This window comes from Pteropus medius, unplaced genomic scaffold, assembly GCF_902729225.1.
Source record: "Pteropus medius unplaced genomic scaffold, Ma_sr-lr_union100, whole genome shotgun sequence".
In the NCBI taxonomy this organism is placed as follows: domain Eukaryota; kingdom Metazoa; phylum Chordata; class Mammalia; order Chiroptera; family Pteropodidae; genus Pteropus; species Pteropus medius.
Genome location: NW_024340697.1, coordinates 710,107 through 771,304, shown reverse-complemented (window position 1 = coordinate 771,304; position 61,198 = coordinate 710,107). Strand labels below are relative to the sequence as shown.

General features: G+C 38.1%; 1 protein-coding gene across 2 annotated transcripts; it reads right to left on the bottom strand.

Moving 5' to 3' along the window:
• Positions 1 to 12,991: 12,991 nt before the first annotated feature.
• FANCB (FA complementation group B) lies at positions 12,992 to 57,745 on the bottom strand. Of its 2 annotated transcripts, XM_039873625.1 has the most exons (10): positions 57,624 to 57,745; positions 51,324 to 52,341; positions 46,807 to 46,959; positions 45,096 to 45,179; positions 40,114 to 40,242; positions 37,929 to 38,095; positions 36,849 to 37,282; positions 36,496 to 36,733; positions 35,638 to 35,956; positions 12,992 to 13,225 (listed from the first exon to the last, which is right to left on the bottom strand). In XM_039873625.1, the coding sequence occupies exons 2-10, from the start codon at positions 52,269 to 52,271 to the stop codon at positions 13,166 to 13,168; spliced, it is 2,532 nt and encodes an 843-aa protein (XP_039729559.1). In that variant the 5' UTR covers positions 52,272 to 52,341; positions 57,624 to 57,745; the 3' UTR covers positions 12,992 to 13,165. The 2 variants fall into 2 exon arrangements, with proteins under 2 accessions (XP_039729559.1, XP_039729549.1); XM_039873615.1 differs by lacking the exon at positions 12,992 to 13,225 and having other exon boundaries at positions 30,191 to 35,956; positions 57,624 to 57,744.
• Positions 57,746 to 61,198: the final 3,453 nt, after the last annotated feature.

The window sequence follows — 61,198 nt, the reverse complement described above, 5'->3', positions numbered from 1 at the left end:
AATGGCATGTCTTCTGCTGTGGACCTTCCTAGAATCTCTCAAGGGCTCACAAAACCCAAAGAAGCAGCATCTGGCCTCAGCGTGCCCACTTGCTGAGCAGCCCCAAGCCCCGCACTAGTGGCAGCTGGCCTCGGTTTCTGATTTGGCTCCTCGAGGCACCTATAAGCCCACCACAGGTGGCAGCAATCTGTAGATTGCTTGGTGACTCTTACAGGTGGCCTCGGAGGTGCACAGGCTGTGGATTAACTTGGCCTGCAGCTGGAACCCTCCCAGGTCAGTGCCAACATAAAGTCACTCTACTAAGACCAAGAGACTTTGGAGCCCTACCTAATACATAGAAACAGACACAGGGAGGCAGCCAAAATGGGGAGACAAAGAAACATGACCCACATGAAAGAACAGAACAAAGCTCCAAAAAGGAATTCATTAAAATGGACACAAGCAATCTACCAGATGCAGAGTTCAAAACACTGGTTATAAGGATGTTCAAGGAACTTAGGGTAAGTATTGATGAACTCAGTAAGAATTTTAACAAAGAGATAAAAAACATAAAAATGGAGATGGAAAACATAATAGGGAGCCAGTCAGAAATAAAGAATACAATATCTGAGATGAAGAGTATACTAGAGGGAATCAGCAGAATGGATGAAATAGAGGATTGAATCACAGATATATAGAAGATGGGGTAGCAGAAGACACCCAATCTGAACAGCAACAGGAAGAACGAATCTAAAAAAATGAGAATAGTTTAAGAAGCCTCTGGGACGTCAAGCCTACAACATTCACATCATAGGGGTACCAGAAGGAGAAGAGAGAGAGCAAGGAATTGAAAACCTATTTGAAGAAATAATGACAGAAAACTTCCCTAATCGAGTGAGGGAAATAGACATACAAGGCCAGAAAGTTCAGAGACTTCTAAACAGGATGAATCTAAAGAGGCCCACAACCAAGACACATAATAATTAAAATGCCGAAGGTTAAATTCAAGGAGAGAATCTTAAAAGCAGCAAGAGGAAAGCAATTAATGACCTACAAGGGAGCTCCCATAAGACTGGCAGCTGATTTCTCAACAGAAACTTTACAGGCCAGAAGGGCTTGGCACAAAATATTCAAAGCGATGAAATCCTAGGACCTAGGACCAAGATCACCCAGCAAAGTTATCATTTAGAATCAAAGGACAGATAAAGAGCTTCCCAGATAAGAAAAAGCTAAAGTTCATCGATTCCAAGCCAGTATTACAGGAAATGTAGAAGGCATTTCTTTAAGAAGAAGGAAAAACAAAAGATAAAAAAAAAAAACGAATAATAAAATGACAATAACGACGTATCTAGCAACAATTATTTTAAATGAAAATGAATTAAATGCTCCATTCAAAAGACACGGGGTAGATGAATAAATAAGGAAACAAGACCCTTACATAGGCTGCCTACAAAAGACTCACTTCAGATCAAAAGACACAGACAGAAAGTAAAGAGATAGAAAAAAACATTTCATGATGGACCTAGAAGGTACTGTGCTGAGTGGAGTAAGTCAGATAGAGAAAGAGAAATGCCATATGATTTCATATACATGTGGAATCTAAAGAACAAAATAAACTCTCCCCACCCCAACCTCCAAGAAAAAAAAAAAAAAAAAAGAGAAATAAACTCATAGATACAGAGAATATTTTGAGGTTACTAGATGGGAGGGGGGTTGAGAGTGGTCAGTGAAAAAGGGATTAAGAAGTACAAATGGGTAGTTACAAAAGCATCATGGAGATATAAAGTGTAGCATAAGGAGTATAGTCAAAATTTTAACAGTTAAGTTCGGTGTCAGAGGGGCACTAGATTTATTAAGGTGATCATTTTCTGAGTTATATAAATGTCTAATCACTAGGTTATACACCTGAAACTAATATAATATTGTATGACAACTATAATTGAAAAATAAAAAAATTATCAAAAAATAAATACATAAAAGCCTACGTTTCTAAAGGCTTTCTACCCAGAATACATGCCTTTTGGCAGAATGCCTGGCTAAAGTTTATAAAATAAAAAAGCAGGACCAGGGATTCGTTAAAGATTGGGAAAGTCAAATTGTAGTGCATACTAGAGCAAGGGGAATTATAGGTTTCAAGAAAGTCAGGTGAAGAAAGTTTGGTGAAGAGAAAGTGAGGGCCCTGAGAAGGGAGGGGAGGGTATATGTGAGGAGAGTGTGAAAATGAAAAGTAGCCCAGGATCATGGTGACATGTGGCCTAAGAAGAAAAACAACCACTGAGCAATTCCCAGTGATGAGGATGGCCAAGGGATTCTCAAGTACTGGGATGCCTGTGATTCAATTTTATATGGCTTGTCTGGACTTTCTGAGTTGTGATCGCCCTCGATTACCCCTAGACCTTCCATAAAAATGTGTTACAACAGTACTCCATGCTAGTGTGGAGCACTGCTCCGAGCCAGAGGTGATGCAGGCATGGAGAGAGTACAGCTGATGTGCAGAGATGACAGTAGCTGCCAGGGTTTGTGGGTAACAGGGAAACAGGCTACGGTGTAGACTAACCACAAGAAATCAGATGCACAGAACTGCCCAGATCTCCTAGTCAGGTTATTAGATTTGCTACCACCTGAGGGACTCTGTCTCATGACAGTTTATTTGACATCAGAGGGAAAGGAGATGTAACTCCCATAAGGCAGAAAGAACTGAGGACTTCCAGGCAGCTGACCCTTGGGTTACAGTTAGAGCTTATACAATAAAGTTATAGAATTGCTACAAAGTACGTAAATACTTTTGAGTAAGTAAATATTTGCAATGATAAATATGCTAGATATAAGTTAAAATGGATATACTTAAAGAAGGGGTTTGGTAAAAATCACATTGGATTGTAGATATAAAGTAATCTTATGAGAGTACTAATAAGAACTTTAAAAGATTGATCTTTAGTCTCTGGATTCTTTACTTATAAAAAAAAAAGGTATCCTGTTTCCAACAGGTCAGAGAAACAACATGGTTTTGATGCAAATTAGGGAGAAAGAGAGAGTGAAGTGTGCAGAAGAGGAGGAGAAGCTGATTGCCATTGTCCTTGAATTTTCGCAATTTCAAATTTAGAAATTCAGGAAACAAAGTAATATTTACATTATATCTTACATAATAGAATTTATATAATAAGCAGGTAAAAGTAATCGAGTTTGGGATGTCACAATTCAGGACATATTTTAATGCCAACAGAAATCATTTCAGACATATAGTGTATTTCCAAAGCCTAAAGAAATATTCCTTCACACACAGCCCCAGCAAGTGTATGTGAGAACATTGGTGCTTACCGTAGTCACTGCAGTTTTAAGAGATGAACATCTCTCTAGGATCTCAATGCTTATCAGAATTGGAGAAAGCAGCATGAAGGATATGTATGTGAACTATTAACATATCCTGATTCCCAAGGCAGAAGCAACACCCCGGAAATGTGAGGGTTCGAGAATTCCAGAATACTTGCTAATTAACTTGGATGGATTAGTCAGGATAAGTTAGAATACACTACAGTAATAATTCTAAAATTCTCGGTGGCGTAGCATAACAAAAGATGATTTCTTACTCAGACAATATCTTTAGCAGATCTGAGGGACTGGGCGGGGTTGCTGATCGCCATGCATTGCCACATTCCCACATTGCTTCGATTTTAGTTTCTCCATACCAACATATGCTCCCATGGTTGCTGTGGCCTGGGAAGAAAGCATGGAAAATCACGAACTGCCTTTTACCCATAACTCACATTTCAGTCACATGACTACACTTAACTTCAAGAGGGCATATGCCCCACCCCACCCCCCAAGAAGGATCAGAAATCTTGGTAGCAAACAATAATGTCTACTACAGATGTGTAGTAAATCTTTAGATTTTACTTGTATTCCCATAGGAAAGATAAAATGAAAATGCCTCCAGATAGTTTCAAGCATCAGCAGCTTTTTTCCACCTTCCTCCCACTTGTTTCTTGTTTTGGTATGGTGTGACCAAGAAAAAAAATTGACTTCAAATACATTATTTATTTAAATCCAACTCACATTACTAGTAAAAGACTAAAAGCTTTCTTTTGTCGAATGTAAGCCTTCTCAACCTTGGTATTATTGACATTTGGGGCTGGCTCATTTGGGGGGGTTATGCTCTCTCACAGAGTATTTAGTAATATCCCTGGTCTCCACCCACTAGATGCCAGAAGCATCCCTTCCATTCCAGCTATGACAACCAAAAACGTCTCTACATATTTTATCCTGGAAAGGAGTAAAATTATTCGTGGTTGGGAATAACTTTTCTATTCACCTCCTTTGACCATTAGGAAGGGTTCAGATCATCTCACACATGAAGTGATCCAGTACTGAGGACGGATAGAAATAGACCGAAGATAATACATTTTCTCCCAGATCTACTGGTGAGACTTTGGGCACATCTCTGACTCTCTCTTTACCTAATTTCTAAAATGAGGAGAATAATGTTACCTAGCTCACAAGCTCGTTGTAAGAATTAACTGAGACACTGAATCTTCCATCCTTCTCCCTCTGTTTTGGGAAACTACTTCTGTATATACCCAGTTGCTATATACACAAGGAGTCTATTTCTGGACTTTCTGTTCTGTTCTACTTGTCCCTTCATATGTTCCTGTAAGAGTTCCTCTCTGCACTGATTAAACATTATTATTAAACCCTCTATTATCTATAGGTGACTTGTCTGGAAAACTCGGCCATCAGGAAAGGGACTGGAAACTAAAGTGAAGAAAAATGCCTGCAGAAGCCCGGCACTAAAGTTCAGATACTTTTCAAGCTGTGAAGTTCCCCCAACGGTATTAAGATGGCTTATAAATTATTTCTTCTTCAGCCCCTGCACCATCTTGTGCCTCACACACAGGTACAGGCACCCAATAAGTGGTTGCTGAGGGACGAAATGACCAATTTCAGACATAAGTCAAGCAAGCAAATTACTGGACTGTCCCATATCACCTTAGGTTAGAAATTCTAAATTAGGTGAGATGAGGGCTGGAAGGGTATTAATATAGGCGGGACTGGTGTCAGCAATCAGTGACAGATGACAGCCTTACGACATTAAAAGAGGAAATTAAAGGGTAGATATTAATTAAAAAATGAAAATGAGTGCTCCGGAGAGTAAGCAGCCGCACACATCACAATAACCCCTTAGCTGTATTACAATGTCGGTGCATAATAACTGACATCCCTAATAATGACTCTGACATTTTTTAAAAATGCTAATTTCTGCTCAGAGTGTTCTATTTTTAAAAATTCAGAGTAGTGTGTAAGGCATTTAAGAAAGATTTCCATCATAGACTTATAAAATATGTGACTTGCAATATACCTTAGAGATTACCTAGTCTGTTTTCTGGATGCAGAAAGTCAGTCCTGGAAAGGTGAAGTACATTTGTCCAAGGTCAGGTGACCAGAGAGGCAGCCCTGGAGCTAAAGCCTTAGTTTGCTGACTCCATGGCAAGTTCTTTTTCCGCTACAGTACGTCTTCCAAAATATAAATGTATTTCTTTAATTTAAATTGCCAAACTTAATATCTGGCAACTCAATAAGGGTACACTTCAACTATATGGAATTTTCTTGCACTGAGCTATTAATGGACTGATACTTATTGAGCCTTTGTGTTGCCCAAAAATAAATAGTACTTTAGATCTGCTAAACATGTCAAAGAAGGGAGAAAGCATGATGCTTGATTCAAGCGACTAAACTTTTTAGAAGGGAAAGGGAAATTTGCATGTAAGAAGCCAGAGCAAGGCAAAATGGTACGGAGTGTTGCAATAAGTCTGAGTGTGTGGAAATTAACTCTAGTGCTCTGGGAATTGAGAGATAGGAAACATCAACCCATGGCAAGTAGTCAAGGACAGCACAGGAATGGGGTAGGATGGGTCACCTGAGCTGGACCCAGAGTATATGCAGAATTTGGCAAAGAAAACAAGGATGTCCCAAATGTGGACAACACTAGAAAACACTGGAAGGGGGTAGAAGCCTGGATCACATTTTCTAAGCCACTCATTCGAACAGGTTATCTAAAAAGTATCAGTTATTTATGAAGATGGGGGAGGGGGTATGGGAAATATTAAAAATGTAGGCTGCCCTGGAAAAATCTAAGTTGAAAAGAGAATAAGGAAAATGGCCTGATTGTTCTAGAAAAGCACTAATAGGGATATAATTATATTATATTTAATGTAATTTAAAATTTTATAGTAGCCCTATTTAAAAAACCAAAAGCAACAGATTAAATTCATTTAAAAATGTATTTTATCTAACTCAACATATTCAAAATGTTATTATTTCAGTATGTACTCAATATACAAAATTATTGATATTTCACTCTTTTAGTCATACTAAGTCTCTGACATCTAATGTATATTTCACACTTAGAGCGTATCTTAATTTGAATGCTAAATTCATCAGAGATATTTGATCTGAATTTAGATATCACAAAATTTACAACTAAAAAGATAATTTCACATACCTAAGTAGTTCCAAAAACACCTAAAGGTTTTCCAGTAACTAAATCAAATACCAAAAAACATTTTCTATTAATATTCACATGCACATTGACAAAGCTGCTTCAGTTTTTAAATTTAAATGCCAATCAATTAAAATTAAAAGTTCAACTCCTCAGGCCTTCATGACAAATCTCAAAGGTCCAATTATACATGTGGCTAGTGACTACGCGTTAGGCTGCACAGGTCTAAAGGTGGGTTTTAGGGATAGGAACCAGTGTTGTCAGTGACATAAGGCCCTTGGATGGCAGATACGAGTGCCTGGAGGGTGACTGCTTATGAGCTAGCACACAAAGTGGAGCTACTCTATGCTGCCCACCAAGAAGGAAGGAGATATCAAGACAAAAACAGATTTCTAGGAAGACTAATCTGCAACAAAATAGAAGCGAAAAAGAAGTCAGGGAGACTAATGGTAAATAAAATGTGAAATAATAAGGATTGGAACTGAAGGTGGGAGGGGGGAATGAGGGAGAGTTGATGATTCAAGAGGCTGTTTGTTAGATAGAAGAACTGATCAGACTGAAGAATAGATAGGACACATAACAAGAGCCTCCAGCTGAAGACCTAAGAGGGACCTGGTTTTTCTTTGCTCGTTTTGTTTCGTTTAGGTTTTTGTTTTGTGTTTGTTTACTCTCTCTTCCACATGCATTTAATAGGGGAAATTATATTCCATAGTGGTTTTCAGAAGTTCAAGAATTATTAAGGTAACTCTTCTTGGGAATGTAAAGGGACTATTGTTATGGAGAACAAGAACAGAGAAATGGAGGGGATGGAAGGGTAGAGGAGAAAAAGATGGAGAGAAAAGCTATAAATTTTGAATTTAGTATTTACCAATAAGTAGATAGTAAGTCAAACCATTTCAGTGAGTGAGATCACCTAGAAGGTATGCAGAGGGAGAAGACAGAGGCCACCCTAGGGACAATACATTTCTAGGGACAGAGAAGCCTTCATAGGAATGCTTTTAAGGTACAAAGATACTGAACCAGACAGGTTAGGTGTTTGCTCCATGGCCTCATTCACTCGACTAACAATTACTGAGACAAAGACCTAGATGTTCACATTCTAGATACAAGCCAGGTGGGCCGCCCTGGAAGAGTGCACTGCTAGGGTCGCAGCCAGGACTGAACCCCAGACAGCCTCTGCCTGCAGCAAGGTCTCTGTCCTATACCAAAACAGAGTAGGAGTGTCACTGGCAGGATTCTGCCTTTGACATAGGTCAGTCTAAATCGTATTCTGTTCCCTTGAAGTTTCATTTGCCATTTCTAAAAATGCTCTTCAAGGAAGATTTTACTTTAAGTAACAACAACGAAGTGATTAGCGTCATATCTTAAAGGGAAAACAAAAGATGGGGCTGAATGGAGTTGCAATGATGGAGAGAAATGTTCCCCTTTACAGTAGTGATGGTGCTAGAGGCAGCGTAGGGTTTTTGGTACAGGAGTTCGTGTTGGTCTGCCACCTCATAGCTGCCACAATGAGATAGATGTGGAGGTATAGAAAAAATATAAATGCGAAGAAAATTCGGAGGACATTCAGTTCAGTACGAACTAATGACACATTATACCATTTAACTTTTGAAAGTAGTGCTCAAATCAAATTAGGATACAAAGGTCTAACTTTGTAACTTCTATTTCCATAGAGATGTCACAATATTTTCCGTTAAAGACCAAAAGGACCACCATATTTTCACCTGCTCTAACAACAGATTTTTATGCTACCCTGGTGAACAATTATGATTTTACATTTGTTAGTTATGAAACTTCTATTTCCCCAGCTTTGTAATGTAGAAGAACGTTTAATATTCTGGGTTCGAACTTTGAAACACAAGGGAGAAAATTACTCATCTTAGAAGCGTAATTCCTTTTATTGAATAATTGACTTTTTTAAAAAAGACCTTTAAAGGAAGCATTTATTCATTAAATCTAACCATTCGCATAAAACAATGCTCTCCTTCAATTCAATCCTTATTTTTTTCTTCCCAAATTTGCAATAAAAAGGTAGAACTCCATGTCATTAACTTTACATTTCTCTCAGTGGCATTCAAGATTCTGAAATCAGAGAACTATGGAAAATATAACAAGAAAAAGTGGTTTCCTGGAGTGTCTTTCTGCCCCGTCCACATGACATCTCCTACATATCATCCATGTGCCAGTTGAAACATCACCTCTAGGAAAACGGAGCTGGTCCACATGAACTGCTCTGGCCCTTACAATACTCTGCTCTCTTGGAGAAATCTGCCGGCATTTTTCTTACATGTGGATACACCTGTGTGTGCAGTCCTTCAGAGAAGGGACAGGACCATGTGCACCTTTTTATCTCTGGAGATTAGCCCAGTAACTAATCTAGAAAGTACCCAATAAATACATGTGTAAGAAATAAAGAATGGATATGTAAATGAACAAACAAATGACTGGATTCAGAACTGGAATTCTATTAGCTGTATTAACTTGAGCAACTCACTTCACCTCTTTGAGCTTCAATTTCCTTATCATAAAAAAGAGAAATTGTGGACCGCCTAGTGGACTTCTCGGGGTTTTAGAAAGCATCACATATGATAATATGTGTGAACGCTCCAGATAAACGGTAAAGTACTATGCAAATATTACTTATTGTTTGCAGCTGGAGAGAGACAGAAAGCCTAGCCAAGTGTAGGACAGAGGTAGGAAACTAATTCCACACATCTGGGAATGGTGTCACTGTTGTCCCAGCTCCCCCCAAAAAATCCTGAGAAACATCCACTTAGAACGAGTATCCCGTTTCACCATCACTGAGAACAATAAAAACATGAACAATTATACATTCAAGCCTCCATCTCTCCTAGAAGTAGTAAGTCTGTGGCCTCCCTCTATAGCATATCTCCCTATAATTCACCATGACCTCCCAGGGACTACTCAATCCAAGTGGTGGGATAAGGGTAGGAAGGATGGTCCTGGTTCATCATACGAACACCAAGTGGAGAACCAACTAGAGAACTGCTATCTGACAGAATTCTCACACACAAGTCTGCTGTTGTAAACAAGTTGAGTTACAGTTGATTGCTCTGGAAAGACTTGTCAAGAGCCCATCTCAGGCTGTGAGGCAGGCCACATCATGTAACACAGTACCTGGGAGGTTAAGTCTGGAGGAGGCTCCAGCACCAGCCACAGACTGTGCCCAAACCCTTCTCCATACGGGGACCTCTTCTCCGTAAATTCCAAAACCCTGATCTTGGTCCCTGTTCAGCAGCCCCGTTTCTTCAGTCACTGTATTTATAGGATCTCACTGCCCATCTCTACCACCAGTTTTCAGAACAGGTCTTTCTGGCCTATGTTTATGGGTCTCCCTAACCATGAATCTTGGGAAGCTGGTATGGACTTTCAGTATCTCATCCCGTACTGAATAATGGGAGCCTTCTCTTATACGTACATAACCAAAGGAGTTCAGTAGCTTTTATAGGACAAGGAAGATCACGTTCAAGGACACCACCTGCCACAGGCACTCCATTCAATACCTGCCTTGACAGGCAGTCTATCACACAAGCAATCACAAAGTTCTCACTTCCGTTCATTTGATTTGTCACTACCTTGTTCAGGCCACATCTTTCACCTGAATTAATGTGGCAGCTTCTCAATGCTGCCTGCTTCCTATTGCTCCCCTCCAGTCCGCTCTCCAAATGTAGCCAGAACACTCTTTCCAAACACTAATCAGATCATGCCATCTCCCCGTCTGAAACAATTCAGATGCTTCCTATTGGCCTCCTGGTGTCCCCCTTAACATGATTTCACAAGACTTTCATGATCAGGCCCCTACTTACTTCTCCATCTTTACATGTCAGCCTCTCTCCCTCCCCCACCACTCACCATTCCCTTTCCTTCTTACCTAGTCCTGTATTCCTGATTTATTTTCTCCTTCTGGCAAATACTAATTAATGAATATCTCCCTTCTCCCTCTTTCCCCCTCTCTCTCCACCTCCATTCTTTGCTGGTATGTTTCCTACTTCTCCTTTATCTCACTATTTAAAGCTACTTCATTGAAATAGTCTTTCCTGATGCCCCAAGATTATGTTAGAGTCACGTATTATATGCTCGCACAGCTATTGAACTAACTTTATTGTATTGTAATATCCATGTTGGTATTGCAACTTCTCATCTTGTTTGTTCAGTCTTATGTTTCCCAATAGAAGGGAAGCTCACTGAGAGGAGAGACTTTAGGAGGTACAGAATAAAAATGTGTCACATAAATGAATAAAACCTAACAAAATTTAATGTCCAGAATAATTGAACTATTAAATGCAGAGCAGTGGTCACAAACAGCCTTTGTTAGGGTACAAGCCCAGTTAGACCTGGATTTTATCTTCTTTAAGTATAAATCTAAAAGTGATAACTGAGAAACGAACGTAGGTGGCAGTAATCTCAGCTGTCCAGATTTTTCTATGATTAGTGGTTACCAGAGGGAAGGGGGGAAGGAGGAGGTAGATAGGGGTAAAAGGGGTCAAATATTTGATGACGTAAGGAAATCTAATTTTGGGAGGTGAACACACAATGCAATATATATATGACAGACTGTTGAATGGTACACTTGAAACTTACTTGATTTTATTAATCAGTGTCACCCCAAAAATTTTTAATGCAAAAAATTTTAAATAAATAGCAAGGAAAAAACAGAAAATGATATGTTAACTATTAAAATACATTTCATTATAGTTATACAAGACTTTAACATAAGGAGAAGGGGGAATAGTATACAAGAACTCTATACTATTTTTGTAGCCCTTCAGAATTCTAAAATGATCTCTAATTTAAAAGTTTTTTAAAATGCTTTTTTATGTGCATTCTGTCCTTCTTAGCCATGTAATCCCCTTCGAAAAAGGAATTCCATAACACGTCAAGCCAAAAGAGATGAGAATCTGAACGTTTCTCGAAATTAATACTGATCAAGGATTTCAGATATATATTCGAAGTACCTAAAATAGTCTATTCATTGCATTACTAAAAGTATCATAATGTGTTTGGTCTATTTCAACTGTCATTTCTTGCTATAAAAACAAATATAGAAAATTAAGATATTTAACTAGAAACAGCTTTGATTCTCAAAATTACATAATGCCTTCAATGGCTAAAATCTTATTTTTAGGTAAGAAACTGCCACATAGATTTAGCAGAAATACACTACAATTGTACCACAGTTCAGTAATAGGTTTCAGGTCTCAATTACATAAAATCCTTTAAGAGAGAAAAAAAATAATATGAAAAGTGAAGCCTCATGCTGAGGGTATATGCTTGATAAAAACCAGTAAAGCAGGAGAAAAAGTATCTATTTAATTATGTTTCCATTATATTTTAAGATATGTATTCAGCAAATGTTGCCCTCTAACAAATTAACCCTCTGTCATACAGCTGACAAATAGTTATGACATATGACATGACATATAACATAACACAGAATAAAACATTTTATGTGATTTATGGTATATATAACCTTATTTAAATACATGATTAAATTATTCTAGTTCTCTTTTAGTCTGCTACAAAGGCATATATTCACATATCCAGGCTATGCTAAACTAATATAAAGTTATATTAAATGGGCCTTTTCTTATCTGGAGAGTCTAGAACTGAGGTCAGTGGGTTTCAAGTGTCTAGTCATTTTAAAGACAGGTGATGACTTACTCACCTAAGTGACTGGTTCAGTGACCACCACCTATCTCCAGATTATTTAGGAGAAACCCAGAGATTTATTAGAAAAAATATTAGAAGTTATTTCCCAAAGTGAGAAGAAATGAGAGCATCCTGGCATTCTTGTTTTATTCCTCATGGGGACATTCTCTCCTCCTTCAAATTAAGTCAAGGGAGCCAAAGGGGCAGCAAGAAACTCCTTTGCAGAGGTGGGAGGACAGGACTAGGTAAGAAGGAAAGTGAGTGCTGGGGGAGGCAGGGGAAGATGACATGAAAAGCTGGAGAAGTAAGTAGGGGCCTGATCATGAAGGACTTGTGAAATCATGTTAAGGGGGTCGCCAGGAGGCCAATAGGAAACGTCTGAATAGTTTCACACAAGCAGATACCAACATGGATATGATCTGATTGATGCTTGGAAACAGTGCTCTGGCTACGTTTGGAGAGTGGACTGGAAGGGAGCAACAGGAAGCAGGCAGCATTGGGAAGCTGCCACAATAATCCAGGTGAAAGATGTGGACTGAACAAGGTAGTGGCAAAGCAAATGAACGGAAGTGAGAAATATTTTGGCACTCAAAAGGACAGAACTTTGTGATTGCTTGTGTGATAGACTGCCTGTCAAGGCAGGTATTGAATGGAGTGCCTGTGGAAGGTGGTGTCCTTGAACGTGATCTTCCTTGTCCTATAAAAGCTACTGAACTCCTTTGGTTATGTACGTATAAGAGGAGAAGGCTCCCATTATTCAGTACGGGATGAGATACTGAAAGTCCATACCAGCTTCCCAAGATTCAAAGGGTAGGAATTAAAGGGGAGTTATAAGAAGTCATTTCTCACCATGGTCATGAAATGCAGCAATGACAAGGCCTTCACGAGGATCTCCGAAAAATACAAACAAGCCATGAGATAAAGAGCCTGCCATTGGGCACTTGCTGCTGTGACAGAGGTGCCAACAGCTAGACCGTGCCACAGCCAATCTGGAGGGATTGCTCTTTGCCTCCAGTCTCCACGTCAGGCGGCAGTCACGAGTGGAGGTCCAGAATACAGTCCAGCCTCCTTCCTCACGCTGATCTGCAGAATTGAGGGCCAGACTTGAGCACAGGAGAAAAGTTTTTAATTAAATGAGATTAATTTTTTAAGTTTCCATTTTAAAACGTAAATGTATTTCATGTTCCAAAAAAAAAAAAACCCCACTATAAATAGATCATCAGGAAAACAAATTGCTCCCACCTTTGTCTTTCAATCACCTAATTCTCCCTATGAAGTAATTATTTTTAATAGTTTCTGAATTAGTTTCTTATGGCTACTATAAGAAATTACCACAAACTTAATTTGGTGGCTTGAAACAACTGAAATTTACTGTCTCAAACTTCTGGGGGCCAGAAGTCTGAACTCGGAGTCACTAAGGAAATCAAGGTCCATGCTCACTCCAGAGGCTCTAAGGGAGACTGTTCCTTTCCTCCTCCAGCTTCTGATGGCTGCTGGCATCCCCTGGCTTGTGGCCGCACCACTCCATTCTCTGCCTTCATGTTCACATTCCCTTGTTCTCTTTGTGTGCAATCACTCTCTGCCTCTCTCTTATAAGGGTACTTGTGATGGGCATTTAGAGCCCATCTCCTTAACTTAATCACATCTTTTGCCACATAAGGTAATAGTCACAGTTTCCCCAGAGATTAGGAAGTGGATATAGCTTTAGGGGTCATTATTTAGCCTACCACAGTTTCTTGTGCTTCTCTCCAGATAGAAACAAATGCAAGCACATAGGAAAATAGATTCAAACTTCTTTTCACTTTCTAACACAAAAGGTAATACCGTACCCTTCTGTACATTGCTTTACTGATTGAACAATATATGTTGAGATCTTTCCATATTACCACATGGAAAACATTTCTATGTTTTCTATGTGGCTCTATTTTTACAGATGTACAGAATACTACTGAATGGATCTATGCACTTTATTTAACCAGTGCCTTTCCATTTTTTTTGCCATTACAAACAATGACAAAGTAAACAACTTTGTATGTGTGTGTACACACATGCATACACATACATACATATTTGCAAATATATTTTAGGATAAATTTCTAGAAGTAGGATTTCTTTGTCAAAGGGCATATGCATTTGTCATTTGTTTAGGTATCACCAAATTGCCTGGTTAGGAGATATATCCATTTGCACTCCAATTTATAAAATGTAAGAGTGCCTGTTTCTCCATGCCCTTCTGGAAAAAGGTATTAACACAAATCCAAAAGAACATTTGGATTTGTGTCAATCTGATCAATGAAAAATGTTATCTCGGTGAATAGCTTGTGTATGTGTGAACATGATTTTTTAAAGTCAGAGAATATTCCATCTTGTGAATGAAACAAATTCTAAAACCACTTTTCCTATTGCTAGACACTTCATTTTTTATTGTTTGAAACAGTGCAATCTCTGAGCATCTATCTTTTTCCATATACTATACTGCTTCCTTAAAATAAATTTCTAGCCGTGCACATGCTTAGAGTTTGAGTATCTAAAGTCCTTGATACATTGCGAAATGGCTTTGTAGAAAAGTTTTAGCTGTTTTATTTTCACCAGTAGCATATGAAGGAGAGATATCAGAGTCAATTGCAATTATCTATAGGAATTGCTTATAAGCAAGCAATTGTAAATCTTTTGGGTTCCTGGACCCAATTTCAACATGTGGGAGTGGGTGTTTCCCCACACCTACAAGAAGCAATTCCTTGGACACCAACTGGTGTCACACAAGTCAACTCAATTCTGACACTATTTACCAGGAAACAGCATCAGATCCCACAGGGGAAGGGGTCAGCCCTGCAAGAACCGTCCCCCCCATATCCCCCCACTTCAAATACCAGTCACAAGCCCAGGTTGTCACTTGTACTTCTGACCAACCAGTTATAAATCAGAGGCTCCCATGACCCCCTTGGCGTTCCATTAACTGGAGATAGCGGCTCACAGAACTCAGAATGACTGTTTACTCACTAGATTATCAGTGTCTTATATAAAAGGATCTAACTCAGGAACAGTTAGATAGAAGGAATGCATAGGACAAGGTATGGGGAAGTGGTCTAGAACTTCCATGCCTTCTCCAGCCATGCCATTTTCTCCAAATCCCCTTACGTTCACTAACCTATTAGCTCTCCAAACAGTCCTTTTGAGGTTTTATAGAGGCTTCATTACGTGCACACGATTGATTAAATCATTGGCTGTTGGTGATTGATTCAACCAACTCCCAGACTCTCTCCCCTCCCCAGAGGTCTGGGGGAGGGAATGAAGGTTCCAACCCTCTAATCACATGGGGCTCCACTGACAACCAACCCCCATCCTTAGGTGTGGTCCAATTGGCACCTCATTAACAAAACAAAAGACAGGATCAGACTGCCCCACTGGCCTGACTCCTTCGGGATCAGGCTGTTGCCACTGGAACAGTACTGGCATTCGGCCTGCGAGCTATTTGAGCCTTTGCTCTAGAATAAAAACAACTGTAAGAAGTGAGACCTCGATTAGCTAAATACTTCGAAGGCACCTCCGCCACCACACAGGCAGCACTCTAGCTAATTTTAGGTTTAAAAACCAGGATCCCTCTTTATGCACATTTCTAACTAAATGGACCAATTGGACCAAAAGTAATTTAGAGCACCAATGGTCATTAGGGGGAATTCTCGAAATCCCCAAAACTTATTTTTCTTAAAACCGAATTAGACAATCATAGCTCTGAAATTGGCAAAACTGAGTGGAATGCCTATTTCATTTGGTATTTTGAGGCTCCCAAACGTTACCAGGAGTCTCAAATCACCTCTTGGCAAAATAAAACTTTAAGATTAACTGATGAAAACCAACATAAAAGACAAAAATGGCTTCTGAACCTAGTTGTACTCCTCTGGAGCTATCATGTTCCTTTCTCCTGGGTTCTTCATCTCAGGAACCACCTCTGATGCCATCTTCTCCCTCTTCTGAACCATCAGTACCTATCTCTTTAAAGTTAAGCCTTCTGAGGCTCCTAATAAAGCCTTAATTTCTTCTGTTCCCTGGACAAAATAAAGCCTTAATTTCTTCTGTTCCCTGGACAAAAGCTGAACTGAGATCCATATTCAAAGATTTTCCCAAAATAACTGAGGATCTTCATAGATTTGCTGAGGAATTTAATATAGTCATTCAGACTTATCAGCCTGGTTTCTCTGACTTACATCAGCTAGTTCATAAGCTTGTCAGTGAAAGCCAGGTACAGAATTGGACGAAAACTGCTAACAGAAAATCCTGAAAGGTCCCTAGAATTACAGCCCGAGACTACTCCAATAATTTATTACATGATCAGGCTTCTGCAGTTGCTAAATGCCTTCATCCACAATTTGTAGGGCTTTCCCAAAGCCTGTTGATTAGAATAAAATTCAGGCTTGCTCACAAAAGTCTGATGAACCTTTCTGTTTTAGTTAAAAGGACCAGGATGGAGTGGGAGACCATGTGCACTCTGAATCTGGTCATTTGGGCAAGTCAGCTTGCTCACAACCCACATGAAAAAAAAAATCCTGAAAGAAAACCGCTAAAATTCTTCATTTTCAACTCCAGTAAATAAAGGTCCCTATACAAAATCAAAAACCTCCCAGTTTCTGCTATCATTGGTAAATGGCAAAGAGCCAGGACATTGGAAAAGAGAGTGTCACAAATTCAAGTGCTTCAGGCACCTTCAGCCTTCTAAGCAGCCCTTCCAATGTCCACCTGAGTCCCAATGTCAGGACTCCAAGGAACTGCAGGGGCTCTTCCCAAGCCTCCCCCTTAATGGGGCCCAAGAAAACACTCTCCAGACTGAGAATTTATCTGTCTGTTCTTACTGTGCTCAGCCTCACTGCAATAAAGCAGCCCCTGACTTGAGGATGAAAATAGTTCAAAAAGTGGGGATCTCTAACGCAACAGGTTCCTGTCTCCAAACTTAGCCCTTTTGTTCCTTAGTTACCTTTTTCTCAAAAGGAAGAAATGATTCTAGAATTTTATAGTAGCCGTCAAAATAACCAATCAGGTAAATGAAATGATACGTCTTTTATTTGCTCTATTTCCGACGGCTCTATAGCTGAATCTGGGAGCCCTGACCAATTTTCCCTTTTGGGTCAGCTGCCATCCTCCTTATAGGCAAAATCTTCAATTGATATTGGCAGAATCCACAGTGCACCTCCAATCAAGATTCAAACAGACTCCTCAAAGTCTCTTCCCAGAATCAATCAATACCCATAAGTAAAGAAGCCATTCAAGGTATAAAGCCCATAATAGAAGATTACAAGACTCAGGGCCTCATTATCCCTTGCACTAGTCCCTGTAAGAAAACCCAAGGGCTGAGGGTAGAGGTTTATCCAGGACCTCCAAGCAATAACTAACACCGATATCCCTAGACACCCCACACAACCCAACCCTCATCCATCATCACACCCATCCCAACTGAAAGTATACTCTTTACTGTAAGTGCTTTATGAAGTGCATTCTTCAGTATTCCAGCTGATAAAGCTAGCCAAAACTCTTTTGCCTTAATTTTGGAAAACAAACGAACAAACAAACAATTCACCCCGGACAGTAATGCCTCAGGGTTATTGACAGTCCTTCTTACTTCTCAGAAATCCCGAGGGCTGATCTGGATTATATAACATTTCCTGGGGGTTCTGCTTTGTTGTAACATGTAGATGATTGCTTCTTTGCTTCTCCCCTACCCCCACCCCAAGCTGCCTCACAGGAAAGACAGTATCCACTTGCTAAAGCTTTTATTCTTCAAAGGTCACCAAGAAAAACACTGCAGTTTTGCCAAACTCAAGTTCAATATTTAGGGCATCTGATATCAAAACAAGGGCTGCACACAGATCCAGGTAGGCTTCGTGGTGTCCCAAGTTTCTATTCCCAAAACCTGAAACTAAGCATCAACTACAAGCTTTTCTCAGGCTGATTTGATTACTGCCGAAATTGAATCTCAAATCTCTCCCTCATGGCCAAACCTCTATATATTTTACTAAAGAACAAGAACCCCAAGCCAAATTTATAGGAAAAACAGGACGCGGCCCTTAAACTCTTAAAGGAGAGTTTAATGAACCCAGCTGCCCTTGGACACCAACTATCAAATTCCCTTTTTCCTTTTTGTATATGGAGAGGGAATGCGGCCTTGGGGTGCTCATCAAAAACTGGGGGATCGCCATAGACCCTCAGGATATTTTAGTCAGCAACTGAACCTGGTGACTCGGGGGTACTCCCCTTGCCTTAACATCACTGCTGCCACTGCCCTCTTGGTTAAGGCCACAGAGGAAATTGGTGTGGGATCCCCTCTAACCATCGTACCCATGCACTAGAAGCTCTCCTGAATTCTCAACTCACTCGACACTTTTCAATTAGTTAGCCACCATCACCTCTTATGAAATCCTTGTTAGCTGCTTCTCACATAACTCTCTCATGCTGTGCTAACTTCAACCCTGCTACTCTTCTCCCCTCCTTTGCAGAAGTCCCCTCATGACTGCTCAACACTGATGGATCACCTCTGGGCACCATGCTCATCTACAAGAAACTACTGTAAGGCTAACTTCTCAGGGTTCACTGATGGTTCTCATTTAAAAAGTGAATATGGAAAATATGATTCTGGATATGCAATATCAATAGCTTCGACATAACTAAGCGGCACCTTTGCCTTTAGCCACAACTAATGTAGAAAGTTGGCAAGAGAATTAAAAATGTTAATCAAGCCACAATCAGAGACTGCAATGTGTTGATCAGCCCTGCAGCCCGGCCAGGAGGACACCTGCAGAACAAAGGAAGATTTCTGCTGGGATTGCTAAGGACAGTTCCCCACATCTGTGAAGGGGAAACAGGAACAACAGAGTCCTTAAGTTCCTGTCCTACAAAAATAAAACTGTTCATTCCCTATGGCTAAAACCATGGGAAACCTATGGATTAAAGGCTGGGAACTGCCAGCGGGACTTTCACTCAACATATTCTTACCTTTTCGTGCTTAATACTCTTCCCCTTCCTCACTGTATGTCCATGTCAAAGAAAATGGGTAACAAAGTCTTTTAAACTATAACTCACAGGTTCTAAAGAATGATACATAAACTGAATTCCTCCGACACTCAGAGTCCCTTTTCAGCCTTTACTCTGTCCCTCTCACTGTCCCTCTCTGCCTCTGAGAGGAGACCACACTCTGTCTGTGGAGTGTTACTCCTTCTTTAATAAACCTTCCTTTGACTCTAACTTTGGCGTGTGTGTTGAATTCTTTCCACACTCTCCGCCAAAGGACCCTCTTCTCTCAGTGCAGGGCTTGGTCCCCCCCCGCCCCGACCTAGGGGGAAATTTGCCCTGTCCTGATTCACTAGGGGCCTGCACCCTAGCCAAGGACAAAACTGCCAACATTTACCCTGACAGCAGATATGTTTTCAGAGCAGCTCATGATTTTGGAAAGTAGTGGAAACAACATGGCTTCTTTACTTCCATCAGAAATAAAATTTTAAATGGCCCGTATGTTCAGGAAATATCAGATGTTGATACTTCTACCTGTTGCTTTAGGTATTCAATCAGATCGGCGTCGGTTTCGGGATCCGCCCTTCGATCAATAGATCAAACGCCGCGGGCGGCGCTGAAAGAAAACCTCTAGTTTGGGTCAAATAAAAACCTACTCTCACTGGAGACTCTAAAATTCCCACTCTTTAAATAGTATACGTACATTAAACCATTGGTCCACCAACAAAATGATAGCACTTATAAATCAGTATCAGTGGGGAAATAGTGATAAGGCCTTAAAAAATGCCTACCTCACTTGTCCTACCTGCCCAATGTACAACTCAGGAAGCCTGTTAGCACTGCTCCCAAATGTTTTACCTTCCCTATTGGAACATTCGAGGTCTGGCAAATAGATTTCCTACAGCTTCCCTCATCTCATAGATATGTTTTAGCCACGCCTGTATGTTTCTGTGGACTGAAGCTTTCCCGCTGTAGACAGGCCTCGTTTGGAAAAGATCATCGTACTTGGGGAACCCCTACTAAACTCTATAGTGATCAGGAAACCCATTTCATTAGTCAGGTGCTTTGACAAGTCTGTGCCACTTGGCCGGTTTTATAACACTTTCACTGTGCTTATTACGACCCTCAATCCTCAGGTTTAGTCAAAAGCACTGATGGCATTATTAAAACTCAACTGGCCAAATTTGTAGAGGCTCTCCAAATACTATGGCCAAAAGCATTAGTCCTTATAAATCGCAGCTCCACCGCCTCTGGAACTCATCATACATTGTCACCTTTGAGATACTCACAGGGCACCCAATGCACGTGGTCCTTGCCTCACTTGACCCACAGCCACTAAAAGGAGATATATGTCAATATTGTAAAGGCCTAAATGCTTCTATCAAAACTAACCATGTTCTGGCAGAGTAATCTTTCACAGTACATTCCAGGGAGACGAAACCTTAAGCCCATGCTTTGTAACCTGGAGATTTCGCCTATTGGAAAAGACACCTCCAGAAAGATTCTCTTCGACCTTGCTGGAAAAGCCCCGATTAGTCATTGCTAAGCACCTCTTGTGCCACCGAACTCCAGGGGATAGACACTTGGATCCACGTTACAGTCTAAAGAAAATAGCAAAGGCTGACTGGACTTGCATGTCATCTGATGACCTGAAGATAAAGATTTCCTCAAAACTGAAGCAGGCGACATCTGATGAGACAGCTTTCCCCACATACCTGGACCAGACCTATTCAGAGTTGTCAGCCAAACCTTTGATGCTAACTCTAGTTCCTTGAGGTGTAAAGCTGAGTAGTTTATTTGAAGATCTGTGTTTTTTATTTTATGCAGGCATTCATTGCTATAAACTTTCCTCTTAGCACTACTTATACTGCATCCCATAAGTTTTGGTATGTTGGGTTTCCATTTTCACTTGTCTCAAGTTATTTCCTGATTTCCTTTTTGATTTCTTCTTTGACCCACCGGTTGTTCAGGACCAGGTTGTTCAATCTCCACATATTTGTGAATCTTCCATATTTCTTCCTGTTATTGATTTCTAGTCTCATACCACTGTGGTCACAAAAAATAACTGATATGATTTCGGTATTCTTAAATCTGTTAAGACTTGTTTTGTGGCCTAACATGATCCTGGGGAATGCTCTGTGAGCCCTTGAGAGGAATGTTTATTCTGCTATTAGATGAGATGTTCTGTATGTGTATGTTAGGTCCATTTGGACCAAAGTATAGTGCCACCTCAATGCTTTCTTATTCATTTTCTGAAAATCAGTTGTTCAAAGTGGGGTACTTAAGTCCTCTACTATTGTATTGCTATTTTTCCCTATAGATCTGTAAATAACAGCTTTATATATTTAGGTGCTCTGATGTTAGGTGCATATATATTATTATTTCCTCCTGATGAATTGGCTCCTTTATCATTATATAATGACCTTCTTTGTCTTTTATTACTTTGCTTAAATTCTCTTTTGTCTGGTATAAGTACAGCTATCCCTGTTCTTTTGTTTTCCATTTGTAATAAGTATCTTTTCCATCCCTTTACTTTGAACCTAGGTATGTCCTTAGCAAAGTGTTTCTTGTAGGCAGCATATAGTTGGGTCTTTTTAAAAGATCCACTCAGCCACACTATTTTTTTTGATTGGACGATTTAATCTATTTACATTTAAAGTAATTATTGATAGGTAAGGACTTACTAATGCCATTTGAATTGTTTTCTGGGAGTTTGGTAGATCTTTTGTTCCTTTCTTCCTCTCTTGCTTTCTTTCCATGTGACTTGATGATTTTGCTATTGTGGTATGTTTTGATTCCTTCTATCTTTTTCTGAATCTAATATAGGTTTCTGCTTTTTGGTTACCATGAGGCTTACATAAAATATCTTACAAATCTATTTTAAGCTAATAACAATTCTGCACAGAAAAGCTCAACACTTTCTTTCCCCTCCTAATTTATATTTCTGGTGTCACAATTAATATCTTTTTATAGTTTATCCATTAACCAATTATTTTAGCTATAGTTACTTTAAACGCTTTTGCTATTTAACTTTTACACTAAAGTTATAAGTGAATTATATGTCACTGTTACAAGGTTAGTGTGCCGTGAATTTGAGTATTTACCTTTACCAGTTCGTTTTATACTTTCTTTTAACTTTTATACTTTTATGATTTCATGTTACTAGTGTCCTTTCTTTTCAGCTTAAACTCCCTTTAGCATTTCTTGTAAGGCAGACCTAGTAGTGATGAACCCCATCACCTTTATTATGGGGGAGGGGTTCTCTGGTATGTGATGAGCTTCTCTTAATGCTTTCAAGATGCTGTCCTTGATTTTTGACAGTTTTATTATAATGTGTCATAGCGAAGTCTTCATTGAGTTGAACCTGATTGGGAACCTTTGAGCTTCATGTACCTGGATGTCAATATCCTTCCCCAGATTTGGGAAATTTTCAGCCATTATTTCTTCAAATAAGCTTTCTGCACCTCTCTTCTCCTCCTAGGATTCTGATAATGCAGATATTGTTTCCCGTGGCCCTGTAGGCTTTCTTTATTCCTTTTCATTCTTTTTATTCTCCTCTAGATAATTTCAAATAACCCATATTCTAGTTCACTGATTCTTTCTTCTGCTTGATCAAGTTTGTTGTTGGTCTCTACTGAATTTCTTAGTTCAGTCTTTGTATTCCTCAGCTCCCAAATTTGATTGTTCAACGTTTTCTTTGTTGAACTCGTTTTATTATTATGTTAAAATGTTAATCTGTATTCTCTTGTGGCTCTCTTTCTTTAGAACAATTATTTTGAATTTGTCACACAATTGGTGAATCTCTATTTCTTTTGTGACAGATACTGGAAGTTTCTTTCGTGGTGTCATGTTGCCCTGACTCTTGCAGCCTCGTGTATGCATCTGCACATGTAAAGAAGCAATCACCTCTTCCAGATCGCATGCACTGACTTTAGTAAGAAAAAAACCTTCACTTGTGGGTCAGGGCATGCTGGAGCATTCTGTGGTCCTTGGTCTAGTGGTGTAGGATGCCAATTGTGGAGGCATGTGGTACCTTCAGGTCTGGAGGGCCAGGGACATTGCGTCTCATTGGCTCAGGAAACTGTTTTCCACAACACTGACAACTGCACTATCCTTTGTAGTGAGAGCTGCAGGGTGTTTGTGGTGGCTGCAATAGGTGTCAGGGTCCTTAGTGGTGCTGCCAGGTGAGGAAATGGGGCTGATGGTAGTTCTGGCCAGAGCTGGTGGTGTGCACACGCTTGGCTGTGGGTGCTGGCTGTAGGTACCAGAAGCATTCAGATACATAATTGTAGGGGCTAGCTGTGGGAGTGTGCATGGCAATGGAGTCCTGTGACAGGAGTCGAGCTGTATTCAGATATACAAGCAGGTGCTGGGGCCTGGAATTTTGGCAAGCACTCATGCATCTACGGAAGGTAGCTGCAGGTGAGTACATGGTAGTGGGCGGGGGGTGGCCGCACAAACCTAAGCTGGCATGATGACCCCACACATCAAAAGGCAGTGGCTGGTTGCCAGTGCAGATCGTGAGTCCTGAGCATCCTGCAGCAAGGTGGCTAGGGGTAGGGATAGAGGAGGCGGGAGGTAATCAGGCAGCTGGTGTCTGCAAATGCAAAACCTATAGGGCTATTGGTTTCCTCGGTGGCAAAATCTGCTAGGATCCTTTGTGGAGCAGTTTGCTGGGGTCAATGATACAGTATTCAGTGATGAAAGATGCAGGAGTCCACAGCATCTACAAGGACTGTTGAGGTCCTCTGTGGCCAATTGCTGCTAGGGTCCTCTGCAGGACAGACCACTGGGAAGCACACTCGCTCTCGCCACATGGCCAGTACTGGTAGCCCCTACCTTTCTTCCTTGTTCCTAGCCATCTCTAGATATCTCAGCAATGCTGGACTCTGGGTGGGGTAAAAGTGAAGTAGGTCTTTTGTGTAGTGTCCTGAAAGGCTGGGGAAGCTGGTCGCTCACTCTGTTTTCCTTTTCCCAGCAAGGGGAATTTGGGCCAGGGAGCTCCTTCTTGGCACTGAGCAGTGCTGACCAGGCACTAGGATAATGCAGGCAAAATGAAACTACTCTTCCCTTTTTGGTGGTTATCTTCAGGTTGTTTTCTCACCCACTGTGCTGCGAAACTTCTTAAATGGACTCTTGAGTTCTCACAGGGCTGTTTTCATTTGTGGATAGCTAACTGTTTTTTGTGGGGAGAAAGAGGCTTGTGGCTCCTGCTCCACCATCTTCGTGATGTCACTCCTCTGTCATCATGCATTTTAATTCAACAAATAATTTAAACTCAAGACTTGATAATGATTGTTTTGTACAATATTTATTCGTGTGTATTTACTGACTATATCTTCTCGTATGTTCTTCAGTTCTTCCAGCATTTTCATGTTCCCATATACCATTGTTTTGATCCTGCCTAAAGAAATCTCTTCAATATTCGTTTCAAAGCAGGTCTGCTGGCAATGAATTTCCTTAGTTTTTCTCTGAAAATGTCTTTATTTTTGAAGCATATTTTTGCTACACATAGAATTTTAGGCTCAGTTCTCTTTTATAAGATGTTAAAGACGAATTCCATTGCTTTCTGGTTTCAATTGTTTTGGGTAAGATACTGGCTGTCAAACTGTTGCTCTTTTGGAGGCAATGTATCTTCTCTTACCACTTTTAAGCTTTTCTAATTTACTCTATCTTTAGCAGCTGTTCTTCCACGATGCACATTGGTGTGGTTTCCAACCTCATTTTTCTTGCTTGGAGTTTTCTGAGTTTCTTGAACCTCTAGGTTGATGTCTTTCATCGTTTTTGAACAAATTCTCAACTATCACCTCTTCAAATATTGCTTTTACCTCATTCTCATTTTCCTCTGGGGTTTCAGTAACATAAATGTTAAGCCATTTGAGTATGCCTCACATACCTATTCTTTCCCACGTTCTCTCTGCCTCAGTTTAAGTACTTTCAATTGATCCCTATCCCAATTCACTAATCCTACATTCTGCTATGTTCCCTCTCTGCTAAACTCATATGCTGAGTTTTTAATTTCAGATATTACGTTTTTCAGTTCTAAACTTTCTATGTGATTATTGTTTAGATTACGATTGTTTTTAATTTCTCGCCTTTAATAAATTTTGTCCTTTTCCTCTATTTTCAATATATTACATAACATATTTTTGAGTTCTTCTCTGCTTAACCTCAATAACAGCAACATTTGTGGGTCCACATCTATTTTTTTAACTCTTAATCACCAGCCGTAGTCTTGCCTCTTTGCATATCTAGAAATCATTTTTTTGTGTGCCCAACAGTGTGTATAAATAGAAATTCCATAGAAAAGTTTCCTTGTTGTTTTTTTAGTCAGTTAGGATGAGTAGCTAATCAACTTAATCTAATGCAATTGATCAAGGATTTATTGCAAGTTTAGTAAGGTTCAGTCTACTTCTGGTATAGTCCTGTTCCTAGATACTGTAAGTACAGACCTCAGCCCTAGAAGCTTACAGAAAGATAGATATGACCTTCTGAAATTTTCATCTCATCCCTTTAGCCTCCTACTTCACTCAGTTTCAAAACTTGGCAAAGGTCTTGAGGGGAAACCAGCCATGTTCGAAGCAGAGCTCCTCCATGGCAGCACTGTGTAACTGACAGAGATTTCAGTATGCCTTTTAGAAGTTTTTGTGCTAGCTCCCCCACTTCCTGTGCAGCCACAGAACTATGAAAATGTCCCAAGGTGAAAACTGTATCCATTTAAGTTCCTTAATGTTTGAATTTGTCACTATGGCATGATGCAACTACTAAAAGGTTGCTGACTTCTGTCCCCAAGCAGAAGCCCTTTGCTCGGACCAAGCCTGATCCACAGCCTGCCCCAAGATAAACAAAAGGCTGGCAATTATTAAGTCCCTTTGGAACAATTTTCCTTTTTCTGTAATTTTAGTCCATTCAGTCTGTTTCCACAGCTCTCTGACTCCTTTTAAATGTGGTTTTTGTAACGTATCCTGTTTTGTCTAGTGGGAGAGTGGGTTTGTGACAACCTACTCCATTTCGCTGTTACAGAAAAGTCCATTTTTCTCAATGCAATTTTAATTTCATTTTGCTTACTGTTTGAAGTTGTATGTGTTGTTAAATGTTTATTTGCATATCCTTGTCCATTAATTTAGTTTCTTTGCCCTATTTTCTTTTCTTTCTATTATTTTCAAGACATTCCCCCTGTATTGTGCAGATTAAGTCAAAATGTTTTTCCAGTGTTATCTTGTCTTTTGATTTATATTGTTTTTAAATGAAGACATTTTGACTTTTTTCTTTTAATGTGAATGAATTTTATGGCTTCTGGATTTTGTGAAATAGATTGATAAGTCTTCCTCATTCCAAATTAACGTGAAAGTTATTCCTTATTTTCATTTAATATTTTTCTCTTTTTATACTTGAAATTTTGCTCCCTATCAAATTGATCCTGGTAATAGGTATATTCTCCCTTTCCTCCCCCTGATGGCTACTCAGATCTCCTAAGATCATCCTTTCCTCACTGAAATAGAATGTCTTCATTATAATATACTAATTTTCACATGTAGTTGCGTCCTATTTTTGAATTTCTATTCTATTCTGTTGTGGTGTGTGTCTATTGGCACACTAGAAACACACTTTTACTGACTGATATTTTATTACATATCTTAATATCCAGTAGGGTGAATCTCCATTTCCCACCATGCTTTTCTTTTTTCAGAGTTTTCATGGCTTTTCTGGCATACGGATTTTTCCACAGGAACTTTAGAATCAGCTTGACTTGTTCCAAATAAAGTCTATTGATATTTTTATTAGTATTGGGTTAAATCTAGAAACTACCATAAAGAAAACTGACATCTTAATGACACAGTCTTCTTATCTAAGAATGATATGTATTACTAATTTTTAGTCTATTTTTTGGATCCTTTAGTAGTATTTAAATATTTTCTTCGTTTAGATCTTACACATTTCTTGTTATGGGTACTTTTTGTTGTTACTGTAATTATGATATATTTGCTTTCTTAGTCTCATTTTGAAGATCATAGATTGAACTGAACTTTACAATACTTGAAAATGAGATTGTTCTTCAGTACCTAAATGTACCAGAAAAGCCACAGGAATGTGCTAGAAATACTGTTTGAGAGTAGGAAAAGAAGATTGCTTTCACTGAGTTCAGCCCATTTAATAAAAAACTGTTTTCATAAAATAGGATAGATTCGTTGAAGGAGTTCAAACTACTCTGCTCCCTAAATTCTCTCCATCATTCACCTAAAATAAAAAACTTGGGAATCCTCCTTGACTACTCCCCCTCTCCTTCCACTGACCACCTATCCAAAGTTTTTAACTAATGAAGAGCATCAAAATCACATTTGTAGCTTTTTAAAATACATATAGCCAGGTTCTACCCTTGATCATTCTAATCTACCTTTGATCATTCTGGTTCAACCTAAGACAAGTCTAGGCATGTATGTGTGTCTCTGTGTGTATACACACACATTCAACTCTAGTGATTCTGATTTCCCGCCTTTTAAGAATCATTAATAAGTTACAAACTAAGTCCTGTTGCCCAACATCCTAAATATCTCTGCAATACATTTCTTCATTTTTATATTTGCCAATTTAAATCAATACTTCATTATCGATCACCTAGACCACTCTAGCAATCTCCTCCATTGCTATTCTTTGTCCCTTCCAAAGCAGCCTCTAAAAAGCTAACAAGGTCATCTATGTAAAATAAAAACCAGACCATGCCACTTGCCAACATAAATTCCTTTAAAACTTCCCATCTATGATTCTTAGACATAGGCCCACTGGCTAGTGCCAGTCCATAAGTTTCCATTGGTGTGTTGTACAACGAGACTGAGAAAAATAAAGCCAATGTGATTTTCTTCACAAAACCAAATTTATTAAGCTTAAATTATCTGTATTCTATGATTATTTAAAGTCGATATATTGTTTTAGGAAATGATAGTGGCATGAGTGCCACTTTTATACATACTTACATGGTGAAACAAAAAGCTGTCAAATCTACGCTGGCTTCCCAATTTTTAAAATTATACCTGCATACATGATCAAAGTCTGGGAACCACTGATTGAAGAATGAAGGACCAGTTCATTAATGGGACACGTGATGTGGAAATTCTGCCCCCCCCACACACACACATACACACTAAGGTTAGCTCTTTAACTTCTTAAAACTACATTTCATTCATTAGTTTTTCCTTTTTTAAAAATTTACACCAATATTACTTAAGCAGCAATTATGTGCAAAGTACTATGCTAGATGGGATACAAAGGTAATGAACACAGAAAGTGGGCCCTGCCCATGAGGAAGTTAAGAGTTTTACATTTTGGAGTCAAGAGCCCTGATTTCGAACTGGAGTTAACTACTGTACCTGTCTATAATTAGTTAGCTTTTAAATTATAATTATGGTCACGGGAAAAAAGTATGATGTACTACAAAAGTGTATACTGGGGGAACCTGCCCTGCTCTTGGAAGGTCAGAGGTTTCCATGAGGAAGTGAATTCAGAACTGAGATACGAAGGATGTACGGGCATAACACTAGGTGAACAAGGAGTAGGACTGGAGAGAGAGCAGCATAGTTAATGGGAACAGCACGTGCGGAGTTTGCGGTAGGAAGCAAAATGTTGTCCTCGAAGAACTGACGGGATATTAGTGACGAGGACCCACAGGGGCAAAAGTAGAATCCTAGCTAGGCTCATGGGGCAGGCTAGATGACGCCATACCCTCCATGCCACATGTGGATTTTGATCTTTATTTAATCTAAAAGTAATAGGAAGTCACTGAATGAACACTGAAACAATGGAAAGATGATGAATGCAGATCAGATTTGTACTCTGACAACTGTGGCTGCTGTTTGGAGACAAGGACTAGAAGAAAGCAAGAGTAAAAAAACATGGTGACAAGTTAGGAAGCTGCTGAAATAGTGTATGTAAGAAATAATGGTAGCATAGAACAGGGAGGGAGATAGCAATGAAAATGGAAGAAAGCTTGATAAAATTAAGATATGTAGGAGGATGGATTGACAGTATCTTATATTTTAATACTAACAGTCATCTGCTTTATAATTGTATGCAAACATCATGCTGTTTTACTTTTCAATGCCTTTACAGCGACCTATCCTCCTTCCTCTAAAATACCCTTGATTTTTTAATTTTTAAAACTAATGCAATGGATAATAAATGTTGTATTAGTTTCCTAGGGCTGCCAAAACAAAATGCCACAAGTTGTGTGGCTTAAAAACAACGGAAACGTATTGCTTCGCAGTTCTGGAGTTCAGAAGTCTGAAATCAAGGTGCAGGCACAGCCATGATCACTCTGAAAACCGGTATGGGAACTCCCGCCTGCCTCCTCCAGCTTCTGGTGGTTTACTAGTCATCTTTGGCATTCCTCGGCTTGCAGCTACGTAACTCCAATCTCCGCCTACATTGTCGCCTTGCATTCTCCCTGTCTGTCATCACATATTCTTATAAGGACACCACTTCATACACCACTGATATCTTGAAAGAGATGAAATGTTTTCTGTAAGTACATTATTTGGAAGGATTAGAGCACGCAAAGGATGAAAAAAGAAGTCCACTCTTGTTCTTTCCGAGTGATGGAGTACACATATAGAATAAAGATGAAAGTTTTGTAGGCTAGACAGCTCACAAGTGTTCTTGGAATTCCAAGCTCTACCTCAGTGATTTCCAGACAATGATAAATACTTCAGAGAATCTCCGGAACTTCAAGAGATGTCTCAAAAAGAAGTTACTTAAGAGTTATTTAAAGAACTGACACTTCATTTCGGAAACCCTAAAATATGAGTGAGCAATGGTAAATCCAATAATTCTGGACAGTGATGGTTCTAACCAAGACAGCTGAAAGGAAATAAGGAAGAGAGACTCAGGTATTTAGATACAGTTGAAGGGAAGGAGTCAAGAGACAGAATGCAGCTAGGGCCATCGATCCACTCTAAGAACCTGCTCAGTATAGGATTTAACATGACACGGTCTACATTTCCCCAAATACTTCAATTGCATTAACAAATTTACATTTTTATTGAATTGTACATTTCTTACTTTTTTTTTTTTTTGCGGTAGTGCATTTTATTAAAATAAACCAGTCAGAGGACATACACTGTTATGGGACAAACTGACTATAAGCTGAACAGCACTGGGGTAAAAGAGCAAAGGTTCTGGAGCTACACTGGATTTGAATCTTGGCTCTGTTCCGTACTAGCTATGTAGCCTTGGGTACGTTATTTAACTTGTGTGGGTTTCAGTTCCTTGATGTATAAACAAGAGATTGTTAACAATATACATCTTATAGCAGCAGCATTGCCTAATAGAACTTTCTGTGACTATATAAATGTTCTATTCTGTACTGTCCAAATGGTAGGCACTAGTCACATGTGGCTACCGATTATTTGAAATGTGGCTAGTGCCAACTAAGAAACTGAAATTTTATTTTAACTTTAATTGATTTCAATATAACTTTAAAAAGCCAATGCCTAGTGGTTACTGCCCTGGAAAGCAGAGTTTTAATGGTTGTAAGGATCATAAGGGCTAAGCATTTAAATCAATGTCTGGCACGTAATAATTAAAAAATGTTAGTTATTGCTATCTCTCGGCACGCCGCATCATAAAAAACTGGGATGCAAATGCAGGTTGCAATTTTCTTCGACTCCTCCCCTAAATTTTGTGGTTAATTATTTTTCCTACTGCTTTGAGTTCCACGCTAATTCTGTCCCCTTCCAGGTGGCGCTGGCTTCGGAAAACACCAGACCACTCTGTCCCACCTCCCCTTCCTGGGCCCAACACATGTACCGCATGTTCACTCTCTCTGAAAATTTTGCAGACTATCAAGGACACATTTGGTCCTGGCTCCCTTCAGAAGTTACCCCCACCTCCACTTTCAATGTTTTCACTACATTTACCAGAATCTTTCAAATGTTAGAGCATATTAATTTCCTATTAGATAACTTATAAGTTTTATTATTGCACTTGACATCACTAATTACTTAGTCATTCTAAACCTTAAAACATGTCATCAGGCTTAACAAAAACTACACTAAAAATTCCCATAATCTTTCTTGTCATTGTTATGGGGTTAGAAAGAAATTGGAAAGGGTTATCTTTTGCTTCCCTAGAATATATTAAAAGGTAACCACTCATGTTCTAGCACATATTTGTTATGTTTGAAAAGGCTACAAGCTCTGAATTAATAATGCTGTGCATCTCTTTTGATATAGGAATACTACTCTATTTCCAAAACAGTCCCATGATATCAAATCAGTTTTTCCTAGCACAAAGGTTCCTAGAAGAATCAAAATTGATAAAGATTTCTCTTCCTACTAGAGAGGATATGAGAACAATTGCCAGAAGAGAATTGCAAGTCTGAATTCTTCTCATATCTAAGAAACATGATAGATATGGTTCTGACATGTACAGTTTTATATTCTAAAATAGGAAATATGGAGAAATAGGTTAAATAATCTGACATATACCTCTAACCCAATGAGGAAGGCATAATTGAACAAGTGGCCTGGTGTAATACCAGAGAGAAGCTAAGGAATAGAGAAAAGAAGATTTAAAAAAACTAAAAAAAAAGCTCATCTTCTATAAAATACCATCGGATATGAACTAATTGGAGTTGTAAACTAAAACGCACACATATGCACAAACATAAACAACAACAACAAAAAAACACCCAAGAAAGCAGCTTAGCAAGCCAGTGAAAGGTGGGTGTGGGGACGGATGGTGCATGGTTTTCCTACTCTTCTATTAGCAGGTACAAGCATCCTGTCTCTGTAACAACCTGTTCCTGTCCTGGGCTCCAGGGAACAGTCAGCTTTGTTCTCCGGGTTCCTTTTTCCCAATTCAAGCAGTAAGAAATTATTTCATCTCCAAATAATAGAAACCTTGATTTGTTACAAGTCGTTTGTTTGTTTTCTGAATTGGCAGTCCCAGGAAAGCATGGGAATGAGGTTTGATTGGTGACATGATAAAACAATTATGCAATCTATAATGTCAGATTCATTCTAAAGCCTAATTTCCTGAGATTATAAAATAACGCATCTTTTTAAAATTCAGGCCACCTACTTCCAGCAGGACAAGAGGAGAGCCTCTGCCTCATCAGAGAACCGAGTCCTTCCATTCAGTCCTATGAAGGCCAGTTTGGGTCTTGTGCACATCCCAGACCTGCCACAGTGGCCAGGGAAGTGTCCTGCACTAACTGCCTTAGACAAGCCAGGACTAACTCCTGGAACTGGGGATGGAGTCCACTTCCCCAATCACATGAATGTGGGAAAGGAAGTTTCTGGAACAAAATGAGAGTTCTGGTACAATAAAAGGAAGAGACTGCTGTCCAATAGGCCATCAATAGAGCATCATACTTCTCGCCCGCTAAATGCTTTAGTTGATTACTAACCATATGCTTTAGTGGCCCATAACACCACTTACAGTTTTGAGGTAAGTGACTACTGCTGTGGGGAAATGGATAATTAAAGATGAAGTTAAAGATGCTAAAGAAATTTCCTACATGAACTCAGGACCATTATGTCGATCCGCAGTTATGCACACAGGTACTTTGTCCAGTGTAGCTGCTCACAAGTGTAGCACAGGAAAAATCTGAACAGTGCAGGCACAGCAGGTGTCTGATGTTCTGGTCTTACAAACATTCACCACCTAAAGAGTGCCTGGTACACTACTGAATAAAAAGGCAAGACAGGGTTATCGAAACAAGGTCCAAGAAAGTGGCCAGATCATTAGCATTGTGAAGACACTTAACACAAGATTTTATAGCGCAGGGCTATTTGGTTGAGGCACTAAGTAATTCAAGTAACAGATTAAGGAAACTCAAAAAGAGGAAAAAGAACAAACCCTGTAAGGATTCAATTAAGTACGCTGTTTACAGATCAGTATTCTTTCCATCGCATCATACTATCTTCGGCAGTAAAAGCCAAAAGCCCTCTAGATGGAGTTACCCACGAAAGAGCTTTCACTCATTCCATTAGAATGGAAACTAACGTTTCTACAAGCTGGAGTACAAGGGAAAAAAAAGGAGCCCTCTCAATATCTGATACTGTCCAAGTTTTAGGCAAAAAAAGGAAAGAAGGAAGGAGAAAATAGCTTTATCAGGACAATAAAAGATTCACTTCATATTCTTAGAATTCTTAAAGGGTTTGCTGATTTTGAAAAATTTGTAACAACAAGGGCATAGGATCAAGTTGCTTGCATGTACCCACTTAATTTGATTTAATATTATTTTTCATACTGAGGACAATACTAATAATTACACTTACTAGGTGGCTGTGAAGGATTAAACCACGTATGTGTCCGGATAATGATATGGATGTGTATTGTGTGTTTCAAGCTTGCTGTTTGGCATATGATTGACAGTCAATAACTGTTACACATGTCTTCCCACTTACCCCACCCTGGTCACCAAACTGAATAATGTCACACCTAAGCTGACTTGCACACGTTCCTTAATTAAGAAATCGGGAGGCCAACAGAAAGTTTTGTGTTTGGAAACTGTGGAGTGCTCTGTTCCAAAACAAAACTCGTTTTCGCTTCAGGAGTGCAGATCTGGGAGGACTGCGTTTTTGAGGGGAGCCTCAGACTGATGACAAGGGCGGTGGTCAGAGGACTACACTTAAAGAGACACAGACAACTGCATCGTACGAGAGCGGCGACGGCATCATCTCCTCAAACTCTGGTAGTTAAATAGAAAAATACACCGAAGTACCAAACTCACTTGTAAGGATGTTATTTGGTATATCTAGATGAATACCTTTCGGTTGCCTTTATAAATAAAAAATAAGCAACATACTATTTTTATTATCCTAACTTTCCTACAGATAAACTATTACAATTAAATTCGGTTTCGTTTTTTGACAGCCTCCACCTCCCACTTGAGTTCCTGTATTTTATACTTGGTTGTTCTTTCAGAACTTGTCATGGACAGTTTCAATGTGTCTACTGACATATATTGCTTCAAGAGTTCCACAATTAATCCTGAAATTATGCCGTTTCCATTTCCAGAAGGTCTGACATATTTTTCTTTGCCATTTCATAGAAATAGAGCTGTCTCAATTTGCAGAGGATTACTAAAAAGAAGAGCTAGCGTATTATATGGACAATCATAAAAACTGAGACGAGAAAATAACCTACATTCTCTAAAACCCATTTGCGTCACCAGATCATTAGGTACGAGCACTTCTAAGGCATGTGGGGAATTAGCTGCAAGCTTGAAATGCCACTTTCTATAATCATCTTTATTTCTTTCAACTGAGCTGGAAACTTCCATCTCACTTAACGGATTTTAGAGCAAAAAGGATCAGAAACATTTCTTCTGGCCCATATCCTTTTGTGTCTTTTTTTCCTCTCTTGATGTTCTCTTATTACTCCAGAATTCTTATTCCTCCCCCCACCAAAAAAAAAAAAAGAATAGGTTGAATTTTTATCCCTTTGTAATGTTTCATTGGACCCCTTAAAAATCACTTAACTGAAGTGAATTTTCACTTATTTCTAAATTTCTCAGTTCCTGAAGAACACTACATTCTTTAAATTCTTTTAGTTAGAATTTTATATTCCAGGTTTGCCTAGAGTTGGAATTTCGGATGGCTTAAAGGCATTTTGAATTTTAAGAGTGGCCTGTGAGGTATGTTCAGCCTTTCGAAAGAGAGATGCTTTTCAGAGAAATGCCCTAAAATTTTCACATTCCTATAGACTTAAGCAATTTCAGAGAAGCTTTCTAATAAATTTTAAATTAATAAGGGTTCCAAACACTTTCATCTTAATGGTCTCACCCAGACGCTAGCCATTTAAATTTCCATGGGAACTTGGTGTTGACAGAAATTTGTGAATCCTGCTGACTTGTTTATCTATTTGAAGTCGATTTTTCTAAGCTACGCTTTATTAATACATTGAAAGGACTACTTAAGTTTTTTTGAAGATTTAGACCAAAATACTGTTAGATCACTTCGGTCTTCACTTAGGTGGTAACTCTAAGGAAGAGTTTCTCAACCTCGGCATTTTGGGCAGGATCATGCTTTCCTGGGGGGTTGTCCTGTACAGATTAGGGTGCTTCGCAGCATCCCTGGCCTTCACCCACCAGAGGCAATAAGCACTCCTGGCTCACCCTCCCACTCCCCACTACTTCTGACAATCAAAAAATGTCTCCAAACAAGCCAGATACCCCTGGGAAGGGGGAAGGGGTTGGATGGAGGCAAAATACCACTCCTACTCCCGTTGAGAACTGCTGCTCTAAGACATGCTATTTTGTACATCATCAAAACCTAAGATTCTACAAAATGCCTCAATTAAAATTTTTACAAAGGAAGCATATAATGGAAAACGGGAAAAAAGTGGAAACGAAATGTTCTGGAAGGGGACAAATATTTTAAAATATAATCAAATTGAGATTATAATTATAAACCACTCAGTTTCTGTGCAACAAGGTCTGATTTCACCTGAACCTCAGCTAATTTCAAAGTCATTTCTCTATAAAGGGCACCACTCACTTTTAGGTTCGTCCCCAACGTTTGCTTTTCTCTCTGAAGTTCTTCTCTGTAGGGATGGATGTTTTCTTTTCTGTCTGATAAAGCAGCCACAATGCCACTACTCTTTTCTTTGCTTGCTTCACACCTCTGCACCAAGTTGTTTTCAACTTTAACTAAGGCAGAAGAAAGAGAACCAAGGATAACCAATTCCTTCTCCAAAGTTAATGCCAAATGATCAATTAGGAAATCCTCACTTCCTAATTTTAGATGTTTGAAGAAACAGTTTGTAGGGAGAACTCTAATGAGATTATGAAGGCACTGGAACAAAACTGTTTGATTCCTGAGGGGGGAAAAAAAAACAAAACACAAACACAATATTACAAAACTCAGGATAGCACCAAGAGGTTGTGTACAACATACTGTAGTAATCAATTAACATTCATTTATAAACACTCTAGTAATGAATAGAACCGATAATGCATGCATGTGATCATTGATGTAATTCAGACTGCAGCAATCAAAAATACACCAAGTCAGTTAATAGTAATGAGGTTGTTTCCTGATTAATTTTTCTCTTAAGTAATAAGATCAATCTGGTATTTTTAAAATTTCATTGTGAGGGAGCAGTAAGAAAAAAAATCTTAAAAAAATCACTAGGCCCTAATCACCCAAAAAACAGAAACCCAAAAACAAATGTAAAAGTAAAAGAGCTCTAGTTTTTAAATTAGGCCACCTGTCCATTTATGCTATACCAGACGATAGCCGAGACGTGTCCCACGATGGTGTAGACCTCTACTGTGGGACCGCTGCTGGACCACATGTTCACCACACACATCTACACCAACTTTGCTGGACCAATTCCAATTTGATGTGCATTACCTGGAATAGACTATTAAAATCCCTTCAAATGGTGTTCTTTGTTTCCAGCTGAAGAGTGTCCCATACAAACTTTCTGGCCCTTTACAAAAGCAAATTTCTGGAAATCGTTTGATGACTTCGCATTTCATGTGTTCCAGGAGCCATGCCTTCATTGAAGTCAGGGCATAGCTCGGTGATGTGATTTGAAAACAAGTTTTGTGCAATGTTGTGAGAAGTGCAAAGAGATCTTCCATGTGTTCTACAAGAAAAACATGTCACAAGCTCTGTCATTAAACTCTATTACCAAGTAAAGAGAATTCTTAAAAATTTGACTCAATTAACTATATGATAAAAAAAGTACCAACAAATATTACCTATAGGTTTCCTTGGAAATGTCACGAGGTATTTCTCACTTGAAAAATCTTCAAGACTTATAAAAAGTCTGCCACACGGAATACAACGATGCTCAGAAGAGTTATCATTTTCTTTCTCCCTAATTTGTAGTAACACGACGCAACAAAAATGAACGAATGCTAAGAGAGGTGACAGAGGTGTTACAGCAGTAATGATCTGTACACATTCTTTTTCAGCTGGTTGTTCACAAACCAAGCTCTCCTTTTCCTCTTCTTCACCATCGACGGTCAACTTGATCCTTTTTGCCTCTGATCCTATTTCATATGGCACTGAGCATGGTTCTGGAAAAGAGTCCCTACTCAACTTGATCACCCTATTTTGACACTTAATAAGCGGAGAGCAGGAGCTTTGGGGCTGATCCATTAACAATGATAAAGTCACCCGGTTCAGGGCCCTGTAAAACATTCAGTGTGTGGTTTAGTCTAAGAGTTCATTCTTTAAAATCAAATAGATGATTAAATGCCAGACAAACAACAACGAAATTTTGTTTTTTCCTTTCCTAGTAAACATCATTTCAAATGTAAAATATATCAGAAAATTAAGTGTAAAAGTCAAAGACATTTGTAAAGATCCTATAAAAACATTTCCCAAAAAATAGGAATGAAAAACAATGTAAATATTCTGGACTTTGGGAACGTAATGTTTAACAAAGAAATGATAAATTAATGTCTGCTTTTTATTTTTGAAGTATATCCCACCCCCCTTTCTTTTAAAACAAGAAGAGAAACTACTCATTTTTTTAAGAGTTTATTTTGGCAATAATTTAGAATGCAAAAACCTCTAAAGGACAAATTGCATTTTACACTCTCCTAAATGACTTGAATAAAATCTGTTTTTTAATACAGAATATTATTTATCTCTCAGCAGTGATCTTTTGGATAGAATATTATTAAAATTAATTTCATGTGCTTCTATTTACACTTACTTTTTAATATGGCTACTACACATTTAAAATTACATATGTGGCTTACACTACACTTCTGTCGGACAGAGCTGTTCTAGAACATCAAGATAAAGGCCTCATGTTAGAATTTACTTACAGCTTCGAAGAAGATGTGGTTTTCACTCCAACAACCAGGCTATCATCTATTACACGATACCATATCTTCTCTACTAGCTGTTCTGAACCTTGAGAATTGTCTGGTATCTTTTCATCAAAAGTATGGACTGGATTTTCTTCTTTACCACAAAGAGTAACAAGACATTCCTTATAGAAAAACATGTTTAAATAACTGATTACAAAAAAAAAAATATATCAAATGTAACAAAACTAAAAAAATAATGTAAATCAGCTTTTGACCAGACCTTAAGACTTACACATATTAAAATAATCATCTGTAATACCTTATATTATAGATTATACATAATTCACTAAAATAATGCTTATAAAACACATATAATTAACTATTTATTCAGAACAAAAAGCGTGGCCTGATAGAAAACCAGACAGGGTATCCAACACAGCAGGAATGTAAACTTACAGTCCATTTTGAAAAATAATCTGACAATATGTCCCCCGGGCATGCTGAAAACATTCAAATTTTTATCTTAACAGTGACTTACACTAAACCTTTAACTGTAAACGTTTGTACTAATAAAACTGATTAAATTATCTTTGGACTGCTGATCAATTTATTGCTAAAATTTTATTCTTAAACTCCAGACCACACTTACTCATTTTCACATGCGTATGGTTTTATAATAAGAATAGTCAGAGGAAAAAGATTAGGAGTAGTAATAATAATAATAATATACGACCCTGATTGAATGCTTACTACACGTCAGTTACTATTCTAAATGTCATTCATGTATGGATTTATTCAATCTTCACAATAACCCTAATACGCTGGGTAGCTAATATCATCATCTACATTTTCCAGATAAGGAAGTTTAGTACCTTGCCCTAGGTCACACAGCTAGCAAGGGGCATAGCTGAGATTTGAACCAAAGCATACAGGTTCCAGGGCCCACATATATGATCGGCTCCTCTAAGCGGTAATTACTGAAGAAAGATAAGGAAGGGCATGTACAGTCTAGTAGACTAAGCATTCACATCCCTAGGACCTGATGCTTCCACTGGTAGATGTGAGGCAGATTATTCCTCCAAAACCTGCACAAATTTTTACTGCCTGTCAGGATTACTTTTAAAATTAACCATCTAAAAGGCCAAAATGGTGTCCTGTACATGGTGGTTTGAATGCATTAATTTCTAAACATTTCTTCCCCTTTACTAATACTGGCAAAATCACTGGGGTGAGGTAAGGAAGGGAAATGGGGAGACTTTTAACAATGACTTTCATGAAGTTTCCCAGGAAATTCAAACAGTAGTACAGAAATGCAACATGATGTGCTTTTATGTTTCTTATATGCACGGAATCACATTTTGGGCAAACTCTTCATATAACTAAGACTGAAACACAGACACGAGGCATAGACCATTATAAGAATGGTCAATCTGGAAGGAAGTCAGAGCTAAGCACTAAAGGGACTCGAGGAAATAAAATGCCACGTCGTTTCTCTCTGTCCAGCTTTTCATGGTTTATCTGTAATTTTGCTGTGCTGTCTTTCTCAGCATGGAACTAATGTACATACAATTTTTTATGACGTCAAAGCAGTTTTTGTTAACTTTCTACATTACTGGACTGACATAAATAACTGCAAGGTACCTGAAAAGGTTTTTATGATGGTAAACCACAAGGAAAATGAGAATAAATTTATAAAAAGCAGACATAAGGAATAAAAAATCAGACTAATTTAGGGACATTAACTAGTAAGAATAAATATCCTTAAATTTTAACTGTGCGGGAGATTAAAAAAGCAACTGCTATATTAATGATAAAATTCTGTCATCATCAATGGACAGTTAAATAATGCTCAGTTTAAGACGTTGAAAAATATATAATTCACTTAGGAGCAATTTCTATTCAAACTATACAAATAATAATGTTTAGTTAAATCTTCTTTAAACCAAAAGACTTACTCCCCAAGGTTCCTGATAACTGACATTCTAACATATTACAGAATAAGAATAATTTGCAAATTGGTAAAATATTGGCTTCTTAATCAAATACCTTTGAATGTCATAAAAGCCCACCATTATAATCCCTGCCACTTTGCTTCTTGATCTATTGAGTATCTGCTAATATATTCCAATACTCCAATTTAGTAACTCTTCAGTAGCTTTCAATTCATAAAATGGTAAAATCATCACATGATTAACTTTACCTCCTCTGCACTTGATGTACTATCTTCTTTCCCTTGAACCAGGTTCATAAAAGCTTTGGAGGATTTTAAAATAATTTTTTCCTTAAGTAAGAGATGCTGCTGTAATTCCTGAATAGAAGCCAATCCAACCTGTAAAGCAGAAAGAAAAATCATTGTCAGAGAAATAATTTCAAATGAAACCTGACATACCATTAATTCAGGAAGTACTTTCTCCAAATCTGCTTAATTCATTTTTCTATAGAAAAGCAGAGAATATTTCTCACAGCAAAACTATTTTATTTATATATTTTAAGTCTCTAATTGCAAAAGAAAATAACATGGCAAGTAACTGCAATAGATCTTACGTACCAAATTGAGAGAAGGGAAATGCATTAGCATCTGTTACATCGCTGAGTTCAGTAATCGATCAATATGAATAAAAATCAAAGGCTATCAATACTCCTACACCCATAAGAAAGGTGTTTTGCTCATTGTTCAAATAATTTCTGCTTCAAAATAAAAAGACATCATTATAAATAGAAATGGTCACTTTTAACTTGATACTATTTGAAATACTGTTCCTATAATCTTTAGAGCAATATTTTTAAAATAACATATAATGGCCTCTGAACTGTCACAAGTTTTTTCCTTAATAAACCTAGTGCTAGGATTTTATTCTTAACTAACTACTAGGTGCTGGGCGAAGCGGAGCAGTGGCGGCGGGGAGAGTCTGAACGGGGCAGAGAATAATCCGTTCCTTTTATTGTACCAGATAGATTTCAGTACTAAGAATGAAACATTCATGAAATACATTTTGCTACTAAAAATTTAGAGTCACTTCATTGAACCTGTTTCATTTCAGATGAATATCTGAGATTCTTTAACTATTAACCCAGATTTTAATATGTTTTTCTAGATTGAAAAAAAAATGCACCCTGTTTTTTTTGAATTCCTTTCTTTTAAATTACATTTAAGGCAAGAAAATTATTTTTCTTTTTATCAATGAATAGAAGTTAGAGAGTTAAGATGGAATCATATTTTACCTAATTGAACAAAGTATGTAAAGTGTCTAGCTAATATTTTAAAACTTCACATGTTGACCCAGTTCTGTGGGCTCCACATCATTCGCACTCCATCATTTATTTGCTCAGTAAGTCATAATTTACGGGAAGGGACATATGCCCATCGGAGATGGAGCAAATCTGAGACTGCTGAAGGGGTAGGTAGTGAAGAGAAGAATATGTGGGTAGACTGAAAATGAGAACCCCCTCAGAAATGATCCGTGTTCTCTCTTCCCTACTCCTTTCAAGATACCTCCTACTCTAGGACTAAATGGTGAATTTCCAGATCACTTAAGTAGTGTATGTTATGAAGTTTTGTTATAAAACTACGAAAATGAGCACATGGTAAGAAACTGAATTAACGTACAAATATATCTCGCCTTCCCCTCCTAGACCCTCAGTCTCATCTACACAGCCAACAGATTGCTTACCTCTCCAGAATTTTTCCAAGTATATGTTAAGGAATGCATTCCTTGTCCTTCCAACAAACATACAAACAAAACTCACACAAAACCAAATACAGGAGCATACTACACTGCATAATACCAAGCCTTGCTCTTTCCCCCTTAATTGTGAACTCAGGCATGCAGAAGGGTGCATAATACAACAGTTTCTGGGCTAACAATGCAGTAGATACCCATGGAACCACACCCGAGTCAAAAGAAGCACTCCCCAATCACAAACCTCTTTCTCCACTAGAGGCAACACTACCCTGGCCTTTAATAAGATAACTTCCTTGTTTGTCTTCATAATTTTACCATCATTATATGAACTTCTAAAAAATATTTAGTTTTTTGTTTTGCTTCTGAATTTTTTATAAATGGAATCATTTTGTATGTATTAGGTTTTAGAGTCATCCATTTGTCACTCGTAGCTGTAGTTCATGCCTTTCATTGCTCTATAGCAGGGGACCCCAACCCCTGGGCTGTGGACGGGTACTGGTCCGTGGCCTGTTAAGAACCGGGCCGCACAGCAGGTGAGTGGAGAAGCTTCATCTATATCTGCAGCCACACCCCAGCCCTAGCATCACAGCCTCGGCTCCACCTCAGGTCATCGGGCATGAGATTCTCATAGGAACACCGGTCCCTGGGGCCAAAAAGGTTGGGGACCGCTGCTCTACGGTATTCCATCATATGACTATATCACAGTTTAGTTCTCCAGTCTGCTATGGATGGACACCTGGGTTACGTCCAGCTGTGAAGTATCACAAACAATGCCGCTGTGAACGTTTCTGCACATGTGCACGAGTTTCTCCGAAGTCCTGGTCTCCCCATTTCCCCTCCAACAACTGAGTTGTTGGACAACAAATTGCATGGTGGAAAGAACAGTGAAATGGACTCTAGTTCTTCCTCTGCAAGTAACTTAACCTTTCTTCCTCTCCATTTGTTTCCTCACATGTAAAATGGGTGAGAGAATAGACTTGTTCATCTCTAAAAGGCCTTCTAACACTTGGAAATATTTTTATTCACATTAAGAGCTAGTGATAACAAATGGATACCTGAGACAAAATGGACACTCGACTATTTTTTATTCCCTACTTCCAGTGTCTCCAACTTCTATGTTCCTTTCATATTTTCCTTCATTGCTTCTGTGCTACCTTCTGGAGAATTTTTCTAATATAGTCTGATTTGTTAATTCCCTCCACATCTCTTTGAGTCAACTGTTAAACTCATCTGTTGAATTAGGGATTTTTAAATTTCAATGTATTTTTAGTTTATAGAAATGCTGTTTATTTTCTATGAATAATTATCCATAAAGCTTTTGTTTCTTTATGTGCTTGGTTATTCTGTAGGTGGGTCATTTTCCTTGAAAAATTATTTGTGAGATTTACATGAGGCCTAGGGTAAATTTGTGTTTTGAGAGAGGATTTTACATTTGTTTCTGCCAGGTACCTAGAACACTACTGTTTTAGGTTAAATATACATGCTCCTGGGCCAAGAGTAGCATCAGTATTCTACTTATTTCTCTGGGTTCCACTGTTTAGGAGTTTGGCCTGATAATTTTTTCTTATATTTTCAGCTTTTTGAAGCTTTTAAGATTTTAAAAACATATTTTAACTATCATTTTAAGTTGCTTTATGAAGAGAGTTGGTCCAAATAAATTAGGTGACATATTACCAGAAGTGGGATTTCTGAAAGTCATGCTTCCGTAAATTAAATTATTTTGGCATCATTTCTAAATAGGTATAAAGATCTACCTTATTCTTTTTGACAACAGCATAGTATTTCATGGTTCAGGGATAGCATAATTTATTTACTCTACTCCTAATTATGGATATTTCAATTCTGGCTGATTTTGCTATTTATAAATACTACATAAATGTTCCTGTATAATCAATATTGCTTACATGTGCAAGTATATCCGCAGAACAGATTTCTATAAGTGAAACTGCAAGAGTAAAAACAAATGTGTGTGCAATTCATATTTTAGTAGCTGTAACAAGTTTCCCTCTGAGGGGGTTGGACCACCTTACATTCTCAAAAATATTGTTTCAGAATGCATATTTATATTATGAAAATGAATCCTTTGGCATGTGTTATAATTTCCTTATACATAATTTTTTTATTTATTTTACTTTGTTCAGAGTATAAAAGTTTTCAATGTAATCAATCTTTTCCTTTATGGTTCTATGTCCACTATGATATTTTAGTTACTTGCTGTTCACATTCATATCCAGTACGTGTTCAATAGTTACTTAGTGAATTCACTTTAATAATTAAAATAGCTGCAGAATAAGTATAAAAGGTCCTGCAAAGTATAAACATTTATTATCTGGCCTTTAACAGAAGAAATTTTCCAGGGATAGACAAAAAAGTTAAATGATACCACCAGGAATCAGACAAATCCAAAAGGAGGGACAACTGGCCTAGCCTCCTCATAAGTGCCATTTAAAAAATAAGGGAGAGGGCATTATTTGAAATAAAAACACCAATGAGATATAATAATCAAATGCAAGTATAAACTTTGAATGGATCCTTGAAAAAAGTAGCTGTAAAAAAACATTTTTGTGGCAGTTAAAGGCATCTAAATATGAACTGGATAGTAAATAAGATTAAGGGATCATTATTAATTTCCTACGTGCAATGATGTTATTGTGGTTACATAGGAGAACGTCCTTACTTTTAGGAGATTCTTGCTAAAATACCTAAGAATGAAACATAATATTTGCAACTTCCAAATGATTCTGCAAAAATGTACATGTACACAAGCACAAACAGATGACACAAATATGATTTTTAAAAGCATAACAATAGTTGAATCTATGTGGAGACTACAGATATCACTGTACTAGTCTTTGAACTTTTCTGTATATTTGAAATTTTTATGAATGAAAAAAGGCAGGTTACAAAAGTACGCACAGCTTATAATCACATTTATTGTGCCAAATGTTTAAAATTGGTTATATCTCAGTAGTGGAATCAAAGATGATTGTTAGTTTCTTTTTATAGTTTAATATTTCCTTGCCTGGTCTCAGTATTTTACAGGGAATGTGGTTACCTTTGTACATTAGGAAAAAACCAAAAACTGTCTTTTAGAGAGCGCTGTATGAAAAATCTGAGGGTAAACTGTTCAAGTCTGGTATGTTATGAATCATCATATTTGCTGCTCCTTTAAAAGACATACTGTGGGATACCAATGTTATAGACCAGAAAGAATGTGTTTTCAAAAGTGAGCTTCCTATATTTTATCTGAGGCTTATTAAATTTACACAATCTTACTACAAAAAGGCATCGGTTTCAGATGATGCATTTATGAGTAATGTCATAATAGTTTTTACAGAGCTACGAAAAAGGTAAAAAGATCCTTTAAATACCATTTTTTCTCCAATCACTGAGTTGCTCACACTTTAAGGACCTTTCTTTCAATGTTCTTTCCTTCATTTAAAATAGCACTAATGCAAAAAAGCAAAAGCAAAAGCAAAAAGCAAACATAGACACTAACTTTCACTCTTCTTTCCAGAGCTGGAACCAGCTTATCTTGTTTGTCTTCAAATAAGTCATCTTCATTACAATCCGGTGTTTCGCTCTAATAAATAAAAAATACACTAAAACTGAAATGTTGAAACAAATTGAAAATTCTTCAGATTAACAATATACAATTAAAGTTTATGCAGCCCAAGGGCTGTTCTCCATGTTACATCTATTACAGAAAAGACAATATATATTTTCCCCATCTTGTAACTAACGCAAATCACTACCACTATTACCGCCCATGTAACATTTATATACTGCTTCAAAAAGTATCAGCTTACTAGATTTTTATAAAATCCTAAAATCCTGTAACTAGAGGAAATAAGAATTATCCTCACTTTACTAATGAAAACAACTGAGGCTCAGAAGCATTTTACATAGATCTGAAATTTCAGGGGTATTATTTCCCTTATGCCCAAGATCTTAAAATATTATGAACTGTTGCTTGTTTTAATACAGCAGTTTCATTTCATTTTATTCCTTAATCGATCCAACATTGTTTGTTGATAGAAAACGATTTGCAGAAGCAACAATAAGTTAATTTTCAGTACTCATCACTTTGGTGACAACCAGATATACTATATTCAAAAGCATAGTCAATTTGAATAACATCTGTTGAAAGGAGATTCAATGTATACAGTAATGCACTAAATGACATTTCAGTCAGCGACAGACACGTATACAACTGTGGTCCCATAAGATTACAATGGACCTGAAAATTTCTCACTGCCTAGTGATGTTGGACCTATCATAACATCGTAGCACAACGCATTACTCATGTGCTTGTGGTGATGCTGACGTAAACAAACCTACTACGCTGCCAATAGTGTAAAAGTATAGAACATATAATTATGTAAAGTACATAATACTTGATGATGATAATAAATGACTGTTACTGGTTTATGTATTTACTATACTAGATTTTAATCGTTATTTCAGGGTCCACTCTTTCTACTTATAAAGACAAGTTTGCTATAAAATACTGCGTCATATTACATGAGCAGCAGCCGCACAGATTTCAAGTTTGCCTCGTCTCTTGATAGCATCATTTTCTCTTGGGCTTGATTTAATCTCATGTTATTTGATAAATTTAGTGTAGCTTAAGTGTACAGTTTTTATAAAGTCAGCAGTAATGTACAGTCATGTCCGAGGCCTTCACATTCACTCACCCTCACTCACTGACTCACCCAGAGCAACTCCCAGTCCTGCAAGCTCCATTCATAGTAAGTGCCCTAATAGGTATACCATATTTTTTTTATCTTTTATACCCTATTTTTACTGTACCTTTTCTACGTTTAGATATGTTTAGATACACAAATACTTAAAATTGTGTTACAACTGGCCAAAGTATTCAGTACAGTAACATGCTGTACAGACTTGGAGGCTGGGAGCAATAGGTTAGTCCACGTAGCCTGGGTATGTAGTAGGCTAGACCATCTGGGTTTGTGCGAGTGCACTGTATGACATTCGCACAATGAAAGAATCACCTAAGGACGCATTTCTCAGTACAAATCCCTATCATTGAGGCACATGACTGCATTTTTAAAAGATTCAATCCATGTATATTTAAGTTCAAAAAGTTTAAGTATGAAATCACAAATATTTAAACAGTGGTTAAAAGCTTTAAAGCACTCGGATTTTCTAAAATCGTTCTTAATGTATAAAAAGTAAACAGAACTTACCGAATAGTTCATGTTGTCAAGATCTGTTATTTTAAATGAACTCAGGCAATCTGAATCTAAAGAGTCCTTAAAGAGCAGCAGTACTTGATCAGTTCCAGTTCCAATAAAGTCATCTATTAGCACTGAGCTAATTTTTTCCCATTTAGCAGCAACCTGAAAGAGTGGTAAAGAAGAAATAGAGAAGGAAAAAAATCAGTTGTGAAATCCTTCTGTTGCATGTAGCTGTACCTCGTTACCCTCAATCTTATAAACAATGAGAAATGGTAGTATAAACACTAAAATCTAAAAAACATACCGAGGGATCAGAAAATATAAGGAGTTATAACTTTATAAATAGCAAGTTACTTAAAATTTAATATTTCATCAGTGTTTGTCCAGGAATTGTAATGTAGTTGATTTCTATCTTCAAATTGTATTATAATTTATAAGTTCTAATACTTCTCATGACTAAATATTTTGGAAATTCTAACATTTCTCATGAGTAACTCCAGTAAAGCTTCTTTCTCTAACACAGTTAATTTAAGGATGACTCTCACTCCGGCAGCTTTGGTGGATATGTATTTATGATCAGACAAGGAATTCAGTTGCATTAGGTAAATAGAAGGTACTAGTATACATTTTAAGAGCTCTCAAAGCAGAATACCTTTAAGAGTCAACACGAACTTAATATCCTAAATCCTGGTTGGGGAGAACATAGCTGTTATCAGGGCCACAAAAGGGGAAGGATCTTAATGGTGGGGCACCTAGAACCATCCTAGCCTAATGAAACGATCTGACCAGTTTATACTAGAACGTGAGATCCCAAGATTAAAATAGAAGACAACTTAAAGGTCTATAAATCCTCCGGAAAACCAACCATGAGGATCAGATAGATAACCCTTCTCTCTCAGGCAAAAAAGATAAAACTCCCACTCAGAATCCCAGAAGCACAGATACATCATCTAGGTGATAAAGGAGGGTGGTTTCCCTTAGAGCAAGACTATAAGTAAGACTCCTCAATCTATATAACCAAATATCAATCTTTCCCCTCTAAGAATAATTTCCAAAGCAGTGATTTTTCACTTATGCAGGGAAGAAGCTTATTTGTAAACCCATATACTCTCTTCCTCCCAATCCCCCATGAGTATCACGGAGTATAATGAACTATACGAAGAGATGGTAATAAGAATGTGCTCAGCATGCAAACGCCATTGAGCTGTGCACTCATGAAAGCACATATACATCTGCAATCTATAGCTCTAGGACGGTGCTGTCCAAAAAAAATATAGGCAAGCCACAAGTGCAAAGCATATATATATATTTTTTAAATTTTCCAGTAGCCAATACAAGAAAATTCTCTAGTAGCAGTGAAAAGAAAAAGGTAAAAGTAACTTATGTTTTATTTATTAACCCAATCTATCCATTATCTCTTCAATTCAATATAATCAATAAAAATTATTGAGATAGTTCACTTTCATTTTTTACTAAGTCTTTGAAATCTGATGTGTATTTGACATTTCTCGCACTTTCTAGTTCAGACTAGCCAAATTTTAAATGTTGAATAACCACACTTGGCTAGTGGCTACCATATCAGACAGAACACCTCTAAAACATGTTGACCTCTTTGTATAACACACCAATATCTGATTCAGGTATATCTGACAATGATCTCAATTTTAAAATGCCTGCTACATAGAATCTTGCCAAAACTTGCCGACAATTTCTGCTCAAGAGAGAAAGCCTAAGAAAAGCTATTCAAGCATTTCTCTAGACTCAGCTGTTTCAAGTCCTATAAAACATTGTACCCAGGAGGGCTGTTCTGAGGACACACTAACCTTGATTTTCATTACTTGATCTAATTTATGCTTGTTTGTATTTAACCTATCTTTGTAAGGCTGCCTTAATTCCTTTATGGAATGAGGTAGGTAAAGGGTAGTTGGATAAATCCATAGCTAACCCAAAGAAAGACTGGTGTTGTTTTTTAACTCCATTTTGGGGAAAAACTGCTACCACAGACATCATTTTATTTTCCAATAATGTAGTCATTTTATTATTCAAAACCTCTTACATAATACCACAAACAGTAGATTCCTCTCAGAACTCAGTTAGAATATTTTTTCCCTTGAGAGTGTATGTTCCATTCAACTGTAAAACCTGCTATATTTACTTTTGTCTAACTGCTAAACTACGTGTATTCGCTCAAATACAATTACTTCCCTTACTCTCCTCTCTCTTTATTTGTAGATTCTTAGCCTTCATTCTTTTTTTTAAAAAAGTAATCAAATGTCTTACCCTAAGCTATACCCAATTTTTTAAAACTAGGTTAGTATAAATGGAACACCAAGATAGAGGCAGGAGCTGCAAACCTCCAAGAGTGTCAAGGTTACTGTTGCAACTTAGAAGCACTTAACTTGGCAGATATCAAGGTGTAACTCCAGAGCTTTCATTACAGGGCATTTGAGAAGAGTTTAGAAGTACAGAATCCCTGGAGAGGTAGTTTAAGGGGTATGACAGTAGGGACTCAGGTAAGTAACAGGTGGAAAGGATGGTGGTCCACCATAAAGAACTCCAGGACACAATTTCAAGGCGGGGAGGCCAACAGTTACAGGCCCACTTACAGAGAGTGACATAGTCTCCTGGTGTGGGTAATGTGTTAGTGGCAGGGCTCTACAGTGTCCAAGTAGGCAACCCACTTCAAGGGAGAGAGGACTATAGTCCACAGAATTAACGAGGCACAGAGGAGTTGTTTTTCCTTATCCAGGTGAATAAGGGACCTTGGGTAGGTTCGTGTCTCTGCCGTCAGCCTTGGCCCTTGTCTAATATAATAATAGCTAACACATACTGAGCTTCTCCTATGTGCCAAGTACTTTACAATGTCATTTCATTTAATAACATCCTGCCTAGAGGCAGGACGATTTCAATTTCATAAAGATGGAAAATGAGTTCACAAATAAGGTAACACTAGTAATTGGCTCAGGTGGGATTCAAACTCAGGTTAAGTGTGTTCTTTCCGCTACCCTGATCCCAATAAGGATTATAGGCTATATCAGATGTTTCCCCCAACCATTTGTTGAAAAGAAAAGAAAAAAGACAGAAAATATTACCTTCCAAATAACTTTCAAATAAAAGTACAATGTGCTTTTAAAAGATTGCTTTCAAAATAAAAGATAGTTTTCAAAGTATTTTCCTTTTGAGTATTTAAATCCTCTATGCGTTAGAGAGGTTGAATATGGTTCTATAACCCCTATTAATATAAAAGTAATTTACAAGGCAAAGCCTGATAAAATACAATTTCGACCTGACATTTCCACACACACGCACAAACACCCATACACAAAGCAATGATTCACATTAAAAAAAAAATGCCTCTCAAACTTTCTAAAATATTTATCAATGTTCCCTATCGAAGTGATAATATATGATAGAAATTTTAATTGAGCTTCTAATTAAAATAGATAGAGCACACAAAGTATCTGCTTTTTTTCAAAGTAGCACAAGAACTTAAAAAGTTGTATGATGTACTAATGTACTAAAAAACTACTTTTGGAAGAGACATTTCTGACAGGTAATGATTATTTATCTTGAATTATAAACACTGACATCCCATGACTGAATGAGCTGAGAGAGAGACACACACACACAATACATACACGCAGGAATATCAGTCGTGTATATATATATATATATATACATACATGTGTGTGAGGAGTATATATACACACACGGTGTGTGTGTGTGTGTGTGTGTGTGTGTGTATATAATCTCTTAAGCCAGAGGATGTAGTATTACCAAAACATTGGGGTCAGAGAAATATTATTGGTGGATATACCCAGTTACAAACCTCCAACTTCCTATTTGTTTTCTGCACTTTTAACCTGTTATCGAACACTCAATACCAGTATTTTAAAGTAATTTCCGAACCTTACACTAAATTACACTAAAAGATACAACTACTGTATATGTGGATAAAATGTAACTGCTGTTAAGGACAATTCTGAGTTTCAAAATATAACAAAATTCTCTAAGCAATAGTTTTTAGAAAAATTAATAGTTACCACTTGTCTCTGGAGAACAATTATTTGTCTTCTTAAGGGACAATGATATATTTCAAGGAATTCCTCTAGATTTCATTTTAAGTTGAAATAGAAAATTACCAACTTTTAAAAAGTTGAACTGATTTGAGTTTCCTAAGGCTTATGAAGTCAAACCACTAATAATCATATTCTAAGTAAAAATACACACCTAGTCATTACAATAATAAAAATTGAGATAAATTAAAAGACAAATATATAATAACTATAGTTATATATTTCCAAACAACTCAAAAACTTTTTATAAGTCAAAAATGGCAATGCAAAACCTTTGTCAGGTAGTAGATAACTTTAAGGAAAAATAATGTAATATATGTAATTTTCTTATAAGTGCAGCACTAAAAATTCATGTGGCTAATGAGACCCCTCCAGGTGAACCCTAGGACGTGCAGGAACGTTTAATAGGTCTAAGACTATACCAACTGAGTGTACTTATAAGTACTGTACCTGAAAGTTCTTTTCCCAAACAGCACAAACTTCACTGGACCTAAAGGATACAAGGAAAAAGAGGTCTCCGCCTGAATCCATAAGTTGAACTGCACGAGGATCTGCAAACGGCAGCTGGCACACACTTTTAGGAGTGCCATTTTGGAATGAAATCAGCTGGTCTTTTCGAGTAAGGGCAATCAGAGACATTCTTAGCTGGCTGTTGACAATCTCAGTTGCACAGACATGCACACAAGTTATCACACTGCTATAAGCAGGAGGGATAATGTATGTATCACTTATTAATTCTTCACTTTCAAGGGAGTATACACAAAACTTGGTATTCCAAAATGCGTAATCTGATTTTGAAGGCTTTGGGGTGCATTCTTCCTCAGATAAACAACATTTCTTTTGTCCTAATAAAACCACACCTAGATTTCCAATCTCCCCTACCCACTCAATAGAAGAAAAGTTAAAGGACAGAGTGATAACTTTGTCAGTTTGGGAAGAGATATAGAAGAATGTTTTGACATGTTTCCATAAAATTAAAGGGCCGTTAAAGACCCTTATGCCATCCTTCAACTCATGGCCTAGTCTAAAACTCAAACGCTTTTCAAATTTATTGGTACTGTGAAGAAATAGTAGAAAATATTTGAAAACATTATTCTTTTCATTGCACTGTATCACAATATAAGGGAGGTTCATTCCAGTTCTGAAATCCGACACACAGTCGCAACACAAAATTTTTAAATAAGAGTTTTCTTCCTTTATGCTAAAGAATCCAGTGGACTTCTGAACAAATGTTCTTGTTCCTCTGTCAAATACCATTCTTCTGACATGTAATACTGGTATCTCTGCAGGCCCTTTATGTGAGAAACTCCCTTTAGACAATCGAAAAACAAGGACTTCCCCATTACAACACAGGAGCCTTTCTTGTTCTTTAGATGACATTGCTTGTTTGCTGGTCATTCCACAATGTCAAGTCTTTGTGTTGGTCCAATTTTCGAATGCAAATTGATTCCATTCGATGATTTTAAACCTAAAAATGAAATGAGGAAAACTGCCATCAAGTAGGGAGAGTTGAAAACACGTTTTTGTTAAGAGAATCATTAAATGGGTAACTATAAATTTTATAAGGTTAACATTTTTACGCTTTTTATGCTATCTTAATGTCACACCTATTAAAAAACATATCCCAAGTATTATTTCTGTATAGCCCTTAAACAGTTTGCAAAGAATGCAAACAACCACATCACGATAACTGAATGTGTTAACAGCAACTATGGAAAGCTATTAGGTGCACTATTAAAGTGACTGCAGACATTCTTTCTGGCTCAGGGAATTTCTTAAGGGTTCCACTTCTGTCTCTCAAACCTACTGACCCAACCTGGTTCCCCCATTTTCTTTACAATGACAGTGATTCAAGTTAGACCCCTCCCAGAGCCCAGGCCCAGGTTCCCTGCTTCCCAGAAAGAGGAGCTAAGTCAGACTACGACCGAAGTGAAGACCCAGAAAGGAAAACGGGAGATGCTATAACATGGCTCGAAAAAAATCTCTGTACAAGTAACAAATCTTAAATCTTACTTTGAAAGAACAATGCAGTTTTACAACCTAAGTAAGTCGCTATTGTTATTCAAAGAAAAAATAGAGGATTAGTAATATCATACTACTGCAATGAACACAGAATGAAATAGCTATCAATTATTTATGCTTATTATATGCCAGGTACAATATATGCATTATTTCATTTAATGCTTACTACTATTCTTTTGAAGTAAGAATTTTTATTACCTCATCTTTTAAACAAAACCTTATTTGAACAAAACTCAGAAAATTTTCCCAGGTGACAACACTAATCTGCAATACCACTAGGTTTGGAACAGGGGCCCTCTGATTCCTGAGCCTACACTGTAACGACCACACTGTCCTGGCATGCATTCCCTTACTCGGAACACTGGTTATAAGAAAGGCAACGAGAGAATTAGTAAAGTAGGACAAAGAGCGAAGAAACACCCTCCTCACTGAACATACAAGAAAAAGATGTTGATCTCTTTATTCGGTGGCTATATTTGCTGAGTCACTCTTTAACAGTTGCTGAAGGCTTAGCCAGACACGTGAATGCTGAGTCTGCCTTTTACTATGCGGATGACTTAGAGCAAGTGACTGAACTCCTTTGTACCTCTCATCCACATCTATGTAACAGTATCTAGCTCACAAGGAATTAACTAATATAGCTCACTTGAACTAGGACCTGGCACACAGAAAGTGCTCGATAAAGGTTAGCTACTATCATTATCGTCGTCATCATCATCATTATCACCATCATCATCACCATTATGGCTGGCTCTGGTTTATATAGTACCTAACCTTAGAAACATCAGAAGAATGGTTGCATACATAACAGTTTGTAAATGCTGAAAGGTCCCTCTCCACTATCAACAATTCTAACTCATATTCTCTTTTCTCCTACCTGTGGATCATTACACCAGGAAATTCAACTATTTCAGAAATAAATGAAAATCAGGTTATTTACAAGTAAATAATATTGTTTTCCTCTGCTGAATGAGAAGCAAACTCTAAAGGCTTAGGTTTTGTTCTTTGATTATAAACACCTACCTATAGCCCAATTAGAAAAAAAGTCTCACTGAACCATGATTTATAAGTTTAAGTTAATGTAAGTTGCATTTTAAAGAAATGATTTTGATTTGGAGGCAATTTTACTTAAAAGTAGACTAGTCAGCATCTACTTTCAAATTGGAGATGCCACATCTTATTTCCAAACACATTACCTGTGGTCTTAAAACGTTCACAAATTCTTTGAAACTCTTTCCATCAAGAACTGGCATTTAATTATCTCCTTGAGTGAGGTCTGGTCATTATGACTTACTTCTAGCCAATAGAATGTGGCAGAAATGACAGTGCATGACTTGAAAGACGGACTGGGTCATAGAGTACCATGGCTTCCTAGTTGACCTCTTCCTTTAATCACCTCCACTGGGGAAAGCCACCTGCTATATCGTTAAGACCCTCGAGCAGCTGTGTAGAGATGTGCACATGGCCAGGAACTGTGGCTTCCTGCCAAAAGACAGTGAGGGACTGAGGCCTCTTGCCAATAGCTATGCGGGTGAGCCTTCTTGGGGTCAGATCCTCTAGCTCTAGCCAAGCCTGTAGATGACTTGGCCCCTTGGACAGATCATGAGCCAGAACCACCCAGCAAAGCTGTTCCCAAATTCTTAATCCTCAGAAATTTTGAGATCATAAATGTTTGTTGCTTTAAGCTGCTAAATTTGGGAGTAATTTGTTATGCAGAAATAAATACTTTCCTCTATGGCATTTTTTTAAAATTAAACTGATGATATGCTTTTTGAGAATTTCATGAAACCTATCACCTGAAGTAACTGGAGATATTGTATCATAATACAAACTAGCAGAAGTCACTGGATTACTGGTTTGTTGTTAGGCGATTAATGTCAAAGATCTAGGACACACAAAGTAGATTCAGCTTCCGCAGTAAAGTTAGGTAAATCAAAGGTGTGGCTTCCACTTATGAACCTTTTACTTTGAAGGAAATAAACATATTAGTTATATTACATCAAAATGTATGAATAATAATTTCTGTATTTCAAATTTCCCAGAGACATGTCAGGCTTCTTAGAAGATTTCTGAAAAAGGAAGAGCATAAAATGATATATTCTGAGACAAAGATCTAAGAACACATTGCTTTTTGCTACCTACTTAAAAAGTTGTGCAGATTTCTTAATAATAATAAAAACAAACAAAATTAACTTCTGTCTGGTATAGGATTTTGTTATTTTAATATTAAATGTCACAACTAATGTTTAATCAACACAATGCTCTGGTTCACCAATGCTGAGTGTGACAGAAGCAAGGAGAATCTGATTGCTAAAAGGTCAGTAGAACCTCTCCCTTTCCTAACCTTTACAGTATGTTATGTTGCATCCTGACAGTTAGAACTTAGGAAAATCTGGTCCCTTGCATTCTGCTCCCTTAATGCTTTCAACTAGCTCCTTAACTTAGAAACATTGATCTTCCAGCTCTCTGTTCCCATTGCCATGACCATAGTTCAGGCTTTCATCTCTCACTTAGGCTGAGGTAAAATAAAAGCTTCAGGCTTGCTCTTCCTCTAGTCTCTCTCGCCTCCAACACATCAGTTTATTTATGCTGCCTCAGTTGTTCTGAAACACAAACTTGATCTGGTAATTGCCTCTTCATTCTAAAACCGTGCACACACACATTGCCCGTCTCGACAGGCCTATGATCCTTCAATGACTACTTGGAAAGATAGATGCTAAATGCTGTGTATTTGACATATGCATGATGTAGAGGTAAAATGTTGCCAACCATCGCTATAAAGTATAGCATGGTATTCAAGGCCCTGCTTCAACCCTAACCCAACATGTTTTTAGCATGAGCTCTAAGCAGAAAGCAAACTTATTTTCATGTACTTAGACTCAAATAGATTTAAAAACACAAATGACTGTTATATGAAAGGTCATTTTTTGTTTTTAAATACTATTTCAAAAACATGTATATTTTCAATGTTATTTAAATGAACCACTTTACAGTTAAAAATTAGATTAATATATTACTGTATTTATGAAGATAAATTTTTCCTCAAACTTTCTGTAATCTCAAGGCTTATTAAATTCAGATATACATGTATATCTATGTTATTTTATACTGATGCAACATCTGTTTTAAGTGTTACATATGTTCTTAGCATATGTTCATAAAATAAACCTTTAAACCCATGGAATAAGTGGTAGTTTTATTTTATTTTTTTAAATAGAAACAATCTGGAAATAAAACTGAGGCTCAATTTAGAGGCTCTTAAACCAATATAGACAAGCCCTGATTAGTCAAACCCTGATTATCAGGACACTGGGATATTAAGTCATTTGACTTTTTAATATCCTTACAACAGTGGCTGCAGAAAAAACACGTAACTCAAACCAGTTAAATTTTACCTCACGTTGCAGCAATGATGTGGGGTGGAGGGGAGATGTGGAAGCAGAGTATTTATAAAATGCTACATAATTAATTTGAGCTTTTCCTGTTCTTGTATTACCAGACACCAAAGTTGACTATACTTTATACATAAAATGAAAACAGACGTGAGCACACCAGAAAATAATACATGATATCATCCTCATCCGCTCTTCTCCACCAGCCTCACAAACAAATAAACAATGTTCTCTTTAAATGCTACTAAATTCATTTGGGTGCTGTGAATTGCATAACTCCTCAAGTTACTAAAGATCTGGTTCAGGATGATCCGAAAAGTGCACTATATATGATCTGCAGATGAAATCTAAAAAAGTCTCTAAGAAACCATGCTGATTACAACTAATACAAAATATCTTTGGAAAAGGGGTTGAATTAAGACATAGCTAACTAAAAGTTTCACCTAATATTAAACATAATCTTACAAGCATAATACTGATAGATGTGCCTTTTTCAACACATAGGACATTGTTATCTAAGTAAATTAACTTGGCTATAGAATAGGTCCACTGTTAAAACCTTTTTCTACCTATATAACTAGAAGTCATTTGTTGGGGCCTACCCAGAATCAGTGTCTGCTTTTTCCCCTTTCTAACAATGCCTCGTTGTCTGAAATGCAGGTAAATGTAGGGGAATGGTGATCCACTAAGAGAGGTAGGAAAGATTAAGCTAAAGGAGGTTTTTCTAAGTCATACTAAGGATTTCTTACTTTCTCTAAGCAATGATGACCCAGTGAAATATTTTAAAAACAGCCATCATAAGAGTATACTTCTGTATTACAAAGATCCTGGTGACAGTGTTGCAGACAGGGGTGAGACTGGAGGCCGAGCCATCGATTAGGACATAATTATGAGCACTTAAAGGGAGAGGTGACTGTGGAAGGCAATTTGGCAGTAAATGAAAATGCATATATCTGGCAATTTCGTTTCTAGTTATAAATCGAGAGAAATAATCCTACATAATAATGCACAAAGACATTGCTCTAGAATGTTCACTATGCTGTAATGTGGAATATTAAAAAAATAGTAAAAACTTCAATGAACACCAATAGGGGAATGAATAAATACAGATGGAATATCATACCATAGTTCAAAGGAATAAATTAGATCTATGTATATCATCATGGCTAGATTTCAAAAACAAAATGAGAAAAATTAAGTTGCAGAAAAACGTATACTGCAGTACACTATTGACGTAAATCAGAACACATAAAACATTACATATTTTCTGTTCATCTACAATGGCTATATTTCAAGTGCTTTCTCTGTACCAGGTACTGTTGGAACTTGGACTCACTCATTTATTCCTCACGACATCCTTGTGCCACATGCACCATGATCTCATCCTATAGATGGGGAAACTGAGGCATGACATTTAAGGATCATCTCAGAGGCCTACAGATAGGAAGTGACAGGGCCAGGATTCAAACCCAGGCAGCTAATTCTCATCCCCCCACCCCCACTCCTCCCAAAAAAAAAGCAAAAGCTGTAAAGATTCATGCCACATCCGAAGTACTGTTTATTCCAGATGAAGGATGGAAATCAGGTAGGGAAGATCCTTAGAGGAAGATCCAGCTGGCAAAAAGACACCAGATAGTAGGTGCGCGGTCTGTCCCGAGAACAGACCATAATAAAGCATCACAATAAAGTCAGCCATAATCTTTTGTTTTTTTTTTTTTTTTTTTAGCTGTTATGAGACATATGGTCTCACAAAAAAAAAAAAAAAAAAAAAAAAAAAAAAAAAAAAAAAACCAACACAGCACCTGTGAAGCACAATAAAGCAAAGCACGATAAAAGTAGGTATGCCTGTGCAAAAAGCTATCAAGAATGCACCCGAAAACTTTTTAAACAACATATCATCCATTTTTTCTCCATAAAAATGTAAACATAAAAAGAAGTCTGAGGCCAAAGGCGCTCAAGTGTCAATCGTGATTGACTATGGCTGGTGGAAGCATAAGGACTGCTCTCCTTACAATGTCTTTGTAGTTTTGAGTATCTTTCAATTTTTAAAAGGCAATATTACTGAATGCAAAAACGATTTCAACTTTTTAACCAACAACCAGAAAATGCGCTTCCAGTACGTTATGAATCGATCTTTCTCAATTTTGACATTTTGCACTGGATAAATTGTGAGGCTGTCCTGTGCATTGTAGAGTTTAGCAGTATCCCCGGCTTCTACCCACCAGATACCAGTAGCAGGCTGCTGCCAGGTTGACAACAAAAAAGTCTCCAGACATTGCCAAATGTGCCCTGGGAGGCAAAACTGCCCCCTGTTTTGAGAACAATCACCTTAATAATGTAAGATGTTTTACATCTCTTAACTTTATATAATTGTTTCTGTCTAAATACTTAAAAGACATATTCCTTGTTAAGTATCTCACATTCCAAGTGGGAAAGATGCTGCAGGGGTAAAGGAAGTTTCAAGCGAAATATCCCTGAGTATGTCAATTAGTTAAAATCTAGATATTTCACAGGATGATGGACATAGGCCTCGGGACGCCCGCTTCCTTCCCGCTCTCCCCCAACTACGGGACAGGGGAGAAACTGGAGCCCTGCTGTCCCTTTGCGAAGGCTGGGTAAAGGAACACACGCTGGCCCTACCTCGGCGCGCGGGACCCCGCGTCCTGCCGCTGCCACTTTCCTAACGGCCCACCTGGGCGCAGTGTCCCGAGGCTCCAAACCTCCCGCCAGCGCGCTGCATCCTGGGAGGGCCGGGCCGGAGGCCGCATTGAGCTCAGAGGAGGCGGAGCCTCCGGAAAACATTGTGAAAGCGGATGACAGGTGGAGATCGCTCGGGTGGAGTTCCGCGGGGGAAGCGCCTACGATCCGACGGCTGGTGGGGGTGGGGCCGCGGTGCAGGGAACGTTAGGGGAGGAGCCGAACAAGAAGCGAATGGAAAACCAGGTTGAGGGCCTGATCCCGCCTCCAGACCCAGACGGCTGTATAGGATTGGGCGGCGCAGCAACGCGTCCGCCCGCCTTCCGGCATCACGCGACCGCCTCCACCTCTGCCCTTCCCTCTCTACCTCAGGGCCAGCCTGGCCCGTGATGAGATATTGGGACTGGCAGCTGTGCAAGTGGTAACAGCGACGGCAATCATGTCCACGCCCGCGGCCATGGCGGAGGTGAGGAGTCGATCGCACCGCACCGTTGCCGGTCCCCTCCCCAGACCCGGAATCCTCTCAGGCCGGGGGCTGAGCTCCCAGGTTCAGGTGGGCTGGGCTGAGGGAAAGCAGGAAGGTGCACTTGGTGTCTAAGCCTCTCTTGTCTTCCTTCCAGAATAAAGCCAAGCTCATCTCTGAAACCCGACGGAGGTTCGAAGCTGAGTATGTGACAGGTGGGTACCGCGTTCTCGGTGTTAAGGCAGGTGTGCAATGAACGTCCTCAACTTTGCTAGACTGTTTGTGGGTGTCTCTGTGGGAAGCATTAGGAACTGTTTCGACTCTCACATTGACGATGCCTTGCACGTTTCCAAAATTTTCCTCTCGTAACATGACATGCACACTGCTCCAAGTGGACAGGTGATGTGTCCATTGCTTGCCAGAGGGTTAACGTAAGTTGGGAATCGGTGAGTTTCTAGCATCTCGAGTTTAGGGAACTTGGAGGACACTTTCTAAGTCCATGGCACTGGTGACAATTTCCAACGAACAGTTCCTCTGCTAACCTTTTACCAGCAGCAATCTCGGAAATAAATCTGGAAATTGCCGTAAGATTATTCTCGTGTACATAATTGGGAATCCAAATTCCTTGAATATTTTGCCTAATTCCACATCATACAACTCAGTATGCTACCCACAGAATAGGCCCTCCGGTGCTGGAGCTTTTTTAAAATTATTTTCAATTACAATTGACACAATATTTTACTCTGCCATCTTGACCGGAAATCAAGCTCTTATCTTTTCATCCTACACTGTACCTAGCAAAGTACCTGAGTCCAGAATTGATTTATTGCTTGAACATTCTGGTTGCAGATGTCACAGATACTTGAGTTGTCCAATATTTGATGACTTAATTCTTATACAGTAACTTTTTAAAAATAATTGTTGGTATATATTATTCTAATCCTGATCCTGCCACTTAATAGCTTATTTGTATTTTCTGAGCATGTTTCCATAGCTGTGAAATATGAATAATTAGGAGGATTGAAGGAGAAAGCATATATCAAACTGTCTAGCATGGGGTTAGCATACAGTAGGCTCTCAATGAATCTTTAGCCTCAAGAATTATTTTGGTTACTGTCAAAAGAGTTAAGCTTGACTTTAGTGCTAAGCAGAGGTTCCCTGCAACTTTAAACTTCCCTAGATTACATGCCGGTTGATGACCCAAAATAAGGAAATCTGTTCCAAATAACATGGTCAGGAAATCTTTTCATCTCTCCCTGTCAATTTTCTTCACATCCCTAACTTTGCACGAGTCGCAAAAGCCCTTGAGTCACTTCCAGCCCAGAAATCTCATTTCTAGTACTATTTCTTTACTGGAGCCAGCTATAATTCTAAAATTTCTTTCTATACCAGTGTGAGTCTTATAGCTACATAGTTTATATTTTAAGTAACCTAGAACTTGACCTAATGAGCTGGTGTCTCCCCAGTAGTCTTTTACTTATGCCCAAACGAGGAATCAAAATATAGTCGTAGAAATGTAGCAGTAGACAAGATAAAGGTCATCTTGCTCCAACCTTATTTTTAAAATGAAGAAAGGTTAGAGACATTCATTGATTTTTCCCGAAATCCCTGGGGTTAGTAGCTAGGCCAGGGCTGGTGCTCAGGTCTTCTGAATTTCACTATAGTAATCTTTGGCAGCACAATCCTGATGAATTAGATCATGTCACTCCCCAGCTTGAAACCCTTCAGTACCTTCCTTTTAGAAAAAAAAA

Coding starts and splice junctions, on each gene's coding strand:
- FANCB (XM_039873615.1), bottom strand. CDS start 52,271: ATGACCAGCAAACAAGCAATGTCATCTAAAGAACAAGAAAGGCTCCTG. Junction 38,096..40,113: donor GTACATCAAGTGCAGAGGAG/GTAAAGTTAATC, acceptor TTTTTCTATAAG/GAATGTCTTGTTACTCTTTG. Junction 37,283..37,928: donor ACCACATCTTCTTCGAAGCT/GTAAGTAAATTC, acceptor AATGTTTTACAG/GGCCCTGAACCGGGTGACTT.